Below are 72,089 nucleotides of genomic sequence, written 5' to 3'. Positions count from 1 at the left end.
TGCAGTCTCTAAAGAAGGTGGCCATCTGGTGTGTTCTGTGGTGGAACTGGTCCTCCTGGGAGCAGATACGGCGGAGGCGGAGGAATTGGGAGTACGGGATGTCATTTTTTCAAGAGATAGGTTGGGAAGAGGTGTAATCCAGGTAGCTGTGGGAGTCGGTGGGTTTGTAAAAAATGTTCGTGTCAAGTCGGTCGTCATTAATGGAGCTGGAGAGGTCCAGGAAGGGGAGGGAGGTGTCAGAGATGGTCCAGGTAAATTTAAGGTCAGGGTGGAATGTATTGGTGAAGTTGATGAATTGCTCAACCTCCTCGCGGGAGCACGAGGTGGTGCCAATGCAGTCATCAATGTAGCGGAGGAAGAGGTGGGGAGTGGTGCTGGTGTAATTACGGAAGATCAACTGTTCTACGTAGCCATCAAAGAGACAGGCATAGCTGGGGCCCGTAAGTGTGCCCATGGCTACCCCTTTGGTCTGGAGGAAGTAGGAGGATTCAAAGGAGCAATTGTTAAGGGTGAGGACCAGTTCAGCCAAACGAATGGGAGTGTCAGTGGAAGGGTACTGTTGGTGACATCGGGAGAAGATAAAATGGAAGGCTTGGAGGCCCTGGTCATGGCAGATGGAGATGTAGAGGAATTGGATATCCATGGTGAAGATGAGGCATTGGAGGCCGGGGAAATGAAAGTCTTGGAGGAGGTGGAGGGCGTGGGTGGTGTCTCAAATGTAAGTAGGGAGTTCCTGAATTAGGGGGGATAAGACAGTGTCGAGGTAGGTAGAGATGAGTTCAGTGGGGTATGAGCATGCTGAGACAATGGGTTGGCCAGGGTGGTCATGCTTGTGGATCTTGGGAAGGAGGTAGAACCGGGCAGTGCAGGATTCCCGGACTATGAGGTTGGAAGCTGTGGGTGGGAGATCTCCTGAGGTGATGAGGCTCTGTATGGTCTAGGCGATAATGATATGGTGATGGGGGTGGGGTCATGGTCGAGGGGGCAGTAGGAAGAGGTGTCCTCAAGTTGGCGTTTGGCTTCAGTGGTGTAGATTCTGGATTAGTGGTGCTGGAAGAGCACAGCGGTTCAGGCAGCATCCAAGGAGCAGTAAAATCAACGTTTCGGGCAAAAGCCCTTCAAGATGAAGCTCTTTTGCCTGAAACGTTGATTTCACTGCTCCTCAGATGCTGCCTGAACTGCTGTGCTCATCCAGCACCACTAATCCAGAATCTGGTTTCCAGCATCTGCAGTCATTATTTTTACTTTCAGCAGTGTAGAGGTCAGTGCGCCAGACTACCACTGCACCCCCTTTATCTGCTGGCTTGATGGTGTGGTTGGGATTGGAGCAGGGGGGTTGGAGGAATTTATTGTTATGTCAGTGTAGTGCACAATGAATTCAATGATAGATACCTTCCAGAGCAAGGGAAAAGATGTGGAACAAAGAAAATCAAGTGTTGGTTAAACGAGTTACAGTCTCCAATTTCACCCTCTGGGATCAATTTTAGCTTGGTAAAATACAACTGTGTGTCAGTCACTCATTTTACTTCACACCTAATTTATTGAAATCAATGGAAATCAAGATTGAGGAGATGGATTTTAGTCTCACTGTCACCTTGTTTTAATACTCTCTCACAAAATTAAGTACCACCTCTGTTTGTATAAAGACTGAAAATTAAAAAAAACCAAGTATTGGGTTGTCTGTTCCATATTCAAAAAATTATGGAGATGATGTTGTGACCCTGAGTCTTCCCCAAGTTCCCAGAGATCCAGCAAACCGACACACCACAAAATAAAGAGAATTCGAGTGACCGGCATATCTGGCAGTATCTGTGGAGAGAAAAACATAATTAACATTTTTAGTTCAGTATGTTTCTGCTTTGGATTGGATAGGCTATACTCACACATATGTTTGTCTTGTTGTGATGCTCTAATCCCAAGACGACATTTTTAAAATATGGACAGGTAAGATACATGAATAGCATTCACAATAATACTCATTCTTAAAATAAACTTCTCTAAAAGCATTTCCTGCTTTTATTCCTAGATTTTCAAACACATTTTCAACCTCGTCACCCTGATTTCACTTAGGAATGTCCTGCAGTTTATTGAGGCCACATGCAACAGCAGCTCCTCAAACTTCCAGCTATTCCCATTTCCCACTCCCACTATTGGCAGATATTTTTCAGCAACTATATTCCCACCCTCCAAAATTCCAGCCCTGAATTCCTCCAATATGGCATATTCTGCCTCCTTCCAAAAAAGCCCATACAAAACCATTCACCTGGACTTTGCCAAAGTCCTCCAATACCAACCACTCTGTATTTTTGCTATCTCACCACTACTTGGCATCGACACCTTTTTTCCTAAATGATAGGACATTGAGGGTCCAATAGATAAATAACGCTGTTGTGTAAGGAAATGGTTCTGAATGGATTACGGAGAGTGAATGCATTGGGCACCTCTCAAGCTGCTGACTCCATAAAGAACTAAGTGGACAATAGGGAAATCTGATTGGTGATTTTAATGGAGTCAGACCTGCCATCCCTACTAGCTTCTGGCAAACTTGTAACTTTGTCTAACTAGCCAATGTAACTTGTATCTTTTGTTGCAATACACAAACTACATCCAGTTAAGAAACAAAGCAGGAATAATCCAATCCAGCCAATTACAGCTCCATCAGTCGATTCTCATTCATCAGTAAAAGTAATGGAAGGGGTCATCAACCATTTGCTCAGCAATAACCTGCTCACTGATGTTCAGTTGGTGTTCCACGAGGATCACTTGTCTCCTGGTGTCATTACAGCCTCGGTTCAAAGATAGAAAAAAGAACGGAATTCCAAAGATGAGGTGAGAGAGACTGCTCTTGACATGAAGGTTGCATTTGAGTCAGTGTGGCTCAAGAAGTCCTAGCAAAACTGGAGTCAATAGGATTCAAGGGTAAACATCTCTGCTGGTTGGAGTCATACCTAGTACAAAAGGAAGACAGTTGTGGTTGTTGTTGGTCAATCCAAACTCCTAGTGCTCCAGGACACAGCTGCAGGATTTCCTCAAGCTATTGTCTCAAGTCCAATCACCTTCAGTGCTCTCCATCATAAGGTCAGAAGTGGGGATGTTTACTGATCATTGCACAATGTTCAGCATGATTTGCAGCTCCTCAGACCCTGAAGCGGATGATATCTAAATGTAGCAATATCCAGATTTCAGCTGCCAAGTGTCAATTTACATTTACCATACATGTACCATCTCCGATGAGAGAAACTATCACCCCTTGATGTTCAGTGACATTGCTATCACTAATATCCCCACCATCACCATTGTGGGGTTAATATTGGCCAGAAACTGAACTGGTCAGTTGATTCCTGATGAAGGGCTTATGCCCGAAACGTCGAATTTCCTGTTCCTTGGATGCTGCCTGACCTGCTGCGCTTTTCCAGCAACACATTTTCAGCTCAGAAACTGAACTGGACCAGCAAAACAAATATTGTGGTTACAAGAGCATGTCAGAGGCTAGGAATCCTATGATGAGTAGCCCACTTCTTGACTCCCTAAAGTCTGCCCATCATCTGCAATGCACAAATCAGGAGTGTGATTGAATATATCTCACTTCCTTAGAGGAGTTCTGCTCCAATAACAACCAAGAAGTTTGACAGGATAATCAACCTGTTCAGAGATGTGATTACATACCTCTGGAGTAGATAGAACTTGGTCCTGGGCCTCCTGGATCAGAGGTTGGGCAATCACACGGGATCCCCACTATTAAGGACAAAGCAACTTGCTCGATTAGCACCACATGCTTTTCATTCCTATGTGATAAGAATCACCCAGATTGCAAGACATAGTAAAGACTGCAAACAAGATTGAGGAGCACAACACACATGTACTCATTGAACACATTCATTTTAAGGTTTCTCAGATAGTGAACCATTATGGTAAACAAACTGGTATAGTAGATTGGAGTTTGATGCTAGATGCTGGTTGGCACAAATTTAAGAATAATATTTCAATCCATCATCTTTCAAAGAAGAATTATCAATTCCTGTGACAGTGAAAATGTTAAGTAAGCAGGAGACATCTAGTTCCATGATGGATTCAGTTCTGTGATTCTAGTTCCAAATTAATCAAAGATCCTTAGGTAGCAACTTCCAATCACATGACCACTTCCACCTAGAGGACAAGGGCAACAGACCCAAGGGAACACCACCACCCTCAAGTTCTCCTCCAAGCCACCCACCATTTTCCTTTGGAAATATATCACCATTCCTTTCGTGTCACTGGATAAAATTCCTAGAATTCCTTCACTCATGGCATAGTGGGACTACTTACTGTAGATGGTTCAAGAAGCCAGCTGATCACCATGCAGGGCAACTACTAATGGGCAATAAATGCTGACCAGTTGCTGACACCCATATCTCAAATTTTTTAAAAATTCTCTCGTGGGATAAGTTGCATGTAACTCCATGGAAGTCTGATGTAGGACCTGGTGAAAAAGAAGAAATTGCCTGGTCTAAACATTTAGGATACTGCCAGGAAGAACATGTTTATTTCAATGGAGTAGCCATCTTCTATGATAGACATTCAGAAGATCTAAAAGGTACCCAAGTTAGCAGGTAAATGTTTCATTACAAAATGAATTGAGGAGATTATAGCACCTCCAGATATGGTAAATTGACCAACCACTGGTTTTGTCAGGAACAATATCCTCCATGAAGTCCATGCAACAGAAATAATTCCCCTTAGCAGATTAATTATTTACAAGAATATCAGAATCAAGGTCAAGCCAAAGACCTATGAATCTTCCAAGTTCAAAAAGAATGTAACGTGGGAGAACTTTGAAATCTCTAGACCACCTGAATTGTGAATCAGAGGTTTGGTACAAGTAAATGGGTTAGTGTTAAATGTAGAAATAGGGACATACTAAAATGTATAAATGTGAACTACAGTAAAAGGCTTGGGGGAAGATATTGTATAAAGCAAATGGCTGTGAAAGGGTTAATATTGAAAATTACATTTGGCTCCACACAATATGATGGTGTCATAGTGTCTTCATAATCATCAGCCAAGTCTATCTCAAGATCCCGGAGAGGGCCAGATGTGCGTCATCATGTCTCCTGATAGTCTGAGTAATTATGTCAAAGCAGCCAGTGTAACTTGGATCTTGGTTATTATGCAATAAACTACATCTTATTTTTAAGACAAATCCCTCTTCTTGCTAAGACTCATGAGTGATTCATCCTCTACCATTGTTATTCAAACCAGCCTTAGATGCAGTAGAAAAAAAGGATGATTGTATGAGACAACGGTAGAACTCCCTACCTTGGAGCCAGGAGGCCCAGGTTCAAGTCCTTCCTGCTCCAGGAGGTGTGTTTAGCATCTCTGAACAAGCTGAGTAAAAATATCTAGAAAGGATGATTGAGGCATCACTTGACCCCAACCATTAGCTGGTTGTGATTGGCTCCGTGGCATGTATGACAGGCACACCAAAATGCAAACTGCTGTAATCGTTGTGATTTGGTGCAAGTCTGATTTAGGCTTATATTTTACTGTAGCTTGGCTTAGAGAGTAATTTACTTTGTTTAATATCTAGTTTCACTCAGCTGATTGATATCAATATAAATACATTTTGGAATCTGCTGCAAAACTAAATCACTTAAAAAGAAAAATGCAGAGAGCAGCAGTTCAAAACAAATGCTGCAAAAGCTGAAGATGCCAAGGTTGACGGTTGTTCAAAGATGATGGATTCAGTTCTCCCGTTCATTTGGCTAAATCATTCTGTTCCTTTCCCTATCCTTGAGCATAATGGACAATTTCATAACCAGATGGTCACTCACATGCAATCTGCGCTCAAACCTTTGACAAAGCTGCTCGAGTCAGATGCTAAGGGTGTATGAGATTGGCACAGGCTGACTCTCTCTTTACCCCCTGAGGAAAACCTTCTCTTCCATCTGGCATCTCCTCTAGAGGGCCAGCTGAGAACAGGAAATAACAGCATGGGGAACGCGAGGGGGGAGTTCTTATGTGCTACCCACACTGTGGCACAGCCTAGCGGGGGATTACAGTGGATTTTTCAACTTCACTGAAAAAAAAATGCTTTCCCAATCATTCTCAGCATTTTATTCAACAGCACAGCTCATCTCATTCAGCAACAACAAAAAAAGGCTGTTTACTTAAATCTGTAGGTCATGGTAGCAGCAACAATAACAACTTAAACCAGCACCTTTACCTAGCAAAATATAAAGGAGCTGAATTGTGCTGAAAAAAAGTGTCCTGTTAATAATGGACAGAATGCAAATGTACTTTGGGCCAAATTCCAAGGTGAAGGGATACACAAGTTGTGAATCTCGGAATTTGTTGGGTAATATGCTATCCATTTATGAAACAGTCTTTCACTGTTAGCTCTACCTTATTTTTAAAGAGTTAGTGGGCTTTGTCCAACAATTGCCCATTAAACATAACACAGAATGCTGGGTTTGGTGGGAGAAAATATAATCATTCTTTTAACAATGTGATCATTGTTAATGCATTGCCAAGGAATCTCTCTGGCTTAGAAAGAGAATGATTAAAACTGTTCAATCTCATTCCTCCTTGTTGTAAATTCTTAAAGACTTTTCAAAACATCTTTTCTTACTTTATTTTCTCTCTTCCTCCTGTCTCCCTGAATCTAATACAGTTCCCCATCCTTTGCGCACCTGAAGCTAACTTGATTTTAGTTTACTCTCTTTCTCCATCATTCCTTGGTTTCTTTCTCAATCCTTAAATCATATTGGTTGAGGAGGGCAACTTTGATCCTGCCATTCTGAGGAAGGGTTGCTGGACCCAAAACATGAACTTCTGTTTTCTCTCCAAAGATGCTACCAGACCTGCTGAGTTTTTCCAGTGATTTCTGGTTTTGGCCCTACCATTGCTCTGTTATCCTATTATCAGTTTGCAAATGTGGCAAGTTATGGTAGAAATGGTTTTTGAGCTGAATGGTGCAGAAAAAAACCCAAAGAATGGCATATACTTCCATATGCCTCATTCCAGCAAGTGTTGGTCCAATGCATCAACCTTAACACTCTTACACTTATCAATGGTAACACTCTCAGCTCATAATCAAAGTTTACATTCATGTTCCAGTTCAGAAACCTAAGTACAAAATCACACCTCACAGCCTAATGCCGTACCTGGGAATGCAACATTCAGAGGTGCCGACTTTCAGATGAGCCATTAAACCAAGGCCTGTCTTGGCTTCCAGTTGACTGTAGAAGATCCCATGGCGCTATTATGAATAATTAGTGTCATTGACAATTCTGTAAGCTAGACAGAGGTTAAGGAGAAATTACACATTAAAGGCACACAGTGCGCTATTGTAAATGTAACAAATCTCAACTTGCAATGTTAAAATGAGACTGTAAAAAAAGTTGTCAGCAAATAAAATTAAAATAGAACAAAAAACAAGATGAATATTAAATTTGGCCACTTAGTATGGATCATGGTAAGAGATACAAAGTTCCACCTAAAATTTACAACCTAGGCCACAGAGGAAAAGCAAAGCAAAGGATTTTAGCATTTCATGAGACTGTTGTAACTCAATCCAAAGTCAACTTGCACATTTTTAATCAGTGCACTAATAATTTTTCCTTTTCCCAAAGTTGCTAAGATTTTGGTGATACAGTAGGTTCAAATGTTTGCTTTACTTGTTCTAAGATTTTTGACAGTAATGTCAGGAAGTCCAACGTATTTCTCATTCTGTTACTGCTAAATTATGCAGCAAGTACAAACCTTATATAGCTGAAGCTGTTCTTTATTAGCTTTCTATTTTACAAGCCAACTTTACTTTCAAATAAAAAGGAACAACAGACACACCCAAATTGCTTTCTATTGTAATAGTTTGTCACTTGCTAATAATTTTCATGATGTGTATGTTTCAGTGCTGAAATCAGTCAATGGAAGAATCACAGAACAAGGTTGATAGTGGATCAACTGCCTGTCTTGGAAAATCAAGCAATGTATAAATTGAATTGCAAATTTCTGCTACTGACATTGGTGCTTTTCACACGCTGCATATTTTCAATTGAGTTTTGCGTGGTCTTACATATACTTGGATTAAAATTTCCTATCCCTTAGCCTATGTACTTAAGGAAGTCTATATGAAGTTTGTACCTTATTTCAGACTCTCTACAACTTACATAGTATGGCATTATCGGCAAATATTTCTATCACAGTAAATACCTTTATGTCATAATTTCCAAGTGCAGTAAACAGTAATTAAACAATTTAGTGTCTTTGCATAATTCAATAATAATGTGGCCCACATCTGTCTTCCCCATATTGCTTAGTGTTGGAGCGAACTAATTAAGTTTTCAACTCGATGAACTTGTGATGTTAATTCTAAGTTTCAATCTTGCTAAGAGAGTCTCATATATGGACTTTAATCAAGTGAGATTAGTGACATATCTGAAACTTCCAATATGACTAGGCCTTTTTTTCAAGTCATGCCTCAATTTAAAAAGTGATTATACGAGAAAATGGTAAGTGATGAATTGATAGTGGTCTGAAAAATCTGCATTAATCTTAGAACAAATATAGCATTAATTCATGCACACCATGGTGCATATCAAAGTTCTAAATGCCTCCGAATAATTGAAGAAATAATTTTGAACAGAAGACGAAATTGACAGCAAAGCAATCGTAGATCAACTGGTAGAGGTCTTCTCGGACATCTTTGACCTCTCCCTGCAGTAGGCCACTGTCGCTGCCTGTTTCAAGAAGGCCAACATCACCCCTGTGCTGAAGAAGACTCATTCAGCATGTCTCAATGACTACCACCCAGTGGCCCTAACTTCGGTGGCCATGAATCGCTTTGAAAGGCTGGTCATGGCATTAATCAACTCCAGCCTCCCCACTACTCTTGACCCACTCCAATTTGCCTATCGGACCAACAGATACTCGTCAGATGCCATATCACTTGCCCTTCACTCCTCCTGAGTAACATCTTGACACCAAGAACAGTTTCGTCAGGATCCTACACATTGACTACAGTTCAGCCTGCGACGCTATTATCCCCTTGAGACGATTATTAAACTTAGTGATCTCTGACTAACTCCCACTCTCTGCAACTGGATCCGCAGTTTCCTGATCCACAGGCCACAACCAGCGAAGACTGGGGATAATGGATGCAGGTCTGCTCACTGAGCTCTAAGTTTCGTTTCCAGCTCAGTGAGCAAACCTGCATCCAGAACCTCAACATGACCTACAAATCTTCTCAAAATTGGGGACAATATTTCAGCCTCACTAACACTCAACACTGGAGACTCCCAGGAGCACGTACTCAGTCCCCTACTGGACTCGCTGTATACCCATGACTGCATCGCCAAATACCAGACTAACGCTATTTACAATTTTGCTGATGACAGCACCATAGTCGGTCAAATCTCAGATGGTGACGAAACAGACTACAGACAGGATGTGGAAGACTTGGAAAAACGGTGCACTGAGAACAAACTAGCTCTCAATGCCAGCAAAACCAAGGAACTCATTACTGACTTTGGGTGGGATGTTACTCATGTCCCCCTACACATAACAGCACAGAGATGGAATGAGTGGAGAGTGTCAAGCTCCTGGGAGTGGTCATCCACAACAAGCTTTCTTGGACTCTTCATGTGGATGCACTCGCTACAAAGGCCCAACAACGTCTCTTCTTTGTCAGGCAGCTGAGAAAATTTGGCATGACTGCAAATACCCTTGCCAACCTTTATAGTTGTGCCATTGAGAACATTCTGTCTGGATGTATCACTACCTGGTATGGCAACTGTATCATTCAAGATTGCAGAAGGCCCGGACAATCACAAAGGCCAACCTCCAATATATTGGATCCAACTACCGGGCCCTCTGTCAAGGAAAGGCGACCAGCATTCTCATTCCAGCCTGGCAATGTTTTTCTACAACCTTAACATTCGCCTGTACCTGTGTTTTTGCTTTTGTCGCTGTTTACCTGTTATTTACTTATCTATGCTACTAAACTCTGATCTGCCTGTATAGCTTGCAAGGCAAAACTTTTCACTTTGCCTCAATTCAATTCGATTCAGTTCAATGGCAATTATAGGGGAGGAATGGACAGGATCCTGGTCAAACAAAGAACGTGTTTCAGACAAATAATAGATAAATAAGTAGTAAGTTGGAATGATTAGCCAGTCCTGAAATGTTTGTTAAAAACGAATCAAGCGTATATTTTCACCGACATCCTATGGTTACCCGAACAGTGACTTTCTTAACAGTTTTCTTATATTAAATACAATTTTTCTCATTCTCTATCACAGGAAACTAATTAATAAAATCATTAATGTGCAATATTAACATAATTTCATCTAACCTCCCAGGATTGAAGTTACAACATGTAAATGCTGAAATGTGGAACTGACACAGCCAAACAGCAGCTGTAACAGCAGAGATTTTCTGCCAAAACAGTGTTTTAATGTCACTACCCAGGATGATTTCTCCTCAGGCTTCTTTTAGATGCTCTAAAAATAAAGTCACATTTACAGTCTTGAATGGGAAACTTCAACATTGCAAACTTCCCAGATACGAATTTTAAGTTGAGTACATGGCTTCGATCTTTTTAATAATGTGTTTTCTATCATGTTGCTAGGAAAGACGATCTACTGAGAAAAAAAGGAAAATGGGTGTGATATGCAAGACCCAAGAATACTGCTTGCTCCAAGTTAAATTTTACAAATTGATTTTTACCAGCAAATAGTGAAACAGGAAATTCAAAATGCTAAATTAAAAATTATGTCCAGATTCCCACTAGATGCATATATGAATAATAATTATGGATACAAACCATAAAGAATTGCTTTAAAAGGACTAAAAGGTCATTGGTAATCATGTAAAGTAATATACAAGCTGAACAGACAACCCTGACCTACACCAAAGAATGAGCACTTCAAGTAAAGTTTGAACTATGTACAACAACTGTATCTAATCCAAATAACAATTATTGAGGAATCAACTCATTATGTACAAGTCAGCAATCAGCATTGATCCTTAGGGGTCATATAGCCTTGGCTTTTAGCCAAGCATAGAAAATACCGATGCAAGCCCTAACACCATACTAGAAGGAAATGCTGCACTGGGCCACCTTTGAGAGAATAACAAAACCTTTGAACTAAAGTCATTGTCCTTAGCAAAGAACACATCAGATCCAACTGCCCATCACTTGTAAATGGCCAGAAGCCAAGTCAACAATTTAGCATTTTGATGCACCAACAAGGCTGTGTATGAACATAAGATTTATGAATTGTGAATGCTGATCCATTCTTGCTGAGGTGCATCCTACCTTGCAAAAAAAGATAAATTGTGTTATTAAGCCATCTCACAAAGTCTGGTCTGTATTCTTGACAGTATTAAATCAAATATTCAGGTACCAGCACCTGAATATGCTATACTAACATTTTTCTTGGTAATACTGACAGAATGCCAGTCAACAGAAATATATTTTTGATCAAACAAATTCCAAACATAGTGATTGCAAGCAAAAATAGCTTATTGCATTTTTTTTAAAAAATCCTTATTTTTCTTTGAGTTTCAGCTTTCACCCCATTGCTGCTCATGTGAATGATTTTTCTTTAGCAAACTGCAATTTTGTCAAACTATGCTTGCTAATGATGTGATTAATCAGCCATTGAAATCCTTTAATTTATGTCTAAAGCTTTGCTCATTGCTTTCAGCTGCACTGAACCATGGCAAGCGTGGGTCAGCACTGCATGAGATATTACTTTGCTTGGACTAAACATCCACTACATAAACAATCATTTAGTTATCAGAGTGAATCAGTGTTTCCGCTCAACCTTATTCTTTGTAAGTATTTGGTTATTTATAAAGACAGACAGAATGAAAGTCAAGAAATACATTTTGCCACCTGTACCTATTTTATCCCTTGCACATTAATCCCAGTGTTGTATTACACTTTTTGATTGCACTCTGCTTTTATGGTGGAAAGTTTTAATACCTCTGTGCTAATTATCATTGATCAAACATGTGACATCTTAATTAGGCAATCAGTCCTTTTCCTCTTACTAGTCCATGTTCGTAAATAGCTCACCTTTCAATTAAGCTTACTTTGACTTGGATTTCCCCTTGTCACCAATCTTACCTGTCACACTATATCTCTGCCTGAAATATCATTTACCATTCTTGTCCATCCTATTACCAATAACTGAGAGGCAGAGGTCACTGAGGAGAATTTACATTTTTAATCTAAAAGAAGGGTTTGGATTGTCAGCGGTTGTTGGGATTGATGTGTTGTGGAGTCTGGGACTAGGACCCGGGCACAGCCTTAAAATAAGGGGAAGATCTTTTAGACCAGAGAGAAGAAGGCGAAACTTCTTCAGCCAGAGAGTGGTGAATTCATGGAATTCAATTCTACAGAAGGCTGTGGAGGCAGGTCATTGAGTATATTTTAGATGGAGATGGATAGGTTCTTGATTGTCAAGGAGATCAAGAGTTATGGTGAGTGAGTGGGAAAATTGGGCTGAGAAACATATCAGTCATAATTGAATGGTGGAGCAGACTCGATGGGCTGAATGACCTAATTTACTGCTCTTATGGCCTTATGGTCCTCTAACTCAGTTTCCTGAACCAAACATGCTTCCAGTTCAGCCACTTGTGGTTTTAGCTGAGGCTGGAAAGTGAACAGATGATGATTAGAAATGCCTGAAGGTCTGGAAATGTAGTGGAGACAGGCTTAGTTGAGGCACTCAACAGGGCAATTGATGATTGCTTGGATAGAAATGATGTTCAGGAATATAGCTTGAATACCAGGTGACAGAACCAGTGCAGACAAGATGGGTCGAATGGACTCCTTCGTATTGTAACAATTCCGTGACTCTGGGTGACCAATCCAACCTAACGTGACAGTTTGGTGCTCTTAATGCAAGTAATGAAACAGTGAGCCACATGCAGGTTTTCAACTTTTACCAACATTGTTCAAATTTCCCAAATGTCAGAAAAACCCTGTACTTCACTAAGGGATGGGAAAATTCAGGAGGCAAATGCCTCCTCTATCTTCAGGAAGCTAGTCACATCTACTCCCCAGTCCTTCAGCACCAGGTCTCCAATCTACTTCTCACCCAGCACTAGGAATCTGACTCCACCCTTCTGTCACCCGGTGTTATGACTGGACCCCCAAGAGTGGTTCCCGAATTCATTACAGCTCCAGAGCCGATGTCCCAAACTGTTAAGCTCTATTCACCCTCCCCATTGATTGCAACAAGGTTAATTGAAAAAGGAACTTTTTTTCTTTGTCGATACCTTTCTCACAGACCTGAAATGAATTAATGTTTTAAAATGAGCCAATTTAAGTTTCATGAATGAAAAGGGATTGTTAACTACTACATGAGAAGAAATATTAAGTGCAATACACTTACACATAGATTAGAAATGAGGTAGCCTTGAACCTATTCATGAACAGGTTATTGAACATTGTACTGTTGCTGTGGAGGTGACTGGAGCATTGATGTTGATAGTTGAACAGTTAGTTTCTTGATCCTTACTTTTACAGATCGATTGAGATTCTGGAGTTTGGATGCTATTGATCACGATTAAATTCCTGCATTCAAGGTATGAGAAAGAGTCCCTTATTGCACTCGGAGTTATAGGAAGTCATTTAGTGCAACACGTGGATGATGAGGAGATAGTTTTGCATCTATAATCATCAGCACACTGATGCCCAAATACAAGCTGGTACTGAAAGTATGTTCGGTCCCATAGTCCACTTCACTAGATTGAAACTGACTTAATAACACCTTATTAACACATCTGCAGGGGACAACTTACTCTTGGGGAGGAAATTGTCAGCCTCTCATTATCTTTGTAGTTACAGGAGATGACAGTTCAGTCTGTTTGCCATTTCTTTGACATTTAAAGTGCCACGTTCCTTTGGTCTTTCTCTCCCTAGACAGCCACTTAAATTTACATCTGCAGTCATTTTTGGCTATCTCAGCTCCTTTTAAAAAAAAAACACAGTTTGGAATTATAAGTCAAAAATGTTCACAGTACTTTGGGATACTGATCTGTTCGGGTTCTGCTTGGTTAACTGAAGGAAGAAATGCTGCACAAAATATTTGTGCTTTCACAGCAAAGTTTGCAAATCCCCAGTGAACTCACTGACAAACACCAAAATTTAATTCTTCATGGAGCATCTAAATTCTGGCTCCTGAACAAATTTTCTGAACATGGTGATGGAATTTAATTGTTTCAAAATAATGGATTCTTCAAAAGATGTGCTTCTTTTTAACTATTTTCACTTAAGTTGAATGTTATTGATAGATGCCTTAATATTTGCAACACATAAAAGCCAAGCTATGACCATCTCCATTAAGAAACAGACAATCTAACCACCATGTCTGGACATTCAGTGGTGTTACCACACTGAATCCTCCACTATCAAAGTCCTGCAGTTACTATTGAAACTTAACTGGACTCACCACGTAAACACAGCGGCTACAAAAGCAGCTCAGAGGCTTGGAACACTGCAGTGAATTACTCACTTCCTGACTTCCCAAAGACTGTCCACCATCTACAAGGCACAAGTTAAGAGTATGTTGGAATATTCCTCACTTGACTGGATGAATACAGTTTCTATGACATTCAAGAAACTTGACACCATCCAGGACAAAGTAGGTCTCCTTGATTGGCACTACACCCACAAGCATTCAAACTCTCCAGCCCCGACACTCTGTAGCAGAGTGCACCATTTACAAGATGCTCTGCAGAAATCCACCAAAGAACCTTACACAACTCCTTCCAAACCCATGACAACTTTCATCTAGAAGGACAAGAGTAGTAGATACATGGGAACACTACACCTGCAAGTTCCCCTCCAAAGCCACTCACCGCCCTGACGTAGAAATGTATCACTGTTCCTTCATTGTCACTGGGTCAACATCCTGGATTTCCCTAAGGGCTTGTGGGTCAACCTATGGGACGTGGACTGCAGCAGTCCAAGAAGGCAGCTCACCACCACCACCTTCTCAAGGGCAACTGGGGACGGGCAGAAAATGCTGGCCCAGCCAGTGACACCCATGTACCACAAGCCTTCACAGGAGGCTCCAATAGCACTGATGATGTTCCCTAGCCAGGGAACGAAACGTTTGCAGCAAAAACTTCCAGCCCGGCGAACAGAACCACAACAACGGACACCCGAGCTACAAATCTTCAACAAGACTTTAAACAAGTGAATAAAGAGAAAAATTAATTAAATTGATTTGAATTTATTAAAACGGAATTTTTAAGCTTTCCTTCTTATTTTACTCCAATGCGATTAATGAAAAGAACAATTGAACCACAAAAGTTCTACTGGACACTTCGGCACTTACGCAAGTTCTGCTGCGGGGCAAAGTCAATACAGGTTAACTGGTAAAGGGACTGAAATGGGGATTAGATCCACATTAATATATGTATGAACTCTAATGATTAATGGTTATCAAACTAAATATGGAGCATGGCATCATGACTTGTGGCTCATATTAATACTATTGCCTTTATTTTGAACAAAAGGTGGATATGGTTGGATCTGGGTTTTTTTATTTTGTAACATTTATAAAGACAGAAATAATATTTTTATTTTTTCCTTATTCTACTTTTATTACTTTTCAAATAAGTTGAATTTTGAATGCACACAAAGCCTCTGAGAAACTTGATAGAGAATAAGGGCAGGAGAGTAATTAGTTAAGGCTAATGATGGGACAGTGAGAAGGTGGAGGGGCAGGGTTTATGATTGATGTTAAGGGTTGGGGAAGAATGAGTTATTGTGACAGAGATGAAAAGAGAGCTGGCTGATTGTTTTTTCTCTGCTAACTCCATTATAAATTCAATCGCGTTGACTCTTTTTCCCTGCCAAACCAAGCTCTCCTACCCAATACCTGTCATGATAGAATCCCTGCAGTGTGGAAGCAGGCCATTCAGCCCATGGAGTCCACACTACCCCTCTGAAGAGGAGCCCTTCCAGATCCAACCATCACCCTATCCCTGTAATCCTGAATTTCCTATGACTAATCCAATTAGCCTGCACATCCCTGGAACCTACAGGCAATTTAGCTTGGCCAATCCACCTAACATGCACATCTTTGGACTGTAGGAGGAAACTGAGCAACCAAAGGAAAGCCGAAGAGACATGGGGAGAACATGTAAATTCCACAAGGGTGGAATCGAACCCGGGTTCCTGGCACTAACCATTGAGCCACATGCCTCCCAACCACTGGGCACCGTGCCTGCCCCTTTATTTGAAAGATAGAGGGGAATGAAAACACAGAACAGCAAGAACAACAAAAAGAGAAGAAAATAAGCAGAGGAAAGAGAAAGGAGAATGAAAGCAAGAGAAGACAGAGAAATACTGCAATTCAAAGGCAGGTACAAAATTACTGTCATTTAATGCTATTGTAGGTTAAGCAGCTATTAATAAACAGCCTTGCATTATACACAAGGATTAAATGAGCTTTCAGCAGGTGAAGAAAATCAGTTGTAGAGCATTAGCTGCTCTTTACACACCACTTTCCACATTGGATTAGGAAAATCAGTTCGGGTCAATAATAAACAACTTACCTACCAGCTTTTTACTGACTGTCAAAAGATGAAAACTAGCTTCCAGGTGTCAAATTTCCTAAAGATACAACAAAACCTCAAAAGACAGAGAGATATAAAAATAACTACTGCTATGTTAGACCCTAACATTTACCTAAACAATTACAACCACCTTGAGTAGTTTCTAAATGACTTCATTTTGCTGAAGGTCTTAATATAGGTAATATAGTTTAACAATTCTCCTCATGTATATGTTCCAGAACTGAAACTAACTTATGAGCAATGTTACAGGAGAGTGCTCTGTGCTGGTTCTGTTAAAAATAAACTTAAGTTTTATTATCACTGAGAAACTTCTTCAGAAGCAATAATGCTTTAAGTGCTAATAAGGGCAGTGTCTAAAATTTTATTTCATTCAGCTGTGCAAAGTTGTTTTTATTGGTGCTGGAGGACTATTTAAATTTGTACTTAAATGTTCTCTTAAATTAAATTTATCCTTGCACCATCATAAGAAGAACATATTATAAGAAATGGTCATTATGGGATAATAAACCATCCCCCAATTTCAATCTCCTACCCTCACATGATTGGAGTTCATAAATTAAATTAATCTTTCTTGAGAGTTTTTTTTCCTTGCGACACACAAAGTTAGGCCATTGACATCTCAATTTGAATCTCCAGTGAAATGATCTTACCTGGTTTCACCATGTTGCTACCTCTACAGTCAGTAGTCCATGTCAGGGTGTTCTCAGTCTTACTTGTTCTGGCTTCTTGCTATTGAAGCACAAGCACGGAGTCTCTGGAATTATTCTTGGGTAGCAATTCCTCACCAGTCACCACAAAGTAAGCTTCACATTGAACTCTCCATTCTGAACAAAAAAAAAATGTATGATTTTTTGATATTTTGAATGCAGAATTATGGGGATAAACCGATTGCTGCTATGTAAATAAATTCACTGAAGCAAAAGTGTTCCTACTCTACATTCCTCAGACAAATCCTCGAAAAAGCTGTGCAACTCCATAAGGATACAGAACAAGAATACAAAGGGAGCAGAGTGAAAAAGTCATGTTCAAGGTTCCTTCCAAACTGTTCAGACATGCTGTATCATATCTGAGTCAGTATTCCTTTAAGAGACATGATCATGATATCACCGCTGGAACATAACACATGGCTTGAGCATATTAAAGGTCTCATAATTCATCTTGCCTTAGATCTCTTGAAGTAGGAACTTTATTGGTATATGCAGCTGTATTGTAACTAACAGCATTATATTAACCCAGACATTTGTGTTTGATAATGTAATCTTTTCCCATAATAATTACTTATCATAAATGTGTGTTGGATTCTTCAACACCATGATATTCATGTCCACTTTGTTCTGGTAGATAATGATGATGACCAGTTAACACTAATTGTTAAGCAGCAAAGCAAGATTTTGACATTGCATTGCTGTATTTTGGTGCAATGCCAACAGAGAAGGGATAACCATCCCCAGCACATCTTGCGCTTGAATGGCAATTGCAAAAGATATAGCCCAGCAACTAATCATCTAATCATTCCAAAACACAGGCATTTTTCTTTGAAGATTGAGAAAAATGAAAGACATTAACAGGTGAATGGGCAAAGAACAACAAAGCAGTGTGTATGTGTGTGTGGTGTCACATTCACATGAGAAAAGAATCTTTGACCTAGTGGGAGAGGACTGTGACTGTTCATGTGGATACATACTAACTCCTCCATGTCCCAGCAACAGAGTAAGATTCATTGTCAAGTGTTGCACTAATCTCCCATTCCCACCACTGTGAATGTATGCCTACTATGTACAAACATCTACCCCTATTATCCAACTCATTCTCCCTCCCATCTCCTTCAGTCATCACCTGGACCAACACAGTGTCAACCGGTCAGCTTTGTTAATTTTCCTCTGTAGATTTTCCTCTGGGTTTTGCTGGGTTGTCTCCTCTACACTTTTCCTGCACAACTTTTCTTATAGACAGGTACCTTTTAGAGAGCTTTTCAGCTAGCAGTCTATACTTGTTGGCAGTTCTCCCCCCAACTATTCAAAATGTCTGGTTTTATAACCCAAAACATCAGATTATTTCATTGGTTTGATGTCATCAAAACACTAAATTCAAATTCAATTGTTTTTTGGTATCGGGGCGTAATTTGAATTTGTTTTTGTTCCATGGCAATGCATTTCCAGCTATTTGTTTCAACTAAGTTTTACATTTTTACCTAATTCAGCATTCTCTGTGCTTTCGGTCAGTCCTTGCTAGCTTCCTCTCTCTCTCTCAAAAGGTACAATACACACCTACACCTTCATAACACTATCTCTACAGCCACCTCCTTCAATACTCTAGAAAGCAGACCATCAGGTCCCAGGGACTTATCAACACACAGCCTCATTAGTTTCTTGAGTACAATCTCCTCACTAAGGTTACATTTGTTTCAACTCGTCGCTCTCCCGAGTTCCTTGGATTTTTAATTCGGGGAAATTTCTTGTCCCTTCCTCATTTGAACTCAGTCCAGCAGACATCTTTTTCTTGACTTCAAGAATCTACTTTTCGAATCTTGCCATGTTTTCCCTGCCGACTCATCATTGTCCATTCCATTCAGGGACTGGGAAAATTCTGGGTTCTGCGCTTACAGATGTCACTATGTGCTATATACACATTAGTGGCTGAGTGAACACACTACACGGACTCGTTGCACAGACAGAGTGACTGCAGGTAAAGTGGGTACCTTTGTATGGAACATTAATGTATTGGATCATTAAATGTTGTTTACCATGTTACTGTTTTAAAAACACAGGCCTCTGATCTGGAATCTGTGCTATTTCATAGCACACAGCAACTAGACATTCAAGGATTCTTTGACAATACAAAGCCCAGGTTAAAGTGTTAACTGGCTGTCATCACTACCTTTTAGTATCCACTGATCGCCACTATGATGCACTTTGTAGCTTTCTCTGTATTAGTCTGCATAATTTAGAATCACAGAAAGGCTTCTTATTGAGACAAAGGTCTTGAATTTATTAAAAATAATAATTATTTCCATGTCTACAATGTCTCAAACCTATTCACACACAATCTGACTTTGTTCTTAAGGAGAAAGTGTGTTGTTTAATTCTGGGAAATGGTTTGAACCTTCTTCCATTGGACTCAGCCCAGCAGACATTTGCTTTGTGTAGAATATGTACATTCCACACACATAACTACATCTATTACACAGAGAGAATGGTTACTGGTGAGATGTGTACCTTTACACTGGAGCATTACATATTTTGATGTTGTGCTACTGCCTTAAAAAGGTGCAAAATTTACGATGTCCAGAGTAGACCACACCTGAAGTACTGAGAGAATAGTTTCTGGCAGCCCATGTTCAGGAAGCTATGTGGTCTCAGAGGGAGTACAGTGTAGGTTTACTAAAATAATACTTGGATTTCTGGAACTAAATTAGGGGAAGATACATAAACTAGGCTTATACTTATCACTTTGAATTTTGCAAGTTTGGACATGATTTTATTTGAATTTTAAGGTGCTATATGCAAGTGATAGGGTGGTCAAAGGGAAGCAATTTCTGCTGATTCAGATGTTGGAGAGACTGGGGGCATCGTGCAAAATTTAAACTGAGAATTTAAGAGTTATATTAGGAAACCATGCACAAAGATTGGTAGAAGTTGTGAACTCTCTTCCTCAAATAATAATGAATGCTCAATGAAATGTAAATTTTAAATCTGCAATGGATATTGTAGGGTCATTGAAATCTCATAGCATGGAAAGAGACCCTTCATGTCCAAGCTGATTATCAGCTATCCATCTACTCTGGTCCCATTTTCCAGCACTTGGTCCACTGCCATGTATGCTGATGGTACTGATTTAAATAGTTCTGAAATGTTCTGAAGGTTCCCACCTCTCCTATTCTTACAGGCAGTGTGTCCAGATTCCCACAATCCTCTAGATGAAATTGTTTTTCCTTGAAATCCTTTCTATCTTAGAACTGTGCCCCCGATTATTGATTCCTCTATGAAGAGGGAAACATTTCTCCCTATCCACCCTACCTCTGTCACTCAGAAAATTTCCTCCAGCTTTCTCTGCTTGAAGGGAACAATCCCAGGCTCCCTTGTCTCTCTTCATAACTGAATCCCTCAGGCCCAGGGAAAGTTGGCTCCAGAGGTGAAATAGATGACCCATTTGGTAAAACAGAAACCTGAATATTAATGAACTAAGTTCTGATGTTACTGGGGCCTTTAACAAACTATTCCCCCTAATTAGCCAGTTGAGAGATGCTGAATCTTACTTTATTAATTGATTGGTTTATTGTTGTCACATGTACAGAGATACAGTGAGAAGTGTTGTTTTGCATGTTATTCAGGCTGATCGTACCATACAAAGTGGATCAGGGTAGCAGAACACAGTGCAGAATACAATGTTACAGCCACAGAGAAGGTGCAGAGAGAGAGATCAGAATCAACATTTGAAACTTCCGTTCAAAAGTCTAATAACAGCAGGGAAGAAGCTATCCTGGAATCTGTTTATGCATGCATTCAAACTTTAATATCTTCTGCCCAACCAAATGAGTTGGAAGAGTAATATAACCAGGATGCGAGGGGTCTTTATTATGTTGGTTGATTTCCCGAAGTAGTGGGAAGTATAGAACGGGGTTAGTGGATGGAAGGCTGGTTTGCATGATGGACTGGTCTGTGTTAATGACTCTCTGTAGTTTCTTGCGGTCTTGGGAAGAGCAGTTACCAAAGCTGTATTGCATTCAGGTAGGATGCTTTCTATGGAACACCTATAAAAATTGGCAAGAGTCCTTGTGGACATGCCATAGTTGCTTAGCTTCCTGAGGAAGTGGAGACATTATTGTGCTTTCTTGACTACTGCATCGACATGGGTGGACCAGAAAAGGCAGATGGTGATCATAATTCCCAGTAACATGATGCTCTCTGCCATTGTTGGAGATCCGACCTAAAATGTTAATGTCATTAGAAAATTTGTAAAGGGGCTGGAATTTAGCTACACAATCGCAAGCGTATAAGCAATATAGTAGGAAGCTGAGTTTGCAGCCTTGCAGGGCACTGGTGTAGAAGATTATAGTGGAGGAAGTGTTGAGACCTATTCTTACTGATTGTAGTCTATAGGTCAGGAAGTCAAGGATCCATTTAAAGAGGGGGCAACTGAGACCCATATCTCAGAGTTTAGAGAGGGGTTTGTCTGGAATTATGATCATAGAGTCATAGAGATGTACAGCACAGAAACAGATCCTTCAGTCCAACTTGTCCATGCCAACCAGATATCACAACATAATCTAGTCCCATTTACCAGCACTTGGCTCAGATCCCTCCAAAGCCTTCCTATTCATAAACCCATCCAGATGCCTTTTAAATGCTGTAATTGTACCTGACTCCACGATCTGGCAGCTTATTCCACATTGACAAAACCCTATGCATGAAAAAGTTGTCCCTTGGGTCCCTTTTATATCTTTCCCCTCTCACCCTAAACCTACGCCCTCTAGTTCTAGACTCCCCCACCCCAGGGAAAAGACTGCCTATTTATCCTTTCCATGCCCCTCATGATTTTATAAACCTCTGACGCTCCAGGGAAGACAACCATAGCCTATTCAGCCTCTCCCTATTGTTCAAATCCTCTAACCCTGGAAATACCCTAGAAAAACTTTTCTGAGCTCTTTCAAGTTTCACAACATCTTTCTGATAGGAAGGAGACCAGAATTGCACACAATATTCCAAAAATGGCCTAACCATCGTCTTGTACAGCCACAACGTGACCTCCCAAGTCTATACTCAAGATCTGATCGATGAAGGAAATGATACCAAGTGCCTTCTTCACTATCCTGTCTACCTGCAACTCTACTTTCAAGGAGCTATGAACCTGCACTCCAAGGTCTCTTTGTTCAGCAATACTCCCTAGGACACTATAATTAAGAGTATAAGCCCTGCTCTGATTTGCTTTTCCAAAATGCAGCACCTGGCATTTATTTAAATTAAACTCCATCTGCCACTTCTCAGCCCATCGGCCCATCTGATCAAGATCATGTTGTAATACGAGGTAACCCTCTTCACTGTCCACTGCACCTCCAATTTTGGTGTCATCAACAAACTTACTAACTATATCTCCTGTATTCATATCTGAATCATTTATATAAATGATGAAAAGTAGTGGACTCAGAACCAATCCATGTGACACACGACTGGTCACAGGCCTCCAGTCTGAAAGGCAACCCTCCACCACCAGCCTCTGTGTCCTACCTTCAAATAAGTTGTATCCAAATGCTTAGTTCTCCCTATATTCCATGATGTTGAAGATGGAACTGTAGTCAATAAGTCAGAGCCTGACATAAGTATCCTTACTGTTTAGATGTCCTAGCAATGAGTGTAGGGCCAGAGAGATGGAGTCAGCTGTGGACCTGTTGCACCGATATGGGAATTGCAAAGGATCAAGGCAGTTTGGTAGGTTGGAGTTGATGTGAACCATGATGAATTTCTCTCAGCACTATATAGGTACAGAGGTCAGACCTAATGAATGTTAGTCATTGAGGCGCACTGCATGATTGTTTTCGGCACCTGAATGGTGGTGGTTTTCTTGAAGCAGATGGGGACTTTGGATCATAACATGTAGAAGTTAAAGACATCTGTGAATACTCCCACCGGCTTGTCCACACAGGATCTGAGTACGGGGCTGGGGACTCCATCTGGGCAGGTCACTTTCCGAAAGGCTGATCTGACATCTGCAGTGGTGACCGTGAGTGCGGGTGTTTCGGAGGCTATTGAAATAGGTGACATCATTTCATTGGCCTTCTGCTCAAAGCAAGCATAGAATGCATTGAACTTATTGGTTAGGAATGTACTAGAGCTCACAATTTGGTTTGATTTCATTTTGTAGCCCACTTTGCTGTGTAAGTCTTGCCACAAATGACAGGTGTCCATGTGGTTGGCCTGCATCTCAAGTTTAGTTTGGTATTGTCTCTTGGCATTTCTAATGGCCTTAAGAAGGCCATACCTGGATGTCCTGTATAGGTCAGGGTTGACCAACTTGTACACCTCAGACCTGGACTTCAGTAGGGAGTGGATTGCAAGGTTCAACCATGGTTTCTGATTGGGGAACATTCGGATTAACTTCATCATCATGCAGTCTTGTGCATCCTTTACTAATGAAGTCTGTGACAGTAATGAGATACTCAGATTTGTATATTGGTCGTTGACTTATTGAATATGGAACTGTCCAACTCTAAGCAGTCTCGTAGAAGCCCTTACATTCCCTCAGACTAACACTGCATTATTTTCTGTCCTGGATCCTCATGCTTCAATTTCTGCTTGTAATCTGGGAGGAGGAGCATAGTGCTGTGGTCTGATTTTCCAAAATGCTGACATGGGTTAGTGTAGTAGACATCTTAGTCATGAGAAAATATCAAACGTCAGTTGTGCACAAATGTAGCATTAGAGGAAGGCAAATCATAGTCCTTACTGGAGTCAGGAAGATGGTGGACAAGATATAGGGAGTTAAGAATTGAGTTACTCTTTGCAATATTCATAACCATTGACCTGCTCTTATAGCCACTATATTTACTTGAGGAGTCCAGTTGAGTTTCTGGCAATGATGACCCCCGGGATATTGTTAATGGGTGATTCAGTGACAGTAATGTCATTGAATGTCAAGGGACAGTGGCTGGGTTGCCTGTTATTGGAGATTGTTCCACACAAATACCAGGCAATGACAATGTTGTTTGCCACTTTTCAGCCCAAGCCTGGATGCTGTCCAGATCTTGTCGTTTTTGAAGCTTGACTATTTCAATATCTGAGGAGTCATGACTGGTGCTGAACATTGTGAAACATTGACAATATCCTTACTTCTGATCTTATGAAGAAGGGAAGGTCATTTGGTACCTTGTTCCCTACTGCTAAAGTCAAGAAACCACGTAAGAAGATGTGGATTATCCAATAAGCCAGAATCTTAAGTCTCTTTTGACCCCTAAGCCTACATTTTGCTAGATATTAACAGGTAAAGCAATCTAAAGGAGTGGACATGTTTATGGGAAAGTTTTGTTGGATATACCTGGTGAAAATTATTTAAACATTGGTCTCGTACAAAAGCAGTGTGTACTGAAGCATTGTATACGGCTTACGATTTTATGCCCATTGATTTCAACAAACACATGTTTTGTTTTGCTGTTTTCCTCAGTATTGTTTGGTAATAACTGATAACCTGCCTGTGCCATTAAAAACAACCATTTTGAAATGAAATAAACCTAGGCATTGGTCTGATTTAAGAAACAGCTGGATCGGTAGATCTCAATGAAATTGATATCTTAGGTCACTGAAGTCAAATGAATTAAAAGAGTCTCTTTATTTAAACCCATCCTTCAATCTTGCATATTCTTTATTCATCACTCTGTTAATGTTAATTTTAATGTTTGTACATTTTCATTGACATTTCTTCCCTGACAAGTTTAATGCTAGCCATCTGTATTAAAAGCAATAGACTGATATTGGAAAAAGACATGCTAAATGCCATGCAAGCACTATAAAATAACAAACTCTCAGTACTGCACATTTGCTGCTCAATTTGAAAAATTAAATCAGCAAACACTGCCAAAGCTATTTACATAATACAAGATGAATAACCATTATAAGCATTGGTTTCAGTAAAGTATAAATCTGGAATGATACAAGAGGTCGGTGAAAGACTACACCATTGATAACTGGTCCCGGAGCCTTATTCTCTTGCAATTCCATCGAAGTCAAATAATACTGGATGTTAGCTAAAGCAGCTGGAATCACTGGACAATGATGGATGGATGTACTGATGTAGTTATAAATTAAGCCTAATTGACTTCTTTAGTGTCTAAGTTTGCATTTAATTCTAATTATATCAGATTAATTAACTTTATTTTCAACAGTCAGATATATGGGCTCTTGTTGTGAAAACTTTCAAGCAATGAGGTTTTGGGTTACCTTGAAATAAAATGATTCCTATACGAGACAGCTTTCATGTTGCGTCAGAACATAGAAAATGTGCCAGCTTTGTAGTAAAATATATGTTCAATAAAAGAATGCAGCTATAGTAACTCACCAGGGTCCTTCGCTACAACATCATCTTAAAAGGCCTCAGAAGACAGACAAGTCATGCCAAATCAGTAATAACATTTCAGTCGAGACTTTAATTCCATATCACAATTGCCTAAATGGTTTCAAATGTCAGTTAATGAGCAAATAAATTGGCTTTCATCAAAACCAGATTCTGTAGGAATGCATTTGTACCTAGTTAAATAAGCAAAGCTCAGGATATGAAGCACTTACATAGACCTTATGATGTTTTTAATGGAATTGTTTGTTAATATATTTTTCATGATGTTAAATGTTGTAAATCCATGTTTTGAATTCTTATGCAGACATAAACACTGTTTGCTATAATCCCATGTATATGTTCTTGATTCCAAGTTATTAATTCTTAATTCTGACCAATTTGACATTTCAGTAAAAATGCTTAACAATAGCAACTGATGGATAGTTAAAGAGCAATCAACCTTTTAATTGCATTTCATTTAATTCATTATTACACAATTAGTCACTAATGAGAAGTTTCATTTTAAGCCTGATTTTTCTGACCAGCTGACTGAATTTTTAAACCTACTGATCAAAGTGTTGGATTTCCTCTCATTTCTTTGATGTTAAAGAAGCATTCACTTTCTCATTCTTTTTTTTTCTCCCTTCATGTGTTTTTTTTTATATGCAATTGAGAAGGCAGAGTACAGCTATTCCCATGCTGCCAACCAGTGCTAATCTTGGCCTGTTGTAGGATTGGTCAGAGTTGCTCTGATCTCTGTCCACTCAATTTTAAGGATTGAGTTTGGGAAGTGGGTGGAATTAGGTTGAAAAAATACTTTCCTTTTGACAAGACTGCTGGAGTGCAATGCCACTATTCCAGGAAAAAGGTCAAAATTATTTAATGCATTTTCTCTCAAATGTATTCCACTAGAATAGCAGCCAAGTTGTCATTTTTTTTCATTATAAAACACTACCAACCCAAGTGTAGAATGGGTTTGATTCCGAACATAATACTATGTATTTTGGGCCAGTAATGTGCTTGAATCTTTTGGACAAGTTTAAAAGCTGAAAATATTATCATTTGACCAGTGTTTACCTACAAGGTTTCTCAACAGGCATGGGTTACATTTCTTATTTGTGGTTTTTAATTAGTCTTATTTTTCAGTTTATTCTTGGCATGCTGAAATTGCCCCTTGTCAGTTGGAATATACGATTGAAGATCATTGGTGATATATTTAAAGATTGAAAAACTTACAGAAACATCAGTCTGAATGGCCACCAATGAACAGATTTCTGAGCTACAAAGAGGACACATGCGAAAGGGAACTCTTTCTTTGTGTCATATTGATATATCAGTCTGTTCCCTGCTCCTGAAAATTCCACACTCAAAAAGATCCTTTGATGTGGAGGTTCCAGTGGTGGACAAAAATTACACGACACCAGGTTATAATCCAACAGGTTTATTTGAAAGTGTACACTTTTGGAGTACTGCTCCATCATCAGGAAACTAGTGGGGCAGGATCATAGGACACAGAGTTTATAGTAAAAGATCAAAGTCATCCAATTGATGCATTGTATTGAATGAACTTAAGATTGCTGTTATGTCTTTAATCACTTAGAATGGGAACACAGGTTTTGATTGATTAATATGTAAATCCCAGAACTTCTTTCAAGTCACCGTCTCGAGATAACTTAAGGTTTTATCAGTATTAAAAAAAAGTGACATCTCAACTCAGACAATGCATTAAAGGCGTGGGGTTAGAGCTTGTGTGCATCCCAATCTTGAGTCAGACTGGTTTTATTTCCAAAGTGGGAATTTATAAAATGTTACATGGACTAATTGCCTATAGATTGTGTGCTTTTTGAACAAAATAGAATGCATCTGCAAATATAAATTCACCCCATAGACTTATATGTGTGTGTATATGCTCACGTGCACGTGTGTGTGTGTGCATGTGTGTGTAGATTAGAGGGAGTGTGCACATGTGCACGTGAGATGGAGAGTGCGCGTGTGCACGAGCGTGTGTTCGCAAGAGGGAGAATGTGTGTGATTGTGTGTATGTGAGAGGGAGAGTGCTTAGTTGTGTGAGTATGCAAGAGGGAGCCTGAGCAAGCATGTGTACATGAGAGGGAGTGTGCATGCGTGTGTGTGTACATGAGAGGGAGTGTGCATGCGTGTGTGTGTACGTGAGAGGGAGTGTGCATGCGTGTGTGTGTACGCGAGAGGGAGAGTGCGCACGTGGAAATAAGATCCAGGACAAGTATAGTCCTGGGAGAGTTGTTCCTGGGATTGTAGACCTAATGGGAGGGTGTGGTAGACTCTGGGAGATGGGGGTTTTGACCGTGACCACCACCATGGTCTCCATAGGGAATGAGTAGAGAAGCAAGACAGACATTATTAAGATTTAATGCTAGAGTACAGGGCAAGGGAGGACAGATAGAGGCAAAGTTTAATGTGGTGAATCTCCACAAGGGTGGAAATAAGCTGCTGGGGGACATGAAGTCTCTGGGGTCTTTAGCAGCAGGTTGAGACTAAGCTGATGATATCTACTGAGCGTTGCATTCTCTATCAACACTTTCCATTCGCCAGGTATGTGTATTAGAAGGTAGTTGAGTCATCTCACAGCTTGTCGAGTCAGCCTCACTTTGAAGGGTGAATTTGCAGGATCCATATCTGCTAGACACTAGGATATTGAAGAGGCAAATGCAATAAGCAGCCATTTGTAAACCCTAGCAAGGTTTAGTTTGCAATTATTTCATTATCAATTTGCTATGTATGCAGCATGAAGGTACTAAGGGGTCAGATGCTGATCAAAGGCAATTTATATTGTGCCTTATACCTCATGTTCCCTTCCGTCACTCTCCTTGACAATCTCTTCACATGTTGTGCTGGCGGTATGATGTTGGTCATTGTGAGTACCTTCCAAGAAATATAAAGTGAGTGAAAGAGGAAAAGGACGAACACAGGCTAATTAGCAGCAACAGACCATCAGGAAAGCTGAGGAAAAAGCTGCTCAGGAAGATGTCAATTCCTGATGAAGGGCTTATGACCGAAACATCGATTCTCCTGCTCCTCAGATGCCATCTAACCTGCTGTGCTTTTCCAGCATTACACTCTTGACTCTGATCTCCAGCATCTGCAGTCCCCACTTTCACCCAGTTAGAGGTCACAGCCACAAAGACCATTTGGATGTGTGGACCTTCAGGAGGCCATATCTTTTACCACAACTCCATTTCCTGGGGATGACTGAGATGCAGTGGCTGGTGTAAGCTCCTTATATCCTGGTGCTACAGCCCAGACAGTAGGATTCAGAAAGATAAATATCATTCCCCCTGGTACAGGATGCTATTTATATGTGTACGTGTGGCACTGAGCAGGCCATATCACAAAGCTGCAGAAATCATCAACAAGATGTGCCTCCAGTATAGTCTGCACAGAGTGTGCCGCACCATCTGAGCATGCTGTGCTCTGCATAAATGGAGAAGGCAATGAGACAATTTTCTTGATACAGAGGAACTGGGGGAATAGGAGCAGTCCTCCAAGAGGATGACAAAGACATTGGGGAGGAGGAAGCTCTCCTTATGTGTGACAGAGCTCAGCTGCTACAAGCCAGACAGGTCCTGACTGACACCCCACTCCAGTAGATGAGAGCAGGTTGCAGTCGACCATCCTGTTGTTAAATTATCACTGGTTATGCTGCCAGCATTTAGTTTGTATTGCCAAGGTTGCTGTGGCCTTGATTTGCTCCATTTTGCTGGCCATATGTGAAAGATGTTTGGAATTGTCTGACTGCTTTCTGTATGTGATGTTCCCTCATTGGATAAAGGCAGGACCTGCACTGGGGGCAAAGTGTCGGTGACTTTGACAGGGTGGTTAGATGGGATGGAACTACAGACAAGAAAACTCTATGGTCTTGGGGTTAAACGGTGACAAGGGTGAGTGAATGGCATTGTATGTCAGCTGTACTGTGGGCAGCATAGCTTTGTGGCCATGGTGCTATTAAGTCACCATTGAAGTGCAATGCCAGATTGTCAAAACTTGTCCGGGTGAATAGTGGCTTTTAAATATGGCACAAGTATAAGGGATGGTGATCTCCAGAGTGGAGGAACAGTTTGTACTAAGATGAGATATGAGGAATACCATTGGGTTGGGGTATGTAGTCAATGAGGCGCATTGGATCAGGTATAATGAAAAATCTCACAGAGTCTCATGGCAAGTATTCCTCCAAAATAAAAAAAAAATCATCTAAAAATATATAAGATTCAGCCCTCTCTTTCCTGTTAGCTAATGAATCCTCTCTCTATGTTAATACATTACTCCCACATAACACAAGCTCTCACTCTCGTAACCTTTTATGCGAAACAGCTGTAGCATTTGGAAGACACAGGAAGTATGTTTACTCTAAACGTTCAGTTGATCACAGGTTTATATTTTAACAAATGACATGCAGGTTTGAAAAATCAGGTCAGTTAAACTGAAGTCCATTGGAAACTTAAATTTGGTTAAAGATCAGTTCAAGAACTGGTTGCTTCACTAATGTAAATTCTATAAATTCACAAAGATGAAGGAATATCAACGGGAGACCACTGAGGAGCAGTGACATTGGTATAGCGGCAATGTCACTGGACTAGTAATCCAGGGTCCCAAGCTAGTTTCCCACTGTTAGGGATTTGAATGGTGATGCTGACATTTGGATTCAATAAAAATCTTGCCCACTAGTTACCATGTCACTATTTCATCTGGCTCACTAAAGACCTTTAGGGAAGGAAAGCTGCAATCCTTACATGTTCTACATGTGTCTCCAGGCCACTGGAGTCAACTCTTATCTGCCCCTGGGCAATTAAGGATGGTCAAAAGTGTGAACATCCTGTGATGCCTACACTCCATGAACAAATTAAATAAAAAACACAACAGTCCAGAAATTCAAAATACAGCAGTTTGGGTCTCGAAGTTGAAAAATTTAACCTATATAATAATATGTCCTTTTGTTACATAAGTCACCCACAATATGGAATTTCACTGTTCTTCATTATAGCAGGAGACAATATGAAACTTGACCAATTTTTTTGCAGTAATGAATTTCTTTGCAAACTTCTGACTTCTGTTTTGACTTAATGATAATGATACTACAATCTTGTGACAATACTAGTAAATATCTTTTCAATCAGGATGTGTTCATTCAACACTCTTTCACTACTACATTGCATAGCAGCAGATACAAATCACTATAAATGCTGGAGGAAACATCACAGAAGCGCTTCACAGGAGGCTCCCAAGCACTGAGATGTCACCTAGACAGGGGACGAAAAGTCTGCAACACAAATTCCCAGCTCGGCAAACAGAACCACAACAACGAGCACCCGAGCTACAAATCTTCTCCCAAACTTTGATCTACATTGCATGAACTAAACTCTATAGGTTTCCCAGATAGACTTTTAATCTAATAGGTGTTACGCATTCCCAAACATTAATGTCGATATTTGGTCGTATAATGCCATTTGATTTTGGGTGCCATTGGCAGGAATAATGCGCAGGCATTTTTTTGTGTGCATGTTTCTAACTGGAGATGTGCTGCCCAGTATTTGGGGACCAGGGAAAAAAAAATGGAATGTGGTGACATATTTGAAACTACATTCCACTCCTTTGCAAATATGAAACCCAATACCTAAGTAAGGCCTTTACCAATAAATCTAGCCAATATTGACTGCATTCAGTAAAACCAGAACTTGGATTATTTCAAAAGTTAGGCTTTTGAAAGTACCTAAATGTGGAACTCACGAGGAACGGAAGTGGTTCCACAATCTCCAGCCCTCCATTCAACTTTTAGGCCCCCTACGTGCCCAATGATCTCTTGTCTCCTGTCATCAGTCAGCTGACGGACAATAATGTTGGGAGTAGTCCAAATTTCATTTATTCTCTGCTGACTGTTCTTACTAAGCCATCTTGTTGTAAGTCAGAGACAAGTCCTAAAACTGGTGGGCCTTAGGCCTCAGGCCTCAACATTCATGTAAAGAAGTTCAAAACTGAGAGCTCTGAATTTCCGGCCACAAGTTATAAATATAAACCTATAGTTTCAATACTGCCTGATTCATTTTATCAGATATGGCAAAATTGCAATGTGTTTTTTGTGCCATGTCTAAACATTCCACACAATCTGCATAAATGAAAAAAATATGAAGGTGATTAACCTTTTTTATCCCTTGATAACTATCATGGGATTCAAAGAAAATAATGAAAAGAAATGCATCATTTTGAGAAAAACCTAGCCTGACAACATGTATAAAGTTCCATGTTTTACTGTGATGAGGGAATCTAATAATTTTTTCATCTTGTGTCATGTTACATTGATGCAATGAATGATTACATTCATTTTGACAATCTGGAATTGAGTTTTAATAAAGCAATTAAAGGATTATACTGAAATTTACATTTGTCTGCATATAATTATGCTTATAATTACTCATGGAAATACCACCTCTTGTTGACCATGCAAAAGCAATTTATCCCAACTATAATGGGAATGCCAAATTGTGACCTTTGCCTGGTCTAAAATCAAGTCAAATTTACATTTTTGTACTTCAGAGCATTTCCAGGCACAGTATGTATTCAATGTCATCATCCTTTCAAGATTACATGTATTTGTATTGAATGAGAAGCTATTCATTTTGTTGCAACTGGTCCCCAGGCAGGGGTCCTAAATTCATTATGATTCAGGACAGGACTCACTAAATCATTCAACTCCCAGGTGAAGAAGAAGTAACTTGCTCCACTTCTTCATTTAAATCAATTCATCTCAATTGATCACAATAAGCTTTCTGAACAGAAATAATCATTTCTCCCTTTCATACCTTCCCAGTATGGCTTCTGTCAGCATTGTAGGGATTCTATGAAGTTTTAATGTATTTGTTTCAAAAAGAGCAAATTTTACCAGGTTTTCTTGGGTTAAGAAAATAGTATGTTTATCAGTTACTAAAATGCAAGGTAAAGTCATAAAATGCAATATACACAATCACAAGACTACAAATAAAAAGGGAGGAAACACATTACAGAGAAAAAGTTATGAATCAGTCTTTGGTGTGACTTTGAGCAATAGATAGTGAAACACTGCAGCCATTAAATTGAATGGTTCCACTAATGCTGGCCTCATCAGTTGAAGAATTGGGGATCCTTGGTTCTGCAAATTAGCCAAAGGGCATTGTCCTGTTTCTTTTCAGGCAGTGGATTTGTTGACTTGCAACTTGCTTCCTGCAAGAGCACTAGAAGTTCAGTAAGGAGAGATCATCATGTATAGAACAAGACACACCCTGAGTGAATACTATATATAGTTCATAGACTTTGGAGGCAATGTGGGGACAGAGCTGGTAAATCTTGCTTTTCTTTCTCCATTTTAAAATGTTACAATTCAGTAGTCTTGTGAAAAGGTTAATTAGGTAGCTGACTGAGGGACAATTATTAATCAGCTGCAGTCTGAATTAGTGTTAATTACAATTGAAGCTTAATTTGTGTGAGTCACCTCAGCTCTATTTAAGAAAAGGCCTGTTACAGGTATATGATTAATAAGTTGTGTATGGTTAGGAAGGAGAGATCATGTCTAAAGTGAGACTTAGCCTGAGTGAGTATATACGTCATAGAGATGTACAGCATGAAAACCAACCCTTCAGTCCCACCTATCCAGGCTGACCAGATATCCCAACACAATCTAGTTCCACCTGCCAGCACCTAGCCTATCTATCAATGCAAACCCTTCCTATTCATATACCCTGTAGTTATACCAGCCTCCACCACTTCCTCTGGCAGCTCTTTTCATACATACACCACCCTCTGTGTGGAAAAAGTTACCCTTAGGTCTCTTTTATGTTTTTTTTTTCCCCTTACCCTAAGCCTATGCCCTTTAGTTCTGGACTCCCCACCCATCCTAGGGAAAAGACTTTGTTTATTTATCCTATGCTTACCCCTTTTGCCTTTTTTTTGTTGGCTCATAGTTTGTAAGTTTTTTTTTAAACAGGATCAACTAAGCCCAGGATCGGGGGGGCCCAATGTAAAACTGTGACAACACCAGTAAACCATGAGTTCCTTGATTAATGATAGCAACTACTTTGACTATCAAGCACCGCAGATAAGAGGACAACTGGGGGAGAGTGGAATCAACATGGCTGAGGTTGTTGTACTTAAAATACATGCAATATATGAGAAAATGAGTTTGTAGCTCAGATTGTAATTGTCAGGTATGAGGTTGTGGGCATCACAGATGTGGTTGCAAGGGGATGAGGGCTAGTAACTAAATATTCACTGATCCACATCTGTTGGAAAGAATGGGCAGAGGATGTGGCGTTACCTATATCAGTAAGAAATAAAATTAAATCAACAGCAAAAAGTGAACAAGTCAGAAGGTGTTGAATCTGTGTGCGTAGATTGGAAGAGCTGCAGAAGAAAAAAAGAACCTGCTGGGAGCTGTGTACAGGCCTCCTGTCAGGATTTGGGGAAGAAAATAAATCAGGAGCTAAAGACAGTATTGCAATTATCACGGGGACCTTCAAAATGCAGGTGGATTGGCAAAATCAAGTTGGTAGTGGATCCCAAGAAAGGTATTTGTGGAATCTCTACACAATTTTTTTTTGGAGCAACTTGTGGTAGAGCCCATGAGGGAACAGATAGTTTTAGATTTGGTGATGTGAAATTAAGCTGATTAGGGAGCTGAAGGTGAAGGAACCCCTCAGGGCCAGTGACCATAATATGAAAGAATTCACACTGCAATCTGGGAGGGAGAAGCTGGGATCAGATGTTAAAGTATTATGATAGTAAAGGTAACTACAAAGATATGAGGGAGGATCTGACCAGAGTTGATTGGAAGGGATCCTAGCAGGGGTGACAGTGGAGCAGCAATGGTAGGAATTTCTGGAGTAATTTGGAAGTAGAAATCCTTCCCATGGAAGAAGAAACATACTAAAGGGAGAATGGGGCAAACATGGCTGACAACGGAAGTCAGGGACAGCATAAAAGCTAAAGGAAAAAACATATAATGTGGTGAAGATTAGTGGGAAGCCTTTAAAACCAGCAGAGGATAACTTAAGGGGGGAAGAAGATGAAATATGAGACAAAGCTAGTTAGTAATATAAATGAAGATTGCAAGAGTTAAGAGTGGACATTGGACTGCTGGAAAATGAGGCTGGAGAATTAGTAACAGGGAACAGAGAAATGGGGGAGGAACAGATTAGGTACTTTGCATCAGTCTTCAGTGGAAGACACCAGCAGTTTACCAGAATTTTGAGAGTTGGGGCAAAGGTGAATGCAGAGACCATCACTAGAGAGAAGATGCTGGTAAAGCTGAAAAATCTAAGGTGGATAAGTCATCCAGACCAGATGGACAGCACCACAGAATTCTGAAGGAGATGGCTGAGGAGATTGAAGAAGCATTGATGGTGATCTTAAAGGAATCACAGGAGTCAGAGAGGGTCGCCGTGAACTGAAAAATGGCTAATATAAGACCCCATTTAAGAAGGGAGGGAAGCAGAATACAGGAAACTATAAACCGGTTAGCGTGACCGTGGTTGTTGGTTAAATTTTAGAGGCCTTGGTTAAGGATGAGATTGCAGAGAACTTGGAAGTGCATGGTACAAAGGGCGGAGTCAGCACGACTACATCAAGGAGATGTCATGCCTGACCAATCTGTTAGGATTCTTTTAAGGAGGTAATGAGCAAATTAGAGAAAGAAAAGCCAGTGAACATTATCCAATTGCAAGCTGCTAAATAAAATTAGAGCCCGTTGTGTTACTGGCAAGGTACTAAATAGAAGATTGGCTGACTGGTGGAAGGCAGAGAGTGCAAATAAAGTGTTTTTTTTTCAGGATGACAGCCTGTGACTAGTGGGGTTCCACGGGGGTCAGTGCTGGGACCACGACTATTCATTTTATGCATTAAAGTTCTGGATGAAGGACCTGAGGGCATTGTTGCTAAGTTTGCAGATGACACAAAAAGGTGGAGAGACAGGTAGTGTTGAGGAAGTGGGGAGGCTGCAGAAGGACTTAGACAGGCTGGGAGAGTGGGCAAGGAAGTGCTAATGGAATACAATGTGGGAAAGTGTGAGGTTATGTATTTTGGTAGGAAAAATAGAGGCAGAGACTATTTTCTAAATGGTGAAAGGCTTTTAAAATCTGAACCATAAACAAACTTGGGAGTTCTCGTTCAGAATTCTTTTAAGGTTAACATGCAGGTTCAATTGGTGTAGGAAGTCAAATACAATGCAAGTCAATACATTCATTTCAATAGGGCTAGAGTACAAGAGCAGAGATGTACAGCTGAGGCTGTATAAGGCTCTGGGAGTCAGACCACACTTGGAATATTGTAAGCAGTTTTGGGCCCCATATCTAAGGATGGATGTGTTGGCATTGGAAGGGATCCAAAGGAGGTTAACAAGAATGATCCCACAGATGAAGGGCTTGCCACATGTTGATGACTCTGGGTCTGTACTCGCTGGAGGTTAGAAGGATGTGAGGATGATCAGATTGAAGCTTATAGGATATTGATAGGCCTATGTAGATTGGATGTGGAGAAGATGTTTCTACTAGTAGGAGAGATTAATACCCAAGGACACAGCCTCTGAGTGAAGGGACGATCCTTTAGAACTGAAATAAGGAAGAATTTCTTCAACCAGAGGGTGGAAAATCCTGGAACCCATTGCTGCAGAAGGCTGTGGAAGCCAAGTCATTGAGTGTATTTAAGATAGAGATAGGTTCTTGATTAGTAAGAGGATCAAGAGTTATGTTTCTCGATATCATTTTCCTGCCTTCTGCCCATATCAGCCAAGATCGAATGGCAGAGCAGATTGATGGGCCAAATGGCCTAATTCTGCTCATATAACTTATGGTCTTTGGATGTTCTTTAGCCTAGAACATCAGACTGCACACCTTTTCTTGTTGCTTTTCTTTAAATTAAAACCATGTGTCTTATGTATTCCTGGAAGGTCAATGCAAAAATGTCTTTCACCCAGATGCTTTATTATACACTTATATCCCATCTACAGTTCGGGAGAGAACTCAGACGATGGTTTCTGCTGAAGTGGTAATCGGACTCGTTTCTGCAGTGAGAGGAAATTAAAGTTCGGTTTTTGGATTGCATCTCTTCATTTGAAGAGTCCCTATCAGAAGTTTCTTGACAAATTCCAAGTATCATATTTGATGGTGTCCCTCAGGACTGAATACATCCACACAGCAATGTTCCAAACAGTCACTGGTTTATATTCTCAGAATTTACATTCCCAGCTACCTTTGTCTTGTATGTCTTTTTTGAAAATAAGTATCAACAAAACCAAAATAAACTCCCCTACTTAAAAATTCAATATATCTGAAAGTGACTTGGAAGCGTTGATTAGCTTCTATGACAATTTGAAATCAAAAATACAGAAAATTTTGATCACAGTGGCTCAGTGATTAGCACTACTTCCTCACATTGCCAGGGACCCCAGTTTGATTCCACCCTTGGGAAACTGTCTGTGTGGAGTTTGCATGTTCTCCCCATGTCTGTATGGGTTTCTTCCCACAGTCTATAGATGTGCAGGTTAGGTGGCTTGGCTATGCTAAATTGTCCATTGTGTCTAGGGATGTGCAAACTATGTAGCTTAGCCATGGGAAGTGCAAGGTTGCAGGGATGTGGTGCATCTAAGTGTACTTGATCAGCTGAGTGACCTGCTTCGAGACTGTAGGGATTCTATGAAGAGCCAACACTACATCTCACTAACAACACGTAGGTTTATTTTATTGTTTGCCTCAGGAAACCTAACTCAGTCTAATTTTGTTCCTGGATTCCTAAATGAAGTCTGTATTTACAGCAAAGTGTTTATTTTTATCAGAGTAATGTCCCTTTTAGAGTTTTCTTCATTACAATTTTCAAATCCTATCGAGAAGGCTGTAGAGGGCCTGCTGAGAAATCAAATTTAATCGGATCAGAATGAAAGTATCATTTGAATGCTAGGTCAAGAGCTTCCGAGGTAAAATTGTAAAATTTAGCGATAGATATGGACTCGAACATCTGGCCAGCATTATGATCCAATTATTCAATGGATCATATGCAAAGAGCAAACTTACCAGCACGCATATGCTGCTCTTTCTCCTGATATCTTGATACTGTTTCTTGTTATTTTATCTGCTGCATGTGACTAGATTAATTTGCTTGAACTAAATTTCTTGCACTGTATTTATGTAACACCTCGAAAGTATCAAAATGTCCCAAGGCTCTTCAGCATATTAAAAAACAAAGTATGTAAAACAAAGTTAGCGCATGAAGAGTGATTAGGGAAAATGACCTAAATCTTGGACAAAGACGTTAGTTTTAAGGAGAATCTTAAAGAATGAAAGTGAGGTAGAGAAATGCAGAAAGCCTATGCAAAAGTGTGCGACCTGAGAAACAAGAGGCAATCCCAAAGGTGAAGCCGTTAAAATAATTGCGGTCAAAATTAGAGGAGTACACATATTGAGTTATGGGGCTGGAGAAGATTACAGAAAAAGGGAGGGTGAGACCATGAAAATGTGATGACAACTTTAACATCACATCATTGCTTGCCCAGGAACTGGTTTAGGTCCACAAGCACTGGCAATAAATACATTGCATTTGATGTGATTTAAGAAATGGGCAGCAGAGTTTTGAACAACATTAAGTTTACTGACCAGAACATTGGGGAGCATTTAGGGATGCATTAAAGTGATAAGGTCTAGACGTGACAAAGGAATGAATGAAGATTCCTCTGCAGAGGAGTCTGAAGGGATGTCTGGCTCTACCCTGAAAAGGGAAATAGGCAATTTTCTTTTTGGCCAAACACGAGGGCAAAACCTCCTCTCACAATCATATGTGACAATAAAGTTGCAGACAGACTAGATTAATTTCTCTACTGCTCGGAAGAACAGTGAAATCAAGAGCTAGGGAATAGTGCTTGCTGCAGATCGGAAAAAAACAATGTCAATCCTTCCAAGATTTAGTTTCTGCTCAGCTAACACGGAATTGTCAAATAGTTCTTTTCTTCTTTCGATCCCTTCCCACATCTTGTGGCATTTGAGGGAGACAAAGTGTATACTTATTCCTGTTTCCAGTGAGTAAGTTCATCAGTCTGAAAATTTAGTAGCTCTAGGAGACTTTAAAAGATGGTAGTAAATGATCTCACTGTGTATGTGAAAGCCAACATGTTGTTTTCAGATGATGTGACTGAAGGGCAGCATGGAGTTGATGAACAGGACAAGACCAGGAACAGATCTTTGGACAGCAGAGGTAGTTCTTCACGAACAGGAAGAGGAGCTATTGTAAATGATATTCTGGCTGCAGACAGGGTGAGAAGTCTAAGAAGGGAAAGTTTAGTTTTCACTGTCATTATCACATAGACGGTTGCTTCAGAGTTTAATAGCAGCTGAGTTGGTACTGTGGTAAGGATAGAAAAATCAGAAAATTGAAAATTAGAGCAATTCAAAAATGGAGTTTCCAGACAGTTTTGGAAGTAAACAACACTGAAGGACGTGAGAGGCAAGGAAGTTTGGAGATAGAGCAGTGGTTTGAAGGAAAGTGAGGCTTTTGATGGTAAGTGTAAAGGAGAGTGGAGCAATCATCAGCAATATCAACTAACATGGGGAACAGGAAAGGTGATTGGGTCATCACCCATTTCATGAAAATATGAGATGGATCTTATAGACTAGATGAGCTCAAGACAGGAAATAAACAGCAATCAGATAGAAACTAGGGAAAAATATAAATTCAGGCAAGATATTAGAGGAGGTTTGTCCAAGTGTCCTTTTGGGTAGGTTTGTGGTTCATAGGAGCACTAGGGGTTCCAGAAGAAATAACTAGCTTCATGGAGGGTTAAGAGGTGAGTGGGAGGGATTGCAGAGGGTCTAATTTACACACATTTTCAATTGTCACCTGAGTTTCAAAATCATGAAAATGCCTTAATATTTGTCTGGGCTGTAAAGATTCCAATCTTGGGAAATGAACAATCCCAGTCCAATGCTGACAAGCAACCCTCAGTACAGAATATTTATAATCTGCTGCTCAGTCAATTGTGAATTGCAGAAATGATAAAGAAAACCCTCAAATGTGCTTTCTGTGGGAAATGGAAATATCATCAACTTTAAATACCAACTGGAAACTTGCTTAAAATCTGATGCAGCCCAAATATTCAGTGTGTCAAAACTAAAACTGAATAGCCCTAATGCCAATAACAAATAAAAGATGCAAATTGAAACAATAGTGAATTCTGAGATGGATAAATTATAACATATATTTTAATTATAAATTAAATTTTATTTAATTCAGTTTTGTAATTTTGCTGCCAGATATGTTTAACATTTAATCAATGTTATTCTAGGATAGAAGTCCCAAAGTGCAGGACAGCAGCTCCATTAATAATGAATTTAAAATGCACTCTAAGAGGAAAAGTCAACTCTGAAGTATGGAATGTATTATCTTGGGGATTACTCAGTATGTGCTGGTAGATTGCTGGCATTTTAAACAGTAATGTGTGTGTTTCCTGATATTTTATACCCTACCATAATTCTACATGAAGGGGAACCTGTTGGAGGTGCCGTCTTTCACACGAGGAGTAGCCAATGTCTCGCTCGTCTTCTTCGGTGGTCTTAAAGGTTCCATGGCATTGTTCCAAAAAGGGTAGAGGATTTCTCCCAGTGACCTGGCCAATATTTATCACACAACCAACATCACTAAAAGAAACAGATTATCTCATGGCTGTTTGTGCATCCCTGCGGTGTACAGTTTTGGCAGCAGCAATTCCCTCCATTGCAACAATGACTATACTTCAGAAGTATTTCATTTGCTGTGCATTGCTTTGGGCATCCCTGAAGTTGTGGGAAGAAAACCTTCAGAGGCTTTGGGTGGTCTCACATTTTCAACGTCTTTAGCAGATGAGGGGCACATGGGAGCAAGCAAACAGGTGAAGTCCATTCAGCTGCTCCAGTAGGGAGTGAAAGTGGGGGCCCTCTTATGACACAGTGGTAGTGTCCCTACTCTTAGATCTGAAGGCTCGTATTCAAGTTTCACCTCCTCCAGAGGCATGTAATAACATCTCTGAAAATCTTTCATTAGAAAACCAGATACTATTGAAAAAAAAATTATCATTTGAAGTAGGAAGGTATTGGTTTTAGTGATGTCATCACTGGATTATTAACCCAGAAACTCAGGTAATATTCTGGGGACTTGGGTTCAAATCCTGACATGGTGAAATCATTTGCCTATGACCATATGAGTCTGAAAATTCCCAATCTCAGAAACTAAGCAGCCTCACACCTGATTAATACATGGATGGGAGACTACCTGGGAATAGTTGGTGTAGTGGGTTTAATTGAAGGGTTCTTGTGATAGAGATACAGTCCCTACCTCTGGTGAAGATACCTGGGTTCAAGTCCCATTGCTCCAGAGGTGTGTAATAATCAATCTGTTGATTGGAAAAATAGGCTAACTTTTTTTTTAAATGGTATGATATTTGATTAGGTCATAGAAACAGAAAAGAGTGCATGAGTAGGCTATTTAACCTTTTGAGCCTGCACCATTATTCAGTATAATCATGGCTGATTATACAATCTCAGTATCCCATTCCCACTCTCTCCCCATCCCCTGATCCCTTTATCTTTAAGGGCCTTGCTGAGCTCCTTCTCTAATATATCTCATGAACTGCCTCCAATGGCTTCCTGTGGGAGAGAATTCCACAGGCTCACAACTGAATGAAGAAATTCTTCCTCATCTCAGTCCTGAATGGCTGACCACTTATCCTTAGACTGTGACCCCTCGTTGTGGACTTCCCCAACATCGGGAACACGCTTCTCACATCTAGCCTATCCAGTTCCATCAGGATTTTATATATTTCTGAGATTCTACACCCCCAACATTCATCCAAATTCCAACAAATACAAGCCCAGTCCATCCAGTCTTTTCTCATATGGCAATTTGCAGAGCTTCAACTGTTAATAAACAAGATGTTGGTCAAGTTCCGTTAAATATGATCTATAAATACCTGGATTTGATTGTAAAGGAGTATCTTGGTTTACAATTTATAGATTACTCAATAGAGTGGCCTCAGTGGCTTGAACCAAGCTAACCTATCAGGGACAGCTTAAAAGGAGGTGCTGTAAATTTCCAAGTGAGATTTTTTTGTAATAGACCCAAATACTCTACAGAAAGAACAGGCAAGACACTTAGATTTTTTTACAACTGAAGAAGGACTTTATTGATGAGAGTCCTAGCAAAACTGGAATCTGTGGATATCAGGAGGAAAATTCTTCCCCTTATAGGTGACAGATAGGAAGTTGGTCATGGTTATTGGGGGTCAGTCATCTCAGCTCCAGGATCTCTGCAGGAATAGTGTCATAAGCCCAACCATCTTCAGCAGCTTCATTATTGACCTCCCGTCTGTCATAAGGTCAGAAGTGGGATTGTTTGCCAGTGAGTGCTCAATGTTCAGCACATCCATGACTCCTCACACACTGCAGCAGACCATGTTCAAATGCAACAAGATCTAGACAATATCCAGGCTTGGGCTGACAAGTGGCAAGTAACATTCGTGCCACACAAATACCAGGCTATGACCACCAACAAGAGACAATCTAACCACCGCCCCTTGACATTCGACAGTGTTACCATCACTGAATTCCCCCACCATCAGCATTCTGGGAATTATCATTGATCAGCAACTTAACTGGACTCACCACACAAACACAGTGACCACAAGAGTAGGTCAGAGGCTCGGAAAACTGCGAGGAGTAATACACCTCCTGACTCCCCAAAGCCTGGCCACCAACTACAAGGCACAAGTCAGGAGTTTGATGGAATATTCCCGACCTGCCTGGATGAATGCAGCTCCAGAAGCTTGACACTACCCAAGTCAAAGCAGCCCACTTGATTGGCACTCTATCCACAATCACTCATTCCCTCCACCCCACCCCCTGATGCTTAATAGCAACAGTGTGTAATATCTACAAGATGCACTGCAGAAATTCACCGAAGATTCTCAGGCAGCACCTTCCAAACCCACGACCACTTCCATCTTGAAGGACAAGAGCAGCAAATATATGGGAACACTACTGTCTTGAAGTACCCATCCAAACCACTCACCATCCTGACTTGGAAATATTTCATTGTTCCTTTACTGTTGCTGAGTCAAAATCCTGAAATTCCCTCCCTAATAGCATTATGGATCAACTCACAGCAGGTGGCCTGTTGTGGTTCAATTGGGCAGCACAGCACTACCTCCTCAAGGGCAACTAGGGATAATAAAATGCTGGTCTTTTCCCTGGGTGCTGAATGGTGACCTTGTAGAGGTTTATAAAATCATGAGAGGCATGGATTGGGTAAATGGGCAAGGTCTTTTCAATGGGGTGAGGGAGTCCAAAAATAAGAGACGTAGGATTAAGATTAGAGGGGAAAGATATAAAAAGGACGTGAGGGACAACATTTTCACCTAGAGGGTGGTGCTGTATGGAATGAGCTGCCAGATGAAGTGGTAGAGGGAAGTGGGACAAATGCTGGCAAACAGGACTAGATTTGTATTGGATATCTGGTTGGCATGGACAAGTTGGATCAAAAGGTCTGTTTCCATGCCGTACATTTCTATGACTCTGTGGGTCTGTTTCTTACCCACTGGATTGTATTGACTTGCAGTTTCTTGAGACTTAGGTCTTTAAAAGACCAAGAACAAATATCAATGAAATAAAGCCCTGCTAATACTGCTCTGATGACAAGACTGATCTGATAAACACTGGTAATGGCTTTCTTTGCATTGGCATGATACCCAATGAATAAGGAGCGTTTGGTTTTAACTTAAAGTGTGGTGTTGATCAGAAAATGCCCCTCGTTGTGGCAAGACTAAGCCTAGGAACACCAGCTGATGTGTGTGCCAAAACTGAATGAAGGGGGTCTGATTTTGTTGATTAATGACAGAGACATCTCTGAACATGCTCATGACCAAGATGTAATGTCATAAAAGCAAGGTCTTGGCTGCTTTACATCGAAGTTCATTCACTTCAGTTCATGTCCCTTAATACACTGTTGTCTTCAACATTTTCGCTGGCACAGCTCTGCATATCCCAAATGGCATCATTCTGTCGAAAGCCTAGCATTGGTTTTTTTAGGTACACTTCACAAGTCCCCTTCTGCTAACTTTGGCAGCTCATTCTTACTCATGCTCTGTTCCTCCCATGGTGCTCGCTGTTCTATTTTATCCCTCTGGTGTGGATGTATGTGATTAAAAGCTGACAATAATTACAATGAATAAGATAGGTGCGATGCAAAAACAAATGGTACCTTAGCCATTTTGCCACGGAAACAGGATGGATAAAATGTCTACAAAACACACTGTGGAGTATATTTTCAATAGATTCTATTGTTAGATATGTATCATGTAAGTTTGCCTTTGGAGAAAAAGTTAATAATCCCACAACACCAAGTTATAGTCCAACAGGTTTATCTGGGAGCACTAGCTTTCGGAGTGCTGCTTCTTCATTAGGTAGCTGTGGAGAATAAGATTGTAAGACACAGAGATTATAGCAAAAGTTTACAGTATGATGTAACTGAAATTATATATTGAAAAAGACCCAGATTGATTCTTTGGAGAAAGAATAAGTGCAATTAATATTTGCCCAAAAGAAAAGCAAGAGAACATTAAAGATCACCTTCTGCATGGCCCTCTTTAACAGAGCTCATTGTGCCCAAGGTGAGATTTTCAAGCTGTGCAATTTTTAGAAATTTGAAGGATTATTGTTTAAACCTTGCACCTCTATAGTGGACTACATTGGTCTGAAATCATGATTTTTTTCTAAAGTCTGCCAGAATAAGTAATTGGCCACGATGACTCCTGACCTGAGGGCAGAGTGCGAGAACAGGTTTTTAATGACTTAACCTCATGATGATAGGTTGTAAAAGTTAAAGGTGGGTCAGACCCAATTATTGATTTCTGCTGATGGAAGAGGAAACAAAAAAGCTAGCAGATGTGTGGAGGGAAAGAGTGTGGCTGTAGTTTTTGATTGCGATTGAAGAACACAGTTGTTACAGTTTCCAGATCCACATATCGAACCAGGAGAAAATTTCCATATCACACCCATTTTGTTTTGTTCTGATACAGAGTTAAGGTTTTGATGGCAACCCCAGGAATAGTGCAGACACTGCAAAGGATAGAGGCATGTTAGGCAGAAGGTGTTTCAGCATAGTGTTGAAATTTTCAAAGAATTAACACAAAATAGTGTTGCTGCCTTCACTTCTTGTTATCTCTACAAACACCACATGCCCAACCATGGAACTCTCATACCTCCCAAGGCCACAAAATATTTCATACCAAACAGTCAAACTGCACCGTCCCCACCCCCACCATTGTCCCTCACAGCCTTCCTTTAAGACTCTTAATGAAGCCTATTTCTTTAACCAAACGTATGTGTCTTTGTGGAAAATGTGATGTGTCTTTGTACCATGCTTGTTCCTGCAAAGTTCCTTTGGATTTTTTATTCTGTTAAATCTGCCATGAGCATATCAATGTTGTTGACCTTGGAGTTATCATGATCGTCCATATTTGCTTACAATGGATGTGGAAGGAGCAGCACATGAAGGTCTGACCTGACTAGTGGGGTGGGAGTTGGCAGCTGGGGTTAGCTGAAATAGGTAAAAACAAGGACTGCAGAGGCTGGAAACCAGAGTCTAGATGAGAGTGGTGCTGGAAAAGCACAGCAGGTCAGGCAGCATCCGAGGAGCAGGAAAATCGACATTTCGGGCAAAATCCCTTCATCAGGAATAGAGGCAGGGAGCCTGCAGAGTGGAGAGATAAATGAGAAGGGGGTGGAGGTGGGGAGAAAGTAGCATAAGTACAATAGGTGAATGGGGGTGGGGATGGAGGTGATAGGTCAGAGAGTAGGGTGGCGTGGATAGGTGGAAAGGAAGATAGGCAGGTAGGACAGGTCATGAGAACAGTGCTAAGCTGGAAGGTTGGAACTGGGGTGAGCTGGGGGAAGGGGAAATGAGGAAACTGGTGAAATCCACATTGATGCCATGGAGTTGAAGTGTTCTGAGGTGGAAGATAAGGCGTTCTTCCTCCAGGCGTAGGGTGCTGAGGGAGCAGCGATGGAGTAGGCCCAGGACCTGCATGTCCTCGGCAGAGTGGGAGGGGGAGCTGAAATGTTGGGCTAACTTCAGCTAACTTCATCAACACTTTCCACCCCGACCTCAAATTCACCTAGACCAACTCTGACACCTCCCTCCCCTTCCTGGACCTCTCCATCTCCATTAATGATGACCAACTTGACACTGACATTTTTTACAAATCTACTGACTCCCACAGCTGCCTAGATTGCACCTCTTCCCACCCTACCTCCTGTAAAAATGCCATCCTATATTCCCAATTCCTCTACCTCTGCTGTATCTGCACAGGGCGGTGGGGTTGATTGGTGCGGTTGTCTCAGAGATGTTCCCTAAAGTGCTTTGCCAGGAGGCATCCAGTCTCCCCAATATAGAGGAGACCACATCGGGAGCAACAGATACAATAAATGGTATTGGTGAATGTGCAGGTAAAACTTTGATGGATGTGGAAGGCTTCTTTTGGGCCTTGGATGGAGATGAGGGAGGAGGTGTGGGTGCAGGTTTTACAATTCCTGCAGTGGCAGAGGAGGGTGTCAGGATGGGAGGGTGGGTTGTTGGGGGGGCATGGGCTTGATCAGGTAGTCACGGAGGGAACGGTCTTTGTGGAAAGTGGTGGGGAGGGAAATATATCCCTGGTGGTGGGGTCCGTTTGGAGGTGGTGGAAATGTCATGGTTTATGCAAAGGTTGGTAGGGTGGAAGGTGAGCACCAGGGGGGTTCTGTCCTTTTTATGATTGGAGGGGTGGGGTTTGAGGGCAGGGGTGCAAGATGTGGACGAGATGTATTGGAGGGCATCTTTAACCACATGGGAAGGGAAATTGTGGTTTCTAAAGAAGGAGGCCATCTGGTGTGTTCTGTGGTGGAACTGGTCCTCCTGGGAGCAGATACAGCAGAGGTGGAGGAATTGGGAATACGGGATGGCATTTTTGCAGGAGGTAGGGTGGGAAAAGGTGTAATCCAGGTAGCTGTGGGAGTTGGTGGGTTTGTAAAAAATGTCAGTGTCAAGTCGGTCGTTATTAATGGAGATGGAGAGGTCCAGGAGGAGAGGAAGGTGTCAGAGATGGTCTAGGTGAATTTCAGGTCGGGGTGGAAAGTGTTGGTGAAGTTGATGAAGTTATCTGAAATAGGTTATGGAGGGGGTGGGGGGGTTGCGAGGTGGTGGAAGGAGCACAAATTGAATCAAGACAATGAAATCTTGATGCCTGACTCTGCCCCATTTTTCACCACTATCTTCTCTACCTTGGGTAGAAGGTTTGTTCAGCTGCTATCAAAATAAATAGATTGATATTAAGTCCTTTCACGTGGCAAAAATGAAGTTAGCAAGCAGTTAGGTCAAACCAGGAGATTCTACTTTTTTTTGCTCTGGTCTGTCTGGCTGCAATGGGTCAGTGGGCTGAGGAGTGGCAGATAGAGTTTAATTTGCATCAATGTGGGGCATTGCATTTTGGTAAATCAAACGAGGGCAGGCATCAGACAATTAATGGTAGGTTGTGGGTTGTGTTGTAGAACACAGATGTAAGGGTTCAGGTACATAATTTTTGGAATTTGCATCGAAGATAGGATGGTTAAGAAGGTGTTTGCTTTCATTGCTCATACCATGGAATATGGTTCATATGTGATGTTGAGGTTGGATAGGACATTGGTGAGGCATCTTCTGAAGTACTGCGAGCAGTTCTGATCACTCTGTTATCGGAAGGATATTATTAAACTGGACAGCGTTCAGAAATGATTTACCAGGATGTTGCCAGGAGTGGAGGGTTCGAATTATAAAAATAGGCTGGATAGGCTGACACCTTTTTCCCTGGTGCACAGGAGATTGAGGGTGGCCCATAGAGGTTGATAAAATCATGAGGGGCTTTCATAAGGTGAATAGCAAGGGTCTGTTCCTGAGAGTGGTGAGTTTAAACTAGGGGGCATATTTTTAATGTGAAAGGAGAAAATTTTAAATAGGACATGAGGGGCAACATTTTTACAGACTTGTACATGTCTGGAATCAACCTCCAGAAGAAATGGTGGATGCAGGTACGGTTACAACATTTACAAGACATCTGGCTAAGTACATGAATAGGAAAGATTTGGAGGGATATGGGCAAAATGCACACTGGTGAGACTAGTTTACTTTGGGAATATTTGTTGGTGTGGACTAATTGGACCAAAGGATCTGTTTCCATGGCTCCATGACTCTGACTGTGGTCCTTTTTATATATACTGATGAGGCTCTGAAGATATGTTAACCTGAGGCCTGAATGTAATGGTGATAGAACCAGTAAAGAACACCGGTCCTGGTCAAAAGTCTACAAAGGGTGGTTTCTCATTCAAACTCCTGTACCATCAGCTCTGATTTCACCAAAACTCACAAGAAAGAATGGATGGACGGATAACTGTTCTGGACAGTAAAATGGAATAGTAGTGAAATGGGTATCACATTCAAAATTTGCCTGATTTTCTGAGTATTTAATTAGATTTAAACTATCCCTATTTTTGTCAGTACTCGTGTGTCTTTTGGCAAGAATATATGACTCCCTGCCCAAGGTTCATCATACCCTGCCTGGGATTTCCATCCCAGAGCATTTGCTTTATGCTGCAATTTGTTACCATAGGAACCCCAGCAGCAGTGGTCGTTGTCTTTGGCTGGACAAACACTTGCAACTGACTACCCAGATCCTGAGATGATCAGTGAAGCCAGCTTCCTTCACCACCACACACACTGCACCACCCACTCACCCATCCCTGCTGCTTCTGTATCCTGGTCTGAGAATTAAATTTGAGTCCATTATTGATTCCAATTATATTGCTCCTGGGGTGAGGATTTTTTTTTTGTTTCATAACACAATTGTTGGCATGGAAGGAACGTATCACATTTTGTAGGTGTTGAAGCGAATGAAGAATATTTTACCCTGGTCAAAAATTCCAATCTCTTACCTTTTGTAGATCAACATGAGGCCAATGCCTTCCATCTGCTTTCCTTCACCGCTGTTACCAAAACATGCTTTTCCACAGAAATATCCATTGCAACTCTTATTTTCACTTTGCCTCCCCCGTCCCCCGTTATAGTAATGCTAATCAATGCAAAGTTACATGAACAAACAAGAAACAACATTTTTTGGCATTTTCCCGAAACAGGAAGTCATTCAGGATCAAGTCATGTTGTTAAACATTTTAGTATGTGAAGTATGTGGTACTTTTATAAATAAGAAAAAAGAAATAAAGTTTATTGCTAAACTACAGGCTTCTAGCAATTATATTAGAGTAGATTTTAGCCTGCACCACTGTTATGTGTAATGTTTTTTATGGCTTTTTTCCCTTAACGTGAGATAAGGAATACCATAACAAACTGGTTAAATAATCCATTATTTCAAAGATTCAATTTTCCTTCTACTACAGCAACACACATGCTTTTTCTATTGGAACGGTTCAATATTTCACTCCTCTGCTGAGTACCAGGGTGTGCAAGGTGCATCCACACCCCTACTTATCCCATAGTGCAGTTTACTGCCAAACTATCAAGACATATTAAATACATTTGCTATTAATACTCCTTGCATAGTAAACTTGTTCAACTTTAAAGTTGAACTTAATGCAGAACAATGTAAAATTTTGTACTTCATGAAGCATTTGCTAGCTTGCTAATTCAATAATACAAGGGCTGATTGTACTCAATAATTTGCTTCCTGTGTTAACAATAGCTGCCAATTTTTATTAAGGTCTATTTCTGTTAAATAAGACTCTAGATGCTGATTTGATAACAGATTCATACATTGTACTATTCAAAATACCTATGCCTGTCTACTCTTCGCAAAATTCATTCCATCAATTTGCAATATTTCCTTCTGGAGTCAAACTTCTCTTTAAGCCAAGCCAAATCCTGTGATGTGCTTTTTGAGAAATCTTGATAAGATTGATTCAAGCCTCCTTTGGTCCACTATTCACATGTTGAAGGCTTTGGTCTCTGGCAAGGATTCCAACAAATGATAGGTTGCAGTCTTCAATGTTGCATTGAGAGCCAGGAAGAGCAGGAACTCAGAATGAGACTGTGTTTTTGGTGGTTCAATCCTCGCATCTATGCCATTCATCAATAAGTACAAAATTAGAGCTGGAATGTCTTGTCCAGTGAGGGACTTAGACTAAAAAAGTCCAAAACCTACTACTACCAACTAAGGTACAAATTTTCCTTAACTATTTGTGGTGCTGGCCTATCTAGCAAAGGTGTGTTGGATCCAGTAACCTACACCCATGTGGCCAATTAAGGCAATTGAGTACCTTGCCCATGGACTGGGCTCGAATTTTCTGGTTGGCATGCAGTTTCCTGCACTGAAATTAAGCCATTTTACTGCCGTGAGGTGGACAGCCAGTAGAAGATTAGGATTGAGTCCTCCATTACAGGTCTGGAGGCCTATCCTGCCCGTTAATGAGGAGTAGCCAGTAGTTGCACTGAAGAAAGGTACACCAACCAATACTTCCCCAGACCCCTGGTTGGAACAGTGATGTTCTGATGGAAAGAATTATTTATAAACTATCGTTTACGAAAAATTGGTGAGAGGAAACATGATGTGGAAGTGTGCTGTACAGGGAAAGGTTCTGGAAGGGTGACAATTAGAGATTGCATTCAGTTCTAGCCAATCTTATGATGTTATACAATGATGAAGGGAGAGTGAAAGAGTCTAGAAATGCAAATGGGATATGATGTATAATCCATTGCTTCTGATAGCTTAATAATTATGTCTAACAAGCCATAACAAATGTAACTTTGTATGTATTTTTATCATGCAATATATTGTTAAGACTTTTGCTTCTATTTCTAAGATTTACCAAGATTTTCTATCGCTTTTAGCCAAATATGTCCTTTTGACTTGATTCCAGTTGATGATAGATCTTTATCCCAAAAATTTGCCATCTCCAATAAGAGGCAATCTAACACCCACCCCTTGACAGTCAATAGTGTTACCATCACTGAATTCCCTACTATCAACACCCTGGGGTTACCATGTCGAAGATCATATAACTGGGCTCTTTGAGGACCACACAGGCATAAATCAACCAATAACATTTATTTGTACAAGGGATGGTTTTCCTACTGGCTGCAAAGTATTGATACCGTAACTATCAGCATAAGAAGAGCAAAAGGTTACAATACGTACACAGTTTTTACACATATCCGGATAGATGCAAATCACTTCATTTGGATTAGGCAATGGGCATGCGACACGTAGTCACAAGAAAGTAGTAAGATTTGCAGAGAATGGAACAAACAAGGTGGGGTTACAGATTTCCAAATGTAGTAACACCATATTGCGAAAAAGAACAAAAACAAGCGATCAAGTAAGCTAGAACAATGGTCATTGCTGCCTGGTCTTAATGAGACTATAATTTCAAATCATTAACCCTTAGTTAACAGATATGCTCCCACGACCATTGACCTGGACTAACCAAATAGAACGCTGGGGCTAGAAGAGCAGATCAGAGGTTAGGATTCGTGCAGAGCGTAACTCCCCAAAACCATCCACAAGGTACAAGTCAGGGATGAGATGGAATGCTCCATGTTTGTCTGGATGAGTGCAGCTCCAAGAAGTAACTTTACAGGATCCAATCAAAGTAGTTCACTTGATTGGCATCACATCCACTCCTTCCACCACCAACACTCAATAGCAGCAGTGCCTACCATCTACAAGATATTCTGCAGAAACTTACCAAAGGTTACAGAAACTTCCAAACTCAAAGTGACTGCCAATGGAGAAAAGCAAGGAGAGCAGATACATAGGAATACCAACATCACCTGCAAGATCCACTCCAAGCCACTCACCATCCTGATTTGAAAATATTGTTTCATTGTTGTTGAATCAAAATCCTGGAATTCCCTCATATTGGTATTTTGGATCCAACTGACGGATCTGCCTGTCTTTTACCAGGACCTGATCACTGTCTGGAACATGGTCCAATCGCGTCATGCCTACCCTCCAGCAGGAGTAGCGGCTGTTGTCAGGGAGCCGTTGCTCAGGAATCTGCACCTCCGTACTCGTGGGTTCGAGTGGCTGTCGGAGGGGAGGGCCATGGCAGCGAGGGTGACCAGGGTCGAGGATGTACTGGGTGCCGGGGGTCTGGGCTGGATGCTGCTGTAGGACATAGCGAGCAGCACAGCGGTAGATGTGCGGTACGTGGCCACCACCATCCGACACCTTAAAACGCCGGTGCTCGGACCCGACGTAGTGCACCGGTTGGAGGATGCTCAGGTGTGTGGTGGGATCCTGTCCGTGCTTACCCCAGCCCGAACGGAATTTCACATTGGCCCCAAGGTCCCGTACTTCCCACGGGGGCCTGTGCCCCACGACCTGAGCCGCCTCCAGAATTTTAGTTTTGTCCCTTTTAAGGAGGTAAAAAGGAGGGCCCTTTGTCGACTGCTGCTGCACACCGTCCACCTCTTCTCCCTCCTCCACCGTCCAGACACGCCCTGGCGTGCCCATTTGCCACCAGGCGGTGGGGATCCCCAGTGGAGGGCTCTCTATGCGGGAGTCCTACCCCTTTCTCTCGGGGATCTGGGGTGGAGGGTGCTGCATGCAGTGGTCCCCTGCAACCGCAGATGCGGTGGTTCACGGACTCCCAGCCCAACTGCGTGTTCTGTGGCGTTGTGGAGTCCGTGGACCATGTGTATATTGGGTGTAGGCATTTGCACTCCCTTTTTGATTTTCTCAAAAACCTCCTCCTCTGCTTTTGGTTGCACTTCAGTCCCACGCTCCTGATCTTCGGGCACCCGCTACGGAGGAAGGAGGGCAGGTCTGAGGACCTCCTCATGGGTCTGCTCCTGGGCCTGGCCAAACTGGCCATAAACAGGTCCAGGCAGCGGGCCATGGAAGGGGTCATTAAGGCCGACTGCCTGCCCCTCTTCCGCAGTTACATTAGAGCCAGGGTGTCTTTGGAGAAGGAGCACGTGGTCTCCACCAACACCCTGGAGTTGTTCAGGGAGAGGTGGGTGCCGCAGGGGGTGGAGTGCATTATTTCCCCCTCCACCTCTATTTTGATTTAATCCCTGCCCTCCTCTTCACTGTTTGATCACACAGCATTGCCCTTTGATGTGAAGTGCACTGCTTGTCACTGGCCACTCGGGTGTTTCCTTTCTTCCTGGTGGTGGAAACTGAATAAAGATTCGTGCACCTTGTGTCTTTCACTGTGTCTCACACCCGCACACACACAACATGGGTGCTGGGGAAAAAATAAGCACTACCACAGTTAGGCGGTAGTGTGGGAGAAAGAAGAAAAAAAAGAACTAATAAAGAAAGAACAGCAGTGTCAGACATCCTGTTCACTCTGACAGCTGGCTCTGAGGGAGCAGGATCAGCAGTGTCAAGGGCTCTCCATGTTTAAATAAAAGGTGAGTTGGTGATGGGATGCTGGCCTCTGGAGTTATTTCAGTGGCAACGAGATTGGGATTAATGATGTAACCATGTAAAAGCACCCTGCAGCTGAAGCCCAAGTGAACTTCAAGCAGCCACTACAACTGGCTTTATTATTGGAAAATGCAGCAAGTCGCAGGGAGTTCCGATGGAAGTGGATACCCTCATCTGTCCAACTGAACTCGGTGAACACCACTTGAATGAAGGTAATTGCAGAGCTTCGCTCAGGAATTATCCTTAACAGAGGGACTCTCGATCAGCCCTCAGCAAAGCCCCAAAACAAAGCCAAGCCTCAGACAAATGATGAAAAGTTTCTTCAGCATCCAGGCAGGCAAGCCATTGTATATGCTGATGGTATGCAGACTCGAGACAGCAAAGGAACCCCATTGGGTAAGAGAACTCATAGGCTGGTACCCAGCAGATTGCACACACCCTGGAAAGCCGATGTATAGCTGGTTTGAAGCAGTTAACTTTCTTAGCAAGCTTCCAAATCAGAACCAATCAATATAAATGTCCGGTTAAATGGGCACCCAGTTCTAATAAAGATGAATCCTGGTGTGGCTATTTCAGTGATTGCAGAACCAGTCTTTCACAAAATTTGCACTGGTCTCCAACCCTTAGGTTTGCACAAGAGCACAGTTAGACTGAGAACCTCTTGTGGGGACCCTTTTACAGAGTAAGGAGACAACCTCAGTTCCAGTCTCTCATGAGCAGCTGGTTTAGTTACCACTGATTGTAATAAGCAGTTTGGGTACAAGCTTGGTGGGGAGAAATTGTTTGAGAAAGATTCACCGAGATTGGCTCAACATGTTTCGATCAAAGGAGCCAAGACCATCTTGCATGTTGACCAGGAAGCAATTCCGTAATTCTACAAGGCCTGCCCTGTGCCACTTACCTTATGGACAAAAATCGAGGCAGAAATCAGGAGGCTGGAAAGTGAAGAAACCATCAAACCAGTACAGTTTGTGAAACGGGTAGCACCAGTTGAACCAATAGTGAAGCCCAATGGGTCGGTTTGCCTTTGTGGGAATCTTAAACAAATGGTAAACCATTTCTCCCAGATGGATAATTACCCAATCCTTTACATATAGGATTTATATTCAAAACTGCCTGAGGGGCTGCCCTTCATGAACATGAGCATGCGTACCTGTGATTGCGGTTAGATGTGGATTCATCTAAATATGCTACAATTAATATCCAGAAGGGTTCGTACTAATATATGAGACTGCCATTTGGGGTATCATCAACCTGTGTTATTTTTCAGCAGATGATGGAGAACATTTTATAAGGTCTATCCCAAGTCGCCATTTACCTAGATGATGTGCCAATAACAGGGAAGACCAATAGGAACATTTAGAGAATTTGGACATAGTCCTTACATATTTCTCTAAGGTGAGTATATACCTTATAGGGAAAATGTGAATTCTGTGCATCCTAAGTGACCTACTTTGATGACACAGATCAACAAGACCAGGTTACCTCTGTTGGAAGACCAAAGGTGCCCTGGCTCCCACATCTGTACAGCGATCATTCTCTAAGGTGTTCGCACAATATGGTTCCAAGCTAGATCTGGTACTGGCATATAATGCTTCCCCATATGGTATCGGGTAACATTAGCTCATACGTGGCCCAATGGAGAGGAATGTCCGATAGTGTAGGCATCCAGAACTTTGACAAATGCAAAGCGTAGATATGACCTGATAGAGAAGGAAGGTTTGGCGGATATATTTGGAGCCAGTTAGTTCCAACAATACCTTTTTATGGAAGTAAATTTATATAGCATGGAAATAGACCCTTCGGTCCAACCCATCCATGCTGACTAGATATCTTCGAGGAGAAAGTGAGGTCTGCAGATGCTGCAGATCAGAGCTGAAAATGTGTTGCTGGAAAAGCACAGCAGGTCAGGCAGCATCCAAGGAACAGGAAATTCGACGTTTTGGGCATAAGCCCTGAAGAAGGCTTATGCCCGAAACGTCGAATTTCCTGTTCCTTGGATGCTGCCTGACCTGCTGCGCTTTTCCAGCAACACATTTTCAGCTCATGCTGACTAGATATCCCAACCCAATCTAGTCTCACCTGCCAGCACTCGTCCCACATCCCTCCAAACCCTTCCTATTCATATACCCATCCAAATGCCCCTTAAATGTTGCAATTATACCAGCCTCCACCACTTCCTCTGGCAGCTCATTCCATACATGTACCACCCTCTGTGTGAAAAAGATGCCCATTTGGTCTCTTTTATATCTTTTCCCTCTCACCTTAAATCTATACCCTCTAGTTCTGGACTCCCCGACCAGAGAAAAGACTTTGCCTATTTACCCTACCCATGTCCCTCATAATTTTTTAAACCTCTATAAGGTCGTCCCTCAGCCTCTGACGCTCCAGGGAAAACAGCCCCAACCTGTTCAGCCTCTCCTTATAACTCAAATCCTCCAACCCTGGCAACATCCTTGTAAATCTTTTCTGAACCCTTTCAAGTTTCACAACATCTTTCCGATAGGAAGGAGGCCAGAAATAATACAGTAAATTTAACATTTTAACACTAAAGTCACTGACTATAGCACTGTACCTTACACAAAGTTTTTCACTAAAAAGTACACGATCTAACTGACCAGGTGATGCAGATGCAGAAATCCAGTCCTCAAGATTCTCTGCCATTTTGAAATAATGTTCCTGCTAAATGTAGACAACAATTCCCAGATTCAAGCTAAGTTTCAACGCTTGTAGAGCTGATTAGCTGAGCACATTGAATTTGCATTTTTGCAAACAGAGGATCTTGAGGCTGGATTTTGCCATTCAGCGTGCCGGGGATGGAATTGCATGACACCGAATGGAATTTCGTTTACCAAAAAAATTCACAAATTGCGTTTCAACCAAATCATTTTATAAACATGCATTATAGGAGAACTACCTGTACAGAATGGCGTATTGTTATTGGGTGCAAGAGTGATTGTCCCGAGCAAACGTCATCACCAGGGACTGGCTGAACTCCACCAGGGTCATCCAGGAATTTCTAAAATGAAGATGTTGGTGAGAAGGTATGTTTGATGGCCAGGATTGGATGCAGACACAGCTGCATTGGTGGGGCAGTGCCCAGAGTGCCAACAAGAACAAACATTACTGCCAGCAGCTCCCCTGCATTCATGGGAATGGCCAGGCAAACCTTGGACTACACGTCGACTTCAAGGTCTTTTCATTGCCTCAATGTTCTTAGTCATTGTGGGCTCAAAATGGCTGAACATGCATACAGTTCATTCATCAAACACAGAGAAGATGGCAGAAAAACTGCGTGATTCATTTGCAATGTGTGGACTTCAGGAAGTGTTGATCACGAATAACAGGTCCTTCTTAACTAGCAGGGAATTTGAATATTTTCTAATGTTGAATGGTATTCGTCATAAAAGGACAGCTCCGTACCATCCATCATTCAATGGTTTGGAAGAAAGAGCAGTCCAAACTTTGAAGCCAGGTCCATAGAAACAGCCTATAGCTTCACTGTCCCAATTCCTATTTGATAGGCCCACCTCTCATACAACTGCAGGGATAACTGCGGGGAGAAGACTCTGCACCAGGTTAAATCTGATCTTCCCAGACCTGGGAAGGGGCAGAGGGTGAAACAGCACCAAGAACACCAATGCTGGACACAAGAACCTGCCAAATGAGAGAGACAGTTTACTCTAGGGGATGATATTTAATGTAGGGATCATGGGAATGGCCCTGCATGGGTAAGAGGCATAGGGGGGTGTGAGGTCAGGTCCAGTGAGGTATAAAGTTTGGGTAGGTGCGACAGTCCTGAACAAGCATGTGGACCATATGAAACTTTGCAAACAGTATGGGAGCAACACATGCCTGGATCTTTGACTGCCTTCCCGATTATTCCCGAATCCATGTATTCTCTCTCTCCATCATGCATTGAAGGTACCTTGGAATCTGATATAGACATGACGGATGTCGCTGCCTTGACAGATTTGTCGCCTGAAGAGGAGAATGAATTTCTTCTGAGATGCTTCAGGGACAAGAGGTGAGCTACTGTGCTTTACACACTACCCTTTTGAGAAGCAGAGTTGGAGGAACCCGACCTGATGGCAAATAAAACCCCATGAGGGACTACAGAAAAACCCGGCTTATGTCCTCAGACTCAAGGGGAGGGCTGTAGTGATTGTAACGAGGTCAGCCAAGTAGTCCCCATAGAAAATGAGTTCCCTGATTGGGGTAGTTAATCTGATCCAATCAGGGTACCCTAGCTGACAGATAAAACCAGGAATGTCAGAGGTTCTGTTCACTCTGACAGCTGAAGCTGGAGCAGCATCAAGGATTCTCCGCACGTTAAAAACGGGTGACTTGGTGTTGGGATACCAGGCATGGTCAAGTTCTTTCACTTGTTACCATGGAAATTAACATAATGCTTCTGTGAAAATGCCCATTATTGACTGCTTCCCTCCAGGGCTGAACTTTGAAGCAAGCAAGGTTTCTGAATTATTTTTCCCAGACTCAAAGGGAAACACAACATCTGTGCCATTGTTCTGCACACATCAACCTGGCAGCAAAAACTTGGACCATGCTCTCAATCAATAGATACAAATGAAAATTTCATTTTCTGTATGGATAGTGTTGTTGTCCATAATTTGTGACCAGCTTCCTCTCCGTTGGGAGCTATTCTTAGATATTGGATGTTCTTCACAGTAAACAGGGTAGCATTGTACATGTGTATGTTAACTTGTCCTCCATTTTAGTGAATTCAGAATCTATTCCTGGAAATCAGTTGATGTCTGCTCCTGATACATAGGCATTGTAAATGAAGGCTGGAAATTATACTTTTCTATAGGAAAAGCAGGTGGTTAGGAATGCATTCCTTTTACTGTGCAATAAGGAACCACAAGCACTGAAGTTGTGTACAGCTGATCTATACCAGGATGGAATTGTCCTGGCAGAAAATGAGAAGAGGTATGTCTCCAAATTGCTAGTTATGGAGTAATCAGGAGAATTACTCCATAACTAATAGTAAACTAATAGAGAAAGTGACCCCACAGTAAACTAATAGAGAAAGTGAAGTCACATGGTATGCAGGGTGTTCTAGCTAGATGGATAAAGAACTGGTTGAGCAACAGCAGACAAAGAGTAGTAGTTGAAAAGAGTTTCTCAAAATGGAGAAAGGTGACCAGTGGTGTTCTGCAGGGAGCAGTGCTGGGGGCACTGTTGTTTGTGATCTATGTACATGATCTGGAAGAGGGCATTGTTGGTACAATCAGCAAGTTTGCAGATGACACGAAGATTGGTACATTAGCAGAAAGCATAGGGGACTGTCAAAGAATACAGCAGAATATAGATAGACTGGAGAGTTGGGCGGAGAAGTGGCAGATGGAGTTCAATCCAGGCAAATGTGAGGTGGTGTATTTTGGGAAGTCTAATTCTAGAGCGAATTATACTGTAAAAGGAAAAGCCTTGGGAAAAGTTGATGAGCAGAGAGATCTGGGAGTTCAGGTCAATTGTACCCTGAAGGTTGCTGCACAGGTGGATAGAGTGGTCAAGAAGGCATGTGGTGTGCTTGCCTTCATTGGACGGGGTATTGAGTATAAGAGCTGGCAAGTCATGTTAAAATTATGCACGATGTTGGTTCTGCTGCATTTAGAATACTGTGTACAGTTCTGGTCGCCACATTACCAAAAAGATGTGGATGCTTTAGAGAGGGTGCAGAGAAGGTTTACGAGGATGTTGGCCTGGTATGGAAGGTGCTAGCTATGAGGAGAGGTTGAGTAGGTTAGGATTGTTTTCATTATAAAAAAGGAGATTGAGGGGGATCCTGATTGAGGTCTACCAAATCATGAAGGGTATAAAAAGGATAGATAATGATAAACTTTTTACCAGGGTGAAGGATTTAATAACAAGAGGTCACACATTCAAGATGAGAGGTTAAAAGTTTAAAAGGGATACATGCGGCAAGTACTTTATACAGAGGGTTGTCAGTGCCTGAAACGCGTTGCCAGCAGAGGTAGTAGAGGCAGGCATGGTAGATTCATTCAAGATGTGTCTGGACAGATGCATGAGTAGGTGGGGAGCAGAGGGATACAGATGCTTAGGAATTGGGTGACAGGTTTAGACAGTAGATTGGGATCAGCACAGGCTTGGAGGGCCGAAGGGCCTGTTCCTGGGCCTGTAAATTTTCTTTGTTCTTTGTAGTAAATGTACAATTAGATGTACAGCCTAAAGAGGGACTATGAGGGTAATTTAAGATTGTAGTTAAAAAGGAAATGTTGTTTGAATGTGTCCTTTATGAACGTGCCTTGCAGTCTGGTAGTCTCCAAAGAAGCTTCCAACCTTTTGTCTAAGAGAAATACTGCTCTTCCTTAATGTGGTATAAGCAATAACACAACAAGGACATGGAATTGTAGGACAGTCCTGTGTAATTCACCATGCAGTGTAATAAGATATTTTGTAGTGATAATACATTTGTGCATCTCGAGTGACATGATAGTGAAACAGTTGTGATCTTGAGATAGTTTTGTGAAAAATCAAGTCTGTAGCCACAAGATGTATATTACCTTCTATCTGCTGCTGGTCTATCTGGGACAGAGAATGTCTTTTGTAATTTGGGGTTTGGTGAATCTCTGTCCAAATCCCGAGGAGTCAAAAAGAACAAAGGAATGCAGTTCCCATGCAATGGTGAAATAAAAATGTGTGTTGCCATGAAGGTTTAATAGTTGTTTGTCTTTGAATTTCCATCCAAAATTGACCAGAACTACCCATATCTGTTCCTAACTAGAAAGTAAGAGTTCTCTGAGCACATTTACCTTGTTTTACTACAGTAGAGACTATTTGACCTTTTTGTTTTCCGAGTGGTTCATTCCATCACAGAACTTACTATGCTTGACTAGGAACATTGATTCTTAATATTTATTCCAAGTGTGGCAATCAATACATTATTGTCTTAAGGTAATTTATGTAATGATTTTACAAAGGTCATAAGTTTCTTTTATTCCATGTTAATTGAAATGCAAACGAAACTGAATTCCTAGCTTTAGAAAACAAAGATTTTCTTCAGGTTATCTGTCAACACTGAATGTGTGACCTTTATATGAGATAAGGTTGTGCCACACATTCATATCAGTCTATAATGTACAATCAGTAATTTATGACTAATTCCTGGCAGGTTATGGGGTTAGCGAAATCATTCATTAATTATTTGCATTCAAAAAGAAACAAATTAGTTTTCAAAGCAGGAAATAAAGAATTTTAAAACATTGAAACTATGCTTTTAATTAGTTTGTTATAATTTTGTGCATGTTTATATTTTTCTTGCTGAATTTACTTCTGGCCACATGGGAATTGTGCAGGAGGTGAGATGATATTGAAGGCTAGTTATTTAGAAATAATCCTAAATTTGGTGATTTCACAATGCAGTGCATTCAACAGACCTCAGGATCAGTTTCTTTCCAATTTATACTTTTCTTCTCAAGGATGGAGAGTGTTTTAAAAATATTGATTACTCTATTATGCATGTGTACATTCTGGTTTTAACACTTAAAATGATGAGTTTTATATAAAAGTAGAAAAACAACTATTTGGGGGTAATTGTTCAAATTGTAATTATGCTGCTGTACTAATGTCTAATTAAAAAGAAATCTGAGTGCTCATTTTATCCCAACAGCAACCAACCTGAAGTGTGATGGCATCTGATTCATTGATAATCCAGTGGACCATATTAATTGTTTTTTGCCTGGCTGAGTAATGTGGGATGTAGCTCAAACCATTATCCCTCCCTGTTACAGATAACCCAACCAAGACTAGTAGAATATTTTCTATAGAGCTGGATTATGTAATTCTGCCATTTGAACTCAGGTACTTGGGTCGGGATTTCAACACATTAATATTGTGTCAGAATGAAGTAAATAATTGTTCTTTCAATCTGTTTTATGAGTTTATATCAGAAAATGTTGTTAAAGTTACAGAGGAGGGGAAAAGAAAATCAACAGTTGACTTGTTCAAGAAAGCTACTGACTGCCACATGATTGTTTGCAGAGCCATAGATAGAGGGCATGCCTGTCTTTTCTCCTATGGCTTTAGTCCTGACAAGGGGAAGCTAAGCCTGCAAAGATAAACTGGAGTGAATTTTGATTAACTAATTTATCTTTGTTTCTGTAGTTGATTGATCAATCGCTTTGGTGAAGTTAGCCATTATTACCGCTTGTGAATGATGCTTATTAACCTTGAACAGTCACTGCCACTGTTAATTTGATTAATTTTACTATTTTTCATGGTCATGCTTCTAAAATTCCAGAATATAAGTGGTGAAAACAAAGGGGAAATTGAAGTAGTTATTGTTTGAGTGAAATGTCAGTCAATAACTATGTTTAACTTGTGTCATTTCCTTTCCCCACCAATTGTAACATGAAGACAATGTACACTACCAAATGATCAGGTCCATGACCTGACTCCATGTGCCCCACTCATGCACCGTGCATGTAACCTAACTTCCTTCAGTTAGTGTTTAAATCCTAAATGGTCTTCCAGTACTGACTGATTTGGCAGTTGAAAATTAGACAAATGTTGAATTAATAAGCAGTCCCTCTTACTTACCAACCTCCTGTAGATGTGTCTCACGTATATTCTACAATGGTATCTTAAAGTGAAATCTGGAGCATTAACCATATGTTATCCCATATTGAGCAACACACCGATTCTGTTTTCTTAGTGTTTCATCACAAATTTGTAATTTTGGTTCTAATACACAAGTGTAAAATTAGAAATATTTTTCCCAAAATATGCAGAACCATTCTGTAGATAGTCACAGATATTCCACAAATTTACTGAGCATAGGTACCTGGATTTTGTTTCAAAAGAGCTCCTAAAATGTCATCAAACTTTACAGCTTGACTGACTGTAATCAGTGCCATCTGGAAGAGTTGCCAGTTGTGTGCAGCTGGCTCAGCAGGAAGGTTGAGGTCAAGCTCATGAACATTACTTTCTTCCTTCTGTCCTGGAGCATTGAGGACAAAACTTACAAAACAGACCCACAACTTGAAAGTACTGTAGGCAAGACAAAAGAACTATGTGACATGGAGTTGAACAGAAACCTAACAAAGCTTTCAGCCAAAAGCTTTGGTTTCTGCAGTGATTGAATGATGCCAGGCTTTTCTCCCTGATTCTTCTCTTATTTTTCATCTTCCCCTGTTTTATTTGCTTTCCACCCTGCTCAATGTGGCCTTTTGAGAATTTCAAATATAGGTTCAGATATTTTCGGTGTCAATGGTGTTGCTTCATTATGTGTGCAGTCTCCATGAACTTAAATATTTGAGAACTGTGCACAGCTCCATTACGTCTTTGTAACATCAGTGGTTTGGGGTAGTTTTGTGCTTATGTCTGCAAATGTAACGATGTTAAAGGCTGTTCAAGTTGCAGTGCCATCCATTCATCCTCTCCTTTATGCTGCTATAGCTGCCTCTTTATTCAGCAATAGCATTATAGATTCCAATATTTATATAGATCAATGATTGCATTATTGAGATAAAGGAGGTTGCTTTACCAATGTACACAGAGGAAGCTGCTTTGTAGCACATCACATCACTATGATGTGTGGGTGACTTTTTGTGATATTGTTGCTGCAACCATCCTCATTAACTGTTGAAAATTACAGGACCTGCTTGGTCTAATGTGGTAGAGGAAAACCACTTCCTGATCTAATGAGGAGATTTCTTAAGGAGATTTGTTTTATTACATAAGAAATTAGTTATCAGTTCCAGTAACAGATAGACATAATTACAGACACTTTGAGGAGGACCAGGTCATAAACTGGTCTGTCAATAGGTCCACGTGACATCATCATAGCAACTGGTGCTTATGGCTTGCCTTAGTGTTTCACCTTTTCAGACTCATATAAAACAGCAACCAACTTATAGGAACTGCTGTACCTTCAAGATGAAGTAAATAAGGCAATGTACAAGATCTAAATTGATCTGCCACAATTTTGCTGCATGCGATGAGAAATGTTGGACCAGCGGGGTTGTTTCTACTGCTAACTACATGATGAATAAAATGGCCCTTGGCAAGTTCTCTCTCTCAAATGTTTACTAGCATTATTAAACTTGGATGTTATAGCTGACAGTCTCAACCTGTACAAAATTCTTTATGCTAATATTTCCTACCTTCAGTTCAAATTGGCTGAGATTTCAGGGAGAAAATAATCTCTACACTAAGATATTGACTTGTTTTAAAATTTAAGTAGTTACAGCATTTGTTTTTCTTGTTAAACTGCTGGCAATTCCTACACTACTTTCACATGGACAATCACAACTCTGAGAACTAATGTCTACTTCTGTACTTATCAGTACAGGAATCATGTTCATGCACTGAAGCTAATGTCCTCTAATGCTTATCTCCTTCTGCAGGTTAGGAATGTACACAAATAGATTTGGGGGAGGGAGGGTGTGCTGGTTTGAGACTCCAGATCTCCTTTAAGGAGCAGGCTGCTGAGTTGGCAGGAGAACATATCTGTGCTGAAGCACTGTTTAATTTTCTACAGCTACCTAGTGGACAAGCCTCCAAGCAGTTACTTCTAACCACAAATCAACCAGCTATGTCTTCACAAAACTCTGGATGAGAGAGGCCACTCACATGGCATTAAATAAATCATAGAGTCATACAGCATGGAAACAGACCCTTCGGTCTAACCAGTCCATGCTGAACATAATCCCAAACTAAACTAGTCCCATCTGCCTGTTCCTTGTCCATATCCTTCCAAATCTTTTCCATTAATGTACTTATCCAAATGTCTTTTAAACGTTGCAATTAGAGTCATAGAGTCACAGACACGTACAGCACAGAAACAGACTCTTTGCTCCAACTTGTTTGTGCCAACCAGATATCCCAACCCAATCTAGGCCCATTTGCCAGAGTTTATATACCCACCTGGATGCCTTTTAAATGATGTAATTGTACCAGACTCCACCACTTCCTCTGGCAGGTCATTCCATATCCACACCACCCTCTGTGTGAAAACATTGCCCCTTAGGTCCCTTTTAAATTTTTCCCCTCTCATCCTAAACCTATGCCCTCTAGTTCTGGAGTCCTCCAACCCAGGGAAAAGATTTTGTCTATTTACCCTGTCTTGCCAGTCATGATTTATAAATGTCTATAAGGTCACCCCCCAGCCTCTGGTGCTCCAGGAAAAATATCCCCAGCTTCTTCAGCCTCTCCCTATAGTTCAAATCCTCCAACCTTGGCAACATCCTTGTAAATCTTTTCTGAACCCTTTCAAGTTTGACAACATCCTTCCGATGGGGGGAGAGCAGAATTGCACACAATATTCCAAAAGTGGCCTGACTAATGTCCTGTACAGCTGCAACATGATCTCTTAACTCCTATACTCAGTACTCTGACCAGTAAAGGAAAATGTACCAAATGCCTTCTTCACTATTCTATCTACCTGTGACTCCACTTTCAAGGAAATATGAACCTGCACTCCAAGGTCTCTTTTTGTTCAGTAACACTCCCCAGGACCTTACCATTAAGTGTTAAAGTCCTGCTCTGATTTGCCTTTCCAAAATGCACCTCACATTTATCTAAATTAAACTTCATCCATCATTCATCCATTAGCCCAAATGGTCAAGATCCTGTTGTAATCTAAGTTAACTTTCCTTGCTCTCCACTGCACCTCCAATTTTGGTGTCACCTGAAAACTTACTAACTATATCTCTGTTGATCACATCCAAATCATTGATATAAATGATGAAACGTAGTGGACCCAGCACCGATCTCTTCTGGATCTCACTTCAAAGCCAGGACTAAAAGAAGAAACCCCAGCCAGTAGCCCCACACCTCTCTCAGTAGCTCTGAGGAAAAACACCCACAAGCCTCAAAGGAGGGATTGCCGAGGCCTTCCTCCCTACCAATTCACTGAAGCAGCTGCATTGACTTCAGTGGATAATCTGTCTGGAGTAGCTCAGCATCACATCTGGTCAACATGGCACTGACACCATTCCATAGCTAGTGGAGGAAGAAATGGTTAAGGTCTCTGACACTCAAAAGCACATTAGAGAACAGTCCCCAGCTGAGGACAATACAGATGAGTGACGGTCTCTGTCAAAGTATAAAGGCTTCTGAATATCTGTTGTGGTTAGGTGACCCATGTCCTCCAGGATGGTTACAGAGATATTGCCAGTTTTTCATGAGCGTGGATAAAAACTTGACGTGTAAGTCAAGTTTAAACTTAGCCAGTCTCTGCAATTTACAAACTACAGAATTGGAACTGACAGTATTCATGTAGCCAGGCCTTGGCCAATCAACCTCCTATTGAACTCAGACAGGCCTGGAACTTCCCAGTCAGGTACCAAGGGCCACAATGTTTCACAACAAACTGTTGTTTCCATCTCCAGTGAAGCTGCTTTGTCAGAAGAATGTTATACAGACTTGGTGGCACCAGCTCAATAGGCAACCAAAGGTACAGAATAATAAGGACAGCACTTGGCAGCTGAACGTTCAATACCATATTCTGTGACCTCTAAACGTGAAAGGTAGCCACCTCATTGGATCTTCCTGCCTCTGCCCAACACTAGTATTGAACACAGAATCTTCAGGAGGTGTGCAATGAAATGGGACAAAGGGGAAATCTAGAGGCCCAACTCTCTCTCTGCTTCTTGCACCTTCTTCACAGCATCTTCAGAGAGAAACCTAGACTGGCAGCCTAGCTGCTCTAGCTCTTTATGGTATCATCATATGGACCAGACCCAGACTGACCACACGGTGAGATGGCCCAAAGACCAGAACCAGGACATTGGTAGGTTGGAAGGGGGAAACAGGGTGGCTGCAGAATGACACTTAACACTTACAAATGACAGTCTGCCCAAGACAGCATCTGATGCAATGTCCTAGCCCAGAGACAGACAATTCCTTGATGAAAGCAGCCACTCTGACTCTCCCACCGAGACATGGTGGAAGAACCAGTCTCCGGCAGCCAGGGCCATCCCACCTCAGCTGTGGCCCATTCTCACACGCACACACATTTGCAAGCACTCACAGTGCTCACACACACGTTGATGCATGCACATACAGATTCTCTCACACACACACAGACACATACACAGCTACTCTCTATTACACCCCAACCCTGGTACTTCACCAATCCATCCTGATCACAGAGCAACATTATCACAAACTTCTGCTACTACTGTCGCTTGAATCTGTCAGTTTATTGTGATCTTACAGAGCTACAGAATCATACAATATGATAGATAGCCATAATCATCATTTTCTTCCTTTTGGTCATTTTCACCCTTTAGCCATTTTTCATATTGTCATCTCATCTTCATCGTATTCGCAGGTTTTGGGTCACCTCATCCTTTGGCCTTTCTTCATCCTGTCATTGAAATTTGAATCAGCTGGAGCTCTGATGGAGCCAATGCACTGATCTGTTTGTGATGCTCCATTTTGGATTAACAAATGTCAGTCCTGAAGTTGACTGACAAAACGGGAATTGGGAGAATTCAATAAAAACAAATTTTGAGAGGAGTTTAGCTGAGTGTGGGCTAAGAACAGGCAGAGTTAGAAAATTCTCGACATGGGAGATGGCCAGGTATCTAAAATTGGTCAGATATTATGTAAGGTTTATCACAAACACCACCTTGATCCCCTCTCCAGGATAATGACAAACACCCTATTGGTCTAAGTTCTTAGGTGGATTGCCAGGATGTGATTGTCGGAAGTGCTAATTGGGTAAGAGAAAACATATCCCGGCTGTATGTGGTTTACCCCACTGAAAACAGGTGAATGTGAGGGTGGTGTTCTGTGGGTCTATCCCAAAACATCTCTGTGGTTTGGGTGTAACAAGCAGCAAGTTGTGTATAAGAAGACAAATAGGACCCAGATTATTGCTACATGAGTCCAGACACCATGTGTGATTGGTTGGGTATTTCCACAAATGGATGTACGAAAATGGGATGTTTGGCTACCAGCCTGGAAGAAGGGCTAGAATTAAATTGAATTGAATTAGTATTATTGTCACATGTACAAAGGTGAATACAATGAAAAGTTTACAAGTTGTGAAGCGCCATCTTACATACAAAGGTACCTCAGCACAGATTCTTCAGTCCAAGTTCTTAAGAAAAAAAAGTAGAGGATAGAGAAATAATCTTGGCAGCGATACACAGGCAAGGCTATGTCAGAAGTGCATGCCTATCCTTTAGTCAGAAAATTACTCCAGGACCGCAAAATGTGGTGGTTTTAAAACACAGACAATAACTTCTACCATGATTTAGTATTGGTGGGGTTAGATAGATCTGGAATGCAGCTGCCAAAATGGTGCCCTTTCCAACTTCAGAAAGTATAATTGTGTTTGTCCCTTTGGCTATTAGGATGGAAAACAGAGATTGACACAGGGGAGGCCAGATCCCGGTTAGCGTGCTGTAGTAACAGAGATATTTTGAATAGTTTGGCATCAATTAATGGAACAAGGAGTGTGCACAGTCAATACTCTTGATTTGAATAATTTGGATAATAAACTCAGATTTTTAATACAGCAAGATGTATAAAATTATTCTGGGTACCAAGGAAGGACTAAAAGAAAATCAAGCAGACCAACACCTGGTAGCAGTGCTAAAGGGAGATGCCAGGATCATAAACACAATCAGCTGGGCAGAGAGAGGTGATGACAGTAGGCAGCAGAATGGGACCTTGTGCAGCATCTATGGCCAATGGATGATCAAACAGTTGAGGGAACAGATGAAGCATGGACGGGTCCGGTCTGGTATCAATGACGAGCAATTAGAGCACTTGCTTCATGGGAAGAGCCACTGCAATATTTCAAATTGTCAATTACTGCAACTGAGTAAAAAGTGAGGTCTGCAGATGCTGGAGATCAGAGCTGAAAATGTGTTGCTGGTTAAAGCACAGCAGGTCAGGCAGCATCCAAGGAACAGGAAATTCGACGTTTCGGGCAAAAGCCCTTCATCAGGAATTACTGCAACTGGCCAAGATTTGGTTTAATAATGATTGTAAGGGGACTCCAGGAAAGACAGTGGGGATGCCACTGGGGACCCAATCAGAACACCAACTCAAAATGGGTTACAAGTCTTTGAGGTGGAAAATGTTGACATTATCCAAGAGGAAGTGTGGCTTTTGGATGAATATGACGGCATTCTTATATAATTGTTGAGAAACTCGGAAGGCTCGTAGGTACCACTGTCGATAAATGTCAATAGACAAAAGAAGTAATTGTGTAGCCTTCTGAGGAATATACCTTGGTGTGGCTTTTGGATGAATGCCATTGTATAAACATCATGTAGAGATCCAGAGATAGCCACATGAGGAGTGAGATCATTGTCAACATCAGTGACAAACTCAAACAAACTTTAGGGGATTGTTGGGAGAAGTAAGAAACTGGTATTGAACTCCTCCCAGAAAAATTACACCTGGCCTGGGCAAAACTCATGTACAAATGCACATGAAGATGTTGCAGCTGTTCTTCATCAGACTGAACAAATGCAGAAGGGTATCCGAGATATCAAAGTGATTAACTGATGGGATAACTTCTGGGACTGGGGCTCAATATCCCTGAGGGTCCATCTCCTATCACAGCTGACTGTGATGTTCATCCTGTTTACTTTAACCTACCTCACCACCCTCATGTTAAATTCATCAGTTGAGAAAAGGAATTTATCCAGAAACTAACTGGGATCAAGAAATTAATAAATAAGGAGTGCATCATGAAAGGACTATCTAAGTTGTTTCTCAGTATGAATTTTACTGTATTAAGTGTTACTTACTACCAAAGATGTTTGAGGGTGAGCTAGTGTATGTAAATTATAATTAATTCGTGGCATTATTTGTATAGAGTATTATGAAGCTTACTTTAGATTAAATTAGTGTGGAAACAGGCTGTTCGGCCCAACAAGTCCACACCGACCCACCGAAGCACAACCCACCCAGACCCATTGCCCTACACCTAACACTACGGGCAATTTAGCATGGCCAATTCACCTAAACTGCACATCTTTGGACTGTGGGAGGAAACCGGAGCACTCGAAGGAAACCCACGCAGACACGGGGAGAACGTGCAAACTCCACAGCGTCAGTCGCCTGAGGCGGGAATTGAACCTGGATCTCTGGTACTGTGAGGCAGCAGTGCTAACCACTGTGCCGCCCACTATTGATATGCATAAGGAAGACAGTTAGTGTATAGCACATTATTGTCTATGTACAGTAGGGAACCCAGGTATCTGGAGGTAGTGAAGTGACCACAGGCCCAAAACTGGATGTCCTAAAGTCATCCACAGCCAAAGAAATCAGACCTGGCAGAAAAGTGGAAACACTAAATTAAACAGCAGCCAACAGGTCTTGGTTACAGAGAACAGTGGAAACCTAGGTCAAACAGATTAATAAAGTTTTGGGAATCAATTAAAATGAACCTGAGGTTTGTATATTGGAGAAGTATGATTCAGACTTTCTGGCATCTCGACTTCCTGAGTATGTGCATTTTATACGTCCAAGCATTGCAACAGTTGGCATGACCCCATGGGATGACGTAAAGCCAAATTATGATCCCATTGGCAAAGGCCACCAAACATTCTGGAAAATTCTGTGCAAGTTGGATTAAAAACTCACACAGGAAACCACATTCCTCAGTGAAGACCTGTAACATGGCACATGGCCATGTGGTAACCTAAGAAGATCCAGGAAAAGGTCTGCCCTGACCTGTGAGACTCAACTTCATGGAAGAGAGCCAGCCTCATGCTAGAGTGGAAGGAGATTCCAATGACCCAGTTCACACAGTTGGAGCATGTGACTAATATCCTCTCTCAGGTGGATAGAACCAGATGGATAGTAAATATTGTGGGAATTTTCACATGGCATGGTGCCACAGTGGTTAGCACTGCTGCCTCACAGCGCCAGAGACCTGGGTTCAATTCCTCCCTCAGGCGATTGACTGTATGGAGTTTGCACGTTCTCCTTGTGTCTGCGTGGGTTTGCTCCCGTTTCCTCCCACAGCCCAAAGATGTGCAGGTGAGGTGAATTGGCCATGCTAAATTGACTGTAGTGTTAGGCGAAGGGGTAAATTGTGGACTTGTTCAGCCGAAAGGCCTGTTTCCACACTGTAAGTAATCTTAAAAAAAATGTTTTTAATTTTTTGTTTATAAAATTGAGTTGAACTACAAACCAAATCCTTTGTCCCTTTGTCTGCCTCACTGACAAAAGGACATGGGTGAATTATTTTTCATCAGGAAACTGGTCAAGTGTCCAAAACGCGAGCAACACAATGCTTTCCTTGTAGACCACACTTCGAGGCAACAATTTAGATATTTTTAATCAATCTGTTCAGAGAGTTGTTGCACACTTCTGGAGCAAAAAGGTTGTGAACTTAGACCTCCAGGCGCAGAGCTAGAGACATTACCACTGCATCATAAGAGTCCCTTAACCATGAATCAAACCGTTCAGAGACATTATGGTGCACCTATGAAGAAAGAGGGAATTGAATTCAATGCCTCGAGTGCTGCCTTTCTCTCATCTGCCAGTCATTGTAAAACAATTAGTTACCCCTCCTGGTGAACCGTTCATTGGTTTCCTCTTCATGCACTGCTTCCCCATCCACAACTCCAGACCGTTCATCCTCATACCTTGCGTTCCGTAGGTATTATTCATCCCTTTTTATCTTATTACTTCTCAATTTTAGTGAAGCCAATAGAGCTGCTGTGTTAACTTGGTCAAATATATGAACATAGAACATTACAGTACAGGCCCTTCGGCGCTCGATGTTGCGCCAACCTGTGACATATGGTTGAGAACTAATCTGTGAAGCAATATCAGGAGGGAGTTGTATGCTTTCTGTGTTCAGTTTTGACAAGTTCAGTCGAAGCTTTTGAGCCTTATAAGGTTGCTCATGTCTTGGACGAATGTCTGCCGTACATTTATCTCCACTTGGTGAGCTGCGTGCTCCATGACCCATGTCTGACCTGCTCCTTTCTGATGTTGCTGTGTGCAAACTGCTTGTAGCTTTGATCTTTACATTGATTTACATGAATATGGTGATTAGCATTATTTGACTCTTGGTAGATTTCATGATCCCTTGTGATGCAGCCCTACAACCTTGGAATATACAGCCTGCATAGTGATTTCATTCTCAAGCCCTTAAATTTTACAGACTAGTCTGTGAAAGCTTCTGCATGGCTGAATATGGAATAAACCCTGCAGCACAATCACTACTTCTGGTGTCCTTAGAGCCTCTTTTTGCCAAAAGGTTAATGAATAATAGGGTATGGTCGAGATGTTGTTTGAGAGCTCATTTGTCTTTATTCTGCTGTGAATGATTCCCTTCAGTGCTAGCACCCTAACTGACTGCTTGTGTGGCAGTATTTTTCAGTTCCTGGTTCGATATCCTCAATTGAGTGTGTGCAGGAACACATGCAAACAAATCTGGGCCTTTCCGATTGTAGTGCACATTCTCTGAGAAGCTGTTTGGAATCATAGAGTCCCTACAATGTGCTAGCAAGCCATTCAGCCGATCGAGTCCATACCAACCCTCCAAAGAGCATCTCACCTAGACCCATCTCTCTACCTTTCCCTGCATTTCCCATGGCTAATCCATCTCGCCTGCACACCACAGGCAATTTAGCATGGCTCATCCACCTAACTTGTATATCGTTGGACTGTGGAGAAAGTGAGGACTGCAGATGCTGGAGATCAGAGCTTAAAAATGTGTTTTACTGGAAAAGTGCAGCATGTCTGCTGCGCTTTTTCAGCAACAAACCTTTGGACTGTGAAAGGAAACTAGAGCACCTGAAGGAAACCCACATAGATATGGGGAGAATGTGCAAATTTCACACAGACAGTTGCCAGAGGGTGGAATAAACCCAGGTCCCTGGCACTGTGAGTAGCAGTGCAAACCACTGAGCTACTGTGCCACCAACACTTGGTAGATTTCATGATCCCTTATGATACAGCCCTATGATGTTGGAATATACAGCCTCATAGTGATTTTATGTTGAAACCAAATGAGAGAAAGTTTGTTGTTTAAACT

Source organism: Hemiscyllium ocellatum, chromosome 1 (assembly GCF_020745735.1).
Source record: "Hemiscyllium ocellatum isolate sHemOce1 chromosome 1, sHemOce1.pat.X.cur, whole genome shotgun sequence".
Taxonomy (NCBI): domain Eukaryota; kingdom Metazoa; phylum Chordata; class Chondrichthyes; order Orectolobiformes; family Hemiscylliidae; genus Hemiscyllium; species Hemiscyllium ocellatum.
The sequence above is the reverse complement of the archived record's forward strand: the minus strand, read 5'-3'. Positions refer to the sequence as shown.